The sequence below is a fragment of the Pipistrellus kuhlii genome, unplaced genomic scaffold (assembly GCF_014108245.1).
Source record: "Pipistrellus kuhlii isolate mPipKuh1 unplaced genomic scaffold, mPipKuh1.p scaffold_m20_p_25, whole genome shotgun sequence".
Lineage (NCBI taxonomy): Eukaryota > Metazoa > Chordata > Mammalia > Chiroptera > Vespertilionidae > Pipistrellus > Pipistrellus kuhlii.
This window is the reverse complement of record NW_023425524.1, coordinates 6,723,446-6,785,954: the sequence shown is the minus strand read 5'-3', so window position 1 is coordinate 6,785,954 and position 62,509 is coordinate 6,723,446. Positions and strand designations below refer to the sequence as shown.

The 62,509-nt window shown below is 43.7% G+C and overlaps 2 protein-coding genes across 9 annotated transcripts; one reads left to right on the top strand and one right to left on the bottom strand.

Moving 5' to 3' along the window:
- Positions 1-10,673: 10,673 nt before the first annotated feature.
- Positions 10,674-25,031, bottom strand: RO60 (Ro60, Y RNA binding protein). 3 transcript variants are annotated; one of them, XM_036453435.2, is made up of 9 exons: positions 24,852-25,031; positions 20,853-21,452; positions 18,488-18,708; positions 18,028-18,174; positions 17,633-17,770; positions 15,115-15,231; positions 14,035-14,148; positions 13,447-13,593; positions 10,674-11,983 (listed from the first exon to the last, which is right to left on the bottom strand). In XM_036453435.2, the coding sequence occupies exons 2-9, from the start codon at positions 21,430-21,432 to the stop codon at positions 11,831-11,833; spliced, it is 1,617 nt and encodes a 538-aa protein (XP_036309328.1). In that variant the 5' UTR covers positions 21,433-21,452; positions 24,852-25,031; the 3' UTR covers positions 10,674-11,830. The 3 variants fall into 3 exon arrangements, with proteins under 3 accessions (XP_036309328.1, XP_036309330.1, XP_036309329.1); XM_036453437.2 differs by lacking the exon at positions 20,853-21,452; XM_036453436.2 differs by lacking the exon at positions 20,853-21,452 and having other exon boundaries at positions 18,534-18,708; positions 24,852-24,978.
- A 130-nt stretch (positions 25,032-25,161) lies between these two features.
- Positions 25,162-39,486, top strand: UCHL5 (ubiquitin C-terminal hydrolase L5). 6 transcript variants are annotated; one of them, XM_036453439.2, is made up of 12 exons: positions 25,162-25,475; positions 27,507-27,735; positions 28,258-28,321; positions 29,889-29,994; positions 30,541-30,666; positions 30,749-30,810; positions 30,888-31,018; positions 31,724-31,787; positions 34,280-34,382; positions 35,422-35,529; positions 37,144-37,242; positions 38,806-39,486. In XM_036453439.2, the coding sequence occupies exons 1-12, from the start codon at positions 25,410-25,412 to the stop codon at positions 38,848-38,850; spliced, it is 1,203 nt and encodes a 400-aa protein (XP_036309332.1). In that variant the 5' UTR covers positions 25,162-25,409; the 3' UTR covers positions 38,851-39,486. The 6 variants fall into 6 exon arrangements, 4 of the variants coding, with proteins under 4 accessions (XP_036309332.1, XP_036309331.1, XP_036309334.1 ...); XM_036453438.2 differs by having other exon boundaries at positions 35,419-35,529; XM_036453441.2 differs by lacking the exon at positions 27,507-27,735.
- The last annotated feature ends 23,023 nt before the right edge of the window (positions 39,487-62,509 follow it).

Sequence of the window (62,509 nt, the reverse complement as noted above, 5' to 3'; positions counted from 1 at the left end):
AGCCAATCAATGATTCTCTTTCATCATTGATGTTTCTATCTCTCCTTCTCTCTGAAATCAATAAAAACATATTTAAAAAACAAAGAAATAAATTGCATAAGAAGACAAAAAAAAGTGGGGACAAACAGATTAAAAAAGAACTCCAAAGATGCACTAACCAATCATTGTGTGTAAATTTTATTTAGATCCTGACTCAACCAAACTGAAAAATGATTGCGACACGTATGAGACAATTGCAAACTGGAACACCAACTGAATGTTTGATGATATTGAGAAATTACTGCTTATTATTTTAGATGTATTACAATTTGTTACGTTGCTATTTATGTGATAGTCTATATTAGAGCTACATACTGCAATATTTACAGCTAAGCATTCAAATACCAAGGAGTGGTAAGCTGTGTGGAATAATGCTAATTAGGTACATAAAATGCGGACCGAAAGGCGTTGGTGGTATAGTGGTGAGCATAGCTGCCTTCCATAAAATGCGGACCGAAAGCACTGGGATGTGGATGATGTTGACCTTGAGAAAAGCTATCTGAGCGGTGCAATGGATTAAAGAGAGAGTGGGAGGAAGGGATATGAGAGGGTAGGCAAATATGGATTTTATAGCACTGGCTTTTGGGAACATCTTAAAAGTGCAAGTTGGCACAATTCACAGCTATTAGGCTATTTCCAGAGCAAAAGGATGTATTTGTACTATGTTCTCATTTGCAAAAAGGATATAACCACAGACTTACAGAACATTAAAAGTGATCACCAATATTTCTTTCTTTTTAAAAAAAATATATTTTATTGATATTTTACAGAGAGGAAGAAGGGAGGGAGAGAGAGAGCTAGAAACATCGATGAGAGAGAAACATCGACCAGCTGCCTCTTGCACACCCCCCACCAGGGATGTGCCCGCAACCAACGTACATGCCCTTGACCGGAATCAAACCCGGGACCTTTCAGTCCACAGACCGACATTCTACCACTGAGCCAAACCGATTTCGGCGTGATCACCAATATTTCTACCATTCTTCTAAAACTATTGATCTTTTGAATACCGCCTTCTAGGCCCAGGCCACATATTCTCATGATTGTACACAGTCTCAATAGAATTATGCACATTATGTAAATAATATTAATGTATTAGCTCATAAAGCTGTATTCATCATTCTAATATCCTTTACAAATATAATTTTTTCCTTTTCACTTTATGTGCCTTATTAGCACTATTTGGCACAGCTTTCCTCCTATTTCTTTCAATTAAATATTTTATAAATTACTTTTAAAATTATTATTTTAAAATAAATCTTTATTGTTCAGATTATTAATTACTTTTTACATATAAATGATTATGGAAGGTGACTGACATAAAAATTCCGAAGAAAACATACTTCTAGCTGTGTAAGGGGAGAAAGTAGTATCACCCCTACTACTACCGTTTCCCCGAAAATAAGACAGTGTCTTATATTAATTTTTTCTCCCAAAGTTGCGCTAGGTCTTATTTTCAGGGGATGTCTTATCTTTCTATGTGCTAGGTCTTATTTTCGGGGAAACACGGTAGGTGCAATGGTTTCCCTGAGCTACGAAGGCCTCAGCTTTGATGGGTCTTGAGAGAGCCATGTGAGCAAGTCTGTGGTTAGGTCTCAGCTGATCAGTGACACGGCCCAGGGACCGGCCACCTGGTAGAAATCCTCTTAGAATAGGTAACTCTGCATTTTCTGCTACTGAGTTCACCACGGCCAACTCCAGTTCTCGGGATGAAGAGGTCAAGGAAGACCTTCTCTGGGGTGAAGTGAGGATTCTTAGGTGACCTGTGTGACGGGGCACAGAGAGGAGGCAGGATTTTCCATGGGCAGGATGCTAACGGACCAGGTACTGGGAGGGATCTGGGCCATACTCACCCAGGCATGTTCAGGATAAGAACATGACACAAGAGCAGAAGGCATCTTTTTATTTTCTTAATGTTTTTATTGATTTTTTAGAGAGAGAGGAAAGGAGGGGGAAAGAGATAGGAACATCAGTTGGCTGCCTCCTGCACGCCCCCTGCCAGGAATCAAGCCCGCAACCTGGGTGTGTGCCCTGACTAGGATTTGAACCGGTGATCTCATAGCACTATTTGTTGAAAACATTGTCCTTTCCCCATTGAATGGTCTTGACATCCTATTGAAAACCAGCTGACCATATATGTGAAGGCTTCTATCTTTTGTTGGTGTTAATCCTCATTTGAGGATTTTTTTTTTTTCCTGTTGATTGTTTTTAGAAAGAGTGGAAGGGAGAGAGACATAGAGAGAGAAACATCAACGTGAGAGAGAGACATCGATAGGTTACCTCCCGAATGTGCCCTTTCTGGGCTGCAACCGAGGTACATGCCCTTGACCAGAATTGAACCCAGGACGCTTTGGTCCACTAAATGACATTCTATCCCCTGAGCCAAACTGGCTAGGTCTGAAGAATTTTATCGTTATTCTATTCCTTTGGTCTGTATGTCAGCACTTGCTTATTAGGTTATAATTTTGCCATCATCCTATCATTATGTAATTCTGACAAAACATACCATTATTGCAATAATATGTATATGAACACTAGAGGCCTGGTGTATGAAACTCGTGCACTCGGTGGGGGCGGGGCGAGGTCCGTCAGCCCGCCCTGCGTCCTCTTGCAGTCCAGTGGTTGGACATCCTTAGTGCTGTGACAGAGGCAGAAGTCCCCGTACCTCCCCCCCCCCCCCCCCCCCCCGCGTGGCCAGCTCAGGGCTTCTGGCTGAGCGGTGCCCCCCACTGCGTTGAGTGTCTGCCCCCTGGTGGTCAGTGCATGTCACAGCGATCAATGGTTCTGCCATTTAGTAGATTTACATATTAGCCTTTTATTTTTTAATTTTTTTAATTTTAATTTTTTTAAAAAAATATTTTATTGATTTGTACAGAGAGGAAGGGAGAGAGATAGAGAGTTAGAAACATCGATGAGAGAGAGTCATCGATCAGCTGCCTCTTGCACACCCCCTACTGGGGATATGCCCGCAACCAAGGCACATGCCCTTGACCGGAATCGAACCCGGGACCCTTCAGTCCCCAAGCCGACGCTCTATCCATTGAGCCAAACCGGTCTCGGCAGATTTACATATTAGCCTTTTATTATATGGGATTGCTTATTTCGGTCAAATATAATATATATCCTTAACAGTCTTGTGAAAATGATAATGTCAAATTCTTACACATTTGCCCAAAACATCTTATTCCTCTTTCCCTTCACTGCTACTATTACTCTTGCATGGTGGTCGCCCTGGTCTTGACTCTCATGGAATAAAAGCTAAATAAAGGCCTGACCTGGAACGGACCGTGACCTCCTGGTTCATAGGTCGATGCTCCACTACTGAGACCTGAGGGTGTCGCCCTCGCCCAAGCTGAGTGAGTGTGGAAGTGGGACAGGGCTTCAGGCGGGTGTCTGGCTAACAGGTCCCACTGTTTCTGGGTCGCACAGCTGGGACGTTCCCGCCACCTGTGTGCAGCTCTTTCTCAATCTTGGAAACCCCCCCCCCCCTCCCATCCTCACCTCTGAAATCTAAGGCCCAATCTTCTTTGTCCAAATGTCCCACATGCACAGCACACCGTGCCTGTGTGTGCGGGTTTTCATGCCTCCGTGAATTCCCCATGCGCAGGTATTAAACTTGGATGCTCCCCCTTGAGCACGCCTCTGTCCATGTTGCTGTGTGAAGGGGTGACTTTTGCAAAGCCAGGAAGGGCGAGGGCAGGTAGGCGGCCAGGGGAACCCGGCTTTGAGCCCCATCCCCAAACTTCAGGGAGGGGGTAAGGGCTGGAGGAGTGACTTCAGCGATGGCTTAATCATGCCTATGGGGTGAATCCCCTACGACACCCCAAAAGCACGGTGTGGCCGTAACCAGTTTGGCTCAGTGGATAGAGCATCGGCCTGCCGACTGAAAGGTCTTGGGTTCGATTCCGGTCAAGGGCATATATTGATACATTGGTTGCGGGCACATCCCCAGTAGGAGGTGTATAGGAGGCAGCTGATCAATGATTCTCTCTCATCGATGTTTCTAGCTCTCTATCCCTCTCTCTTCCTCTCTGTAAAAAAGTCAATAAAATATATTTAAAAAACAAAACAAACCTTTAACGTAAGTGTTAAAACATTTGATTACATATGTATATATAGCATATACAGAGGCGGCAAAAGTAGGCTTACGGTTGTTCATATGGAAAAATATAAAGAATATGCTATTCCCAATGTCACCCAATAAAATAAATAAATAGCCGAAACCGGTGTGGCTCAGTGGTAGAGCGTCGGTCTGCGGACTGAAAGGTCCCAGGTTCGATTCCGGTCAAGGGCATGTGCCTTGGTTGCGGGCACATCCCCGGTAGGGGGTGTGCAAGAGGCAGTTGGTTGATGTTTCTCTCTCATCGACGTTTCTAGTTCTCTATCCCTCTCTCCTCCTCTCTGTGAAAAATCAATAAAATATATTTAAAAAAATAAATAAAAATAAAAATAAAAATAAAAAACAAAAGCACGGTGGGGAGAGCTCCCGGCTGGTGACACCGGAAGGCACTAGGCTTTCCCTGCACATGCGCACCGTGCTCACGGCTTATGAATCGTGCTAGCTTATGCACTGAGGGATGAACAATAATGTTCAGATCAGCCAAAACCGGTTTTGCTCAATGGATAGAGCGTCGGCTTGGGGACTGAGAGGTCCCGGGTTCGATTCCGGTCAAGGGCATGTACCTTGGTTGCGGGCACATCCCCAGTAGGGGGTGTGCAAGAGGCAACTGGTCGATGACTCTCATCGACGAACTCTGTATCTCTCTCCCTTCCTCTCTGTACAAAAATCAATAAAACATATATTAAAAAAAATAATAATAATGTTCAGATCAATAGGACAAAGCCCCAGATAAACACGGGGCTGGGCCCGCTGTCGGCCTCGCAGTGTCTGTCCGCCCTCACTCACCTTGTCACACACCAGCGCCACTTCCGGGCTCCTCTCGGGCGCACCCCAATTTGCGGCATCCCTGCACCTGCCCGCGGGGCCTCCATGGCCTGGAACGAGGGGGACCCGCCGCAGCGCGGAGCCTCGGCCACAGTCCGCCTGCCCACAGCGCGGCCACGAGGCGATGGACCAGCAGGAGCGTGTGCAGGGGAGGACCTCTCGCGAGACTTCGCCACGCGAGACCTCCCACGCGAGATTTCGCCTCGCGAGACTTTATCACGGCCCGGCCCAGCGCGCAGTTTGCCGGGTGCATGGGTTCTTGCTGTGATTTTTCTATCGACTGTTTCCGGTTGCCCCGTGGCCGCAGGTGCATGGAGCTGCAGGTGCGGGTCGGATTGTGGACCCCACCTGGCCGGGGTTTCCCCAGGTCCCAGCTCCCATGGCAGGGGCGACCCCCATTTCTTCTCTCTTTCCACGCCTTTGCACGGCCGCCGTGGTAACTGCTAAATGGGATGGGGTGGTTATTTCCCGCTCTCCTGGAGACTGGGAAATCGGAGTTCAAGGTGCCCTGATTTTATTTTTATTTTTTAAGAGCACCATTTAAAAATAAGATATATTTCATTGATTTTTTTTACAGAGAGGAAGGGAGAGTTAGAAACATCGATGAGAGAGAAACATCCATCAGCCGCCTCCTGCACAATCTCCACTGGGGATGTGCCGGCAACCAAGGTACATGCCCTTGGCCAGAATCGAACCTGGGACTTCTCAGTTCACAGGCCTAGGCTCTATCCACTGAGCCAAACCGGTTCTGGCAACCACGAATATTTTAAATATTATAAATACTTATACACGTATGTATAAAGAGGCAGTGTTATCAAAACCTTATCTTCATCTTATTCAAATGTAACAAACAGATCACAGAAAGCCTTAGAATTTATAAGGCATACGATAATCTTAGAATTCTTACTTCTTTAAAGAAACAGAAAGACAATTATTTGAAGTGCAGAGACTTTATTTGGTACTTCTAGCAACATCTACACATGATACAACTGTTCAGCAACAGCTCGCACAGTGCCCACCTGCATCCGTGTCGAAGGTGATTTTTTTCAATACGCTATTTTGCAAGGATAGAAAGTCAAGATTTCACAGTACAGGTGAAATCTGTTTTACCATGAAATAAACTTAATTCATTAGTATTTCTTCCATTTGCTATCAGAAAACAGCACAATTACATTGTTAGGTATTTTATTTACACCGAAGACTTGGAAGACTCAACAAAGCATCAGGGAGTTTATCAACAGACCTAGGACCCACCCCTCCTCTCCTCCCTGCATCCCCACCTCCTTCAGGGTCCCTGTCCTTTAAAATGACACTTGTTATAAATCAAAGTTATATACTTTTAAGCACCAGCTTGACAATTTAATGTTTTCTCTCATCAGTTTCATAAAAGATTTCTGCTTTGAAAGGCAAAGTGAATGTAAAAACGTGTATGTCACCAAACAAATCACAACAATAATGTTTTTACAACTACATTCACTCTTTTGAATGAAATTTGCTTGCAGGCTCGAAACAAAATATTTTTCTTTTGTCTTGAAAATTTCCCTTAAAAAATTAACCATTTTTGGGGGGACTGTATAACTTTTTTCCCCAGTGTTTAAAATATGCAAATTGGTCATTGGAGATGTTTCATAAAGTCCAGCTTCTTGGATAATTTGTTATATAAAACAATAAAAAACCTCCAGCGACCACAAAAGAGTGCTGATGTTAACAGTCCCGTATGTAGTAACACCAGTGCCCCAGATTATTCTGTTCACGGGTGCTTCCACTACAAACGTACGGCCGTGTTTGAAAACTTGATGAATTCCCATTCATTCATTACGTAAGAGTGGAAGCTCTCCAAGACCCGTGAGTTCTGTATTTCAGAAACACCAACGCTGCTAAGGCACATACACTGAACAGACCCTTGAAAAGGAACCAGTACGCCTGCGTTGGAGAGCTAGTCAAGTCATGGAGTAAGGCAGTCAGAAGGATCGTGTTTTTCACTTTAAGGCTCTTGTACCTTAAATTTTATTCTGGGCAGGCATTAGTCTGTGTAATTTAAATATTCCTCAAGTGATCAATTGGGGAAATCAAAGCCTTTATATAAACCACATGCACATTTAGAAATAGGTAAAGCCTCTCCCCAGCCAATGAAAGAAAGCTCTTATATACATCTTATCCCTTTGGATGATTTCTTATCAGAAGCTGGCAATAAAAGGAACAGAAGTCAGATGCTCTATAAAAGTTATGTTGTCACACCATACCAAATAGTCCGTATTTAGAATAGTGCAATAAAGCCATTTTTTTCTTGGCTATTCACCAAATGTATATAATATTTACATTTTAGTTTGGCTGGTATGGGTTCTAAATGGTTTGTTTACATTGCAAATAAAGCCTAACAAGTAATTTAAACTGAAGTTCCCATGGGTGTTTATGTTGATACAATATCCATCACTTATGTGGTAATAGTATGTAAAATAGCAAGTCTTTAATCTCAGTCACTGTCCTTAGTAATCCAAGTGTTCATTAAGCAAAACCATCAGCAACATAGCTAACTTACTATTTCTTTTGAGCAAGCACTGATTCTAATAATTTCTAAAACCAAAATTTAAATATATTTTAAAATTAAATATCATATTTATACGATTAATATGACTCATGGTGGTGCTGAACAGAAGCAAAGAAAAACCCCTTTCGGTTCAGAAATAACTTTTGTGTATTTTCGTTGTATTTACAAAATTAATTCTCATTGAAAGTAATCAACTTAATTTCAGTAGTAGAATTTTGTAATAATATAACTCCTCTAGCTTATGCTTCTTTCTCCCAATTTCCAATATAATTTGGTATTTTCAGGGTTTATGGAAATGTGTCACTTATAATTTTATTCAGACATTATGCTTAACTATATTAGTTTTTTACATGAAAAACATTACCACAGGATTATTTTTAAAATTAACTTCGTTAAGTTTTAAAAAGTAAATAAAAAGCTCACCAATTTTAAAAAAGGGTTTAAGGTAAATACATGCTATTTAGAAAACCTTTTATGCTACAAGTTTAGTGAAGTATTGATACTTAGTAGACCAAAGATTTTGACAGCAGTCTCTATAATTACACAAATATGAAGTTGAAACATACTATTTTCTGAAAGAGTATTACTTATTTTTCAGAGTGCAAATATCTAACACAAAATGCATACAACATAACTTGATTTGTGGAGAATATATCACTATATTGTTCCAAGAGACCTGCCTATCATTAATTTGAAAAAAACACATGGCCTGAATGGTGTTGCTGAGGTTGGAGGCCAGGGTTTGATTCCTGGTCAGGGCACAAGTCTCGGTTTTGGGCTAGATCCCCAGTGGGGGGTGTGCAGGAGGCAGCCAATCAATGAATCTCTTTCATCATTGATGTTCCCCCCCCCCCCCCCCCCCCGCTCTCAAACTAATAAAAAGTTTTTTGTTTTTTTTAAATAACTTAAATCTATTTAAAACTCAAAGCATTCTGCAAAAGATTCATCTGAAATCTAAATGCGGGTGATTTTTCTACCATTCATTCTATTACCCTGATAGAAAAAGCAATGACAAAAATGTCAGTTTTGTAAGAAAAATGGAGGGATAACATGTAGTCTTCCAACAGAGATTAGTCAGTATCTGGGAAATAGTAAAGAAAACCCATACATTAAATGCAGCTAATAATTCATAGCTTATCTTTTTTCCCCTAATTTTTGTTCCTTCAACATTTTACATTGAGGCTATGAGACATTCTCTAGAGAGGATATGCCTTAAGTCAGTTCAAACCTGTGGTATACAAGATTTCTCAAGAAATTTGTACTTGTGATAGTTATCTTTAGATACAATACCTCAGTGGTTGATCCTAATTTCCTTTTATCATTTACTGTGTTTTGAATGATGCTTCTCACTTATCAGATCCTTAAATTTATTCAGGGGTTCTGCCTTACAATTTCCAAAATAATTTGTTTTTGCAAAATTTCAGAAAATGAGGGGGGAAAAGCCTCATAAAATGGTATATTATTTATAATGTTATTTTAAAAGGTATTTGTAGCATCTCATTTAGAGTTTTTCTAGGTCCATCTATGAGGGGGGTGGGTGGGAAAGAAGGGGTGTTGTTAGACTTGGAATATATATTCCTTCTTTCTCTTGATCAGAGAATTATGAAAATTTTTCTTCCATTTTCCCACTCAGGTTAAAAAAAAAAAAGAGAACCTATTAAGCTATCTCCCTACACCATTTTATTTTAAAATATATATCCTATAAAGTTCTAATTTGTACTGTAAGCCTTCACCCTAACTTAAACTTTTATATATTGATTTTCCTATGATCTAAGCATCAGATGTTACTCTGTAAAAATAGCAAAATTGAGTCACATACGTTAAATTGGGCTCTACAGTCACACAGTAAAAGCTGCCAGAGGGGTAACACTGAACCCCATTCCCTAGTCTCTTCCTCAACAATATACCTATAAAAGTTACTAGATAACGTACATCAATTAATGGAATTTCCAAGAAACATCAATAAGGAAGGGGGATAGGATTTTAACAATAGTTTTTGTTTTACTAAATGCAAACATATCCTGAAAATTTTATATATTTTCTAGGAAATAAAATTGATTAACTTTATTACTTGAATACATTTTAATCACAAGGTGAAGTTTTTTTTTTTTTCTATAGGAGTATATTATATAGCAACATAGGTTATTAAAACATTGTGCTTGAGGATTACTATGAACAGAAGTATATGTTCATAATTTTTCTATTCTATAGCAATTATGTATATACATTATTTCCTAAAAACTTAAAAGAGGAAAGTCTTGGATAATTAATTCTATTTTCACCCCTCCTCTTGTCAGTTTTCCTATTTTGTGGGTATGTGAATACTGAAATGGAGATTTCTAGATCTAGTGCTCCAAAGCCACCTTTTCTTGAAGCCCAGTTCCCTACCCTAAAAAAATAAAAAATAAAAATCTGTTTACATTTCTAAGGTTTGATCCAGCTCTAAAATTCCAGGATTTGAAAATAAACTTACTTTCTGTGGTGGCTCTGTTTTTTTTTTTTCTCCTTCTTCTTTCTTTTCCTTCTTTCTTAAATTGTTCCCTAATCCATTTAATTAAACTTACCTAAATACTTCCACCTCCAGCTGTTCACATCTAATCTTACTTCTCTGATGGATTTCATCAGCTCATGAATAGATCTGTCTAAAAACACTATAGGAATAGTATTTAACTGAAGGAAATACACTTTTATGCTACATTTCATTTCAATTAGGAATAATAAGTGGTATCGTTTTATGATTTTTAAATTCAGATCAGGTGTACTTAAAAATTACAGAACACAATTCTATTAGGTTCTTTAAACGTCAAATTCAACCTGAACATAAAAGCTAATATGTTAAATCCTACGTGTGACAGGATTAAGACAAAATGACATCAGAAGCAATGTGGTTTTTTGGTGTGAGGATGCTACTAGTTTTGCTGACTAAATGCTACAATGAACATTTACTAGTCTGTCTTACACATAGTGATAAGTTGTTTATGAAAATCCCCCACAAGTCCTCCATTACTATTTAAATTCATAAAAATTGAAGTTTTAGGGGGAAGTCTAGACAACCATGTAATTATAAGTTACTGGCGTTTAAATAAGTTAAACCTCCCCACAAAGAAGAGGTTTTTGCTCAAGAAAATAATGCACGTCAGCGTAATGAAAAGAAGTTTAATATACACAAATAAAATAGAAAAAAATACTTTCTTACAAACTGGTTAGTGGTAATATGCTACTCAAAAATTGCCTTTCAAACCTGAAAGACCTAGCTTGCTTTATTGTTTTATTTTTACTCTACCAAGAAAGAATGTCTTGTCACAATGAATAACAAACAATGAAATAGGCCATTGACATGCTAACAATTAGAACCCATGTACAATTGGCTAAAAAAGTTAAAAGGAATTAGAACAATATTGATTTTACAGTACGTAAAAAGGGAATCCAATTATAGTTGAGATTTGTCATTTTCAGATAATGAGTGGGGGAGTTAAATGCTTGGACCATTTTATGTTGCTTGCATTTAAAAAAGAAAGTACAACTGAGTGTGGCCATGTTGTTGTAACCTGGAGGAAACTGTCAAGTCACACCCTCAACTCGCAGCAATAAAACCAAACACTCCACAGACTTCCTCGGGGGACACAAACTTTAGTCCCCAGCCCAGGAGTGTCCTTTCTGTTGTGTTTCGGGTTAATGGAAATAATTCTGTAAGTGTAAGTAAAACATGAGACAAAATCTCTCTTTTTTTTTTTACCGAGTAAGAAAGCTATTAATGTGACCTTAGAAAACTCTTAAGAAGAATCTGCAAAACTCATTATTTAATGTCTTGGCTGCTGTTCTACAGATGAGCTTTATATGCCATCACAGTTAATGGTCCAGTGCATTTCAGAGTCGATGGACATTATCAAAGCTGTCCTTTCCCAATGAAAACGTGTAAGAAAACTTGAAGCACTTTCCAAACAAGTGACATGATGTGGAACTACTTACAAAATTGGCTCTTACTTCGTTTAAATACAAATGTGATTATTTACCGAAGCAAACCTGTGTGACTATGTTACAGGGCCCACCAGCGCTCTGTCAAAGGGAGCTACAGTGAATTCCGAAGCTACTTCCCAGGAGCTAGGCTGGTAGATGGGGCGAACTTTGGGCTTATCTTGTTTTTCCTTTTTTTGGGCAAGGTAAACTTGCCATTCATTATACACATACTGTGCCATCATCTTACTTTCATTGGATTCAGATTAGCTGGGAAGTAGCTGCGTATTTTTAGCGAGATCACCAATGGCAATGGGCCGATTGGACCACGCTGGTGCTTATGGCTAGATCACATCCAACGTGAAATTGCGAATTACATCCAGAGCTCCAGTGTCAAAGCCACACATATCCAACATGCCTCTGTCCTCTGGGTCTGCGATGGTGAAGCCATTTGACGTCATCCCACAAACAATCAACTTGGCTGGAATGTTCATTTTCTGAGGGTAAAGATCATAATACACATTTAAAAAAAATTGTATGAAAGCAAAGCAAATAACCTTCCAAATTAACACGTTAAATTCTAGCAGATTTCCATTACAAGTTCTTCCCCCCCATCCCCTACATACAATCTGTCAATCTTTCAAGGCTCAACTGTGATCTTCAGAAGACTAGACAATAAAGTTTTGTCAACAACCTGCCTGAAATCCCCGCTTCTGCTCTACGTTACTTGTTCTGCGGGCCACAAAACTCCTTCCTGAGCAACCTGGGACTCTACTTATCCAGCCTGTCAGGATATTCAGGGGCTGAGGCTATTTTTACCAACATAGTAAACACAGGGCAGTGTGCGTGAAGGTGGAGTTAATATAAGGAGATATTTCACCAGGATTATTAACTTTGCTAAGTATAACATTTGGCATGTAAGAATTTGTTCTCTGAAACTATGGCTTGTTAAAGTAGTTGTGTTTCTGAGATAAAACAACATCACTCAATCGGACACTAATGGGCTCTTTTAAGGAATTTCCCTAGTGTATTTATTGTGACAACCCTAACAGTGAGCATGTATCAGAGTTCAATAATATGCTCAGGTCCACAGTCAGGAATAGAAAGACCAGGACTCAGAACCCAGGCTATCCTGACCCCAAATTCTGTTCTGCTACTTGTTGGTCTCCAACTGCAGGGCTTGTAAAGCACAGCCCAACAGAGTTCCTAGATTTGCATTTGTAAGATGGTGTTAGGTAATGCTGGTAGTGAAACCACGCTTTGAGACCCACTGCTCTTCATAGAGTTTTATTTCTACTGCCAGTCACACTAACTTCACTTCCAGAGCTCAACAGCCACGGACTAGCAGTTACCATTTCACTCATTTCAGAATGCACAATTGGAGAGCATGGATTAGATCCCAGAAATATCCATATAACTTAAAGCACAGATTATAGCTTTAACTTTATGTAGTCCTTTAACAAAAATCACAAATGACACCTTAATATTTCAAGGAACACACTGAATCATTAAAAAAATGCCATTGATAAAGGATATTCTTAGTAATGTATAGAACTGGAACTGGTGAAATATATTATACTAGAGGCCAGACGCATGAAGATTCATGCAAGAATGGGCCTTTCTTCCCCTGGCTGCCTGCACCACCTTCACTCCAGCCGGAACTGCCTTTTTGCCTTCCCAGGCTGGTGTGTAAAGCCTCAGTATGCAAATTAACCCACCATCTTTATTGGGTTAATTTGCATATCTACTCCTGATTGGCTGATGGGCATCACAAAGGTACAACCAATTTGGATCTTACTCTTTTTTTTTTTAGTGTAGATAGGTGTAACCAATACTTTTCAAGTAATGCTGAGTCCATTACTGATGTGTATACATTCAAAACTTGTTTTTGGAAAAGGAGAATGAATGTTTCAGAACTGAGACTTTACGTGGTGAGAAAGAGTATCAGAATTTGTGTTACCTTCCGATACTGTCTCAGAGCAACAGCAGGGTGCACACTTCCAGCAAAGGTCTCATTATCCGTGAACACAATGAAGACATCAGCAGCTGTATTTGTCTTTTGTGCCCATATCATTGGAAGAGAGCAATCAGTTTCACCTGCTGGAATCTAACTCAGAACAAAAAACAATAAAAGACAGTTCCCATAATCTATATATATAAAAGACTAAGTTGACTTGCACATGCGCAACACATACAGTTTTTAACTGTCCTTGATGATGGTGAATTTGGTTGACACTTCTATTATAAGGAAGGGCAAGTCTGTATAATAAGAAATGTATTAAAACATTTCTTCTAATTAATTAATTACCTTACAATGTGCACAATGTGCAATGTGCACTGGGACACTATGAAATAATAAAATACTTAAGAATATTATTTTTTACATTATCATTATGTTTTGAGCCAATACACAGGCCTTCCGAAAGCCTATGTAGATATTTTATTTCACGCTCATGAAAAAGTTGAGATGAAACAATTTGTTCTCACTAACATCACGCATGACAGCAATAACAATGATGCAGTATAAACTAATAAAGTAGTTTTTTACCTGATCCATAGCCATTAAAACCTGTTGTAAACTCATGTCTGTAGTTACTGGGCATCGTACCATCTCATCTGAAAAAGCAACGATGTGAGAGTCTTTTTCTGTTCGCGAGACAACCTGAAAAACACAATGGTAGTAATTTTCAGATTTGGGAAAAGTAAACACATACTTGGAAGTTCATAAAATATCACCTTTAAAGGAAACACACTGTGATACCTATTTTATTTCTAAACTCACATTGGGGTTTGGATCTACGCAGTAACAGGACAGCTCTCTAAGTACTTCCACAAACTCTCACAAAGAAACTGCTTTTCACAACAACCCTCTAAAGCAGATATAATATATTCTTTTCATTTTATTAATAAGAATACATATTATTGGAAGGTAACACAATACAAGCACAGAGAAGTTAAGAAGCTCATCCATGATTTAATAGCTATCCCGTGACAGGCAGGGAGAAACCGAAGTCTCCTGACTACTGTTACTAGTTTCTGATCTTTGAACTTCCATATTTATTGTTTCCCTAAACATTGTCTACTTCCTTAAACATCTTTAGGTGTAAAATTAAAGTTTCTATTCTGATATATTTTTTCAACATACCTATAATATTGCCTTTACCTAAATATATACGTATATGTACTAGTAACTATATCAAGGTATATACACACAATATACATAAACTTAACTTATTTTTTTTTTTAATATATTTTATTGATTTTTTACAGAGAGAAAGAGAGTTAGAAACATCGATGAGAGAGCGTTATCGATCAGCTGCCTCTTGCACACACCCCACTGGGGATGTGCCCACAACCATGGTACATGCCCTTGCCCGGAATCGAACCTGGGACCTTTCAGTCTGCAGACCGACGCTCTATCCACTGAACCAAACCGGTCGCGGCAACTTCACTTATTTTTAATTACTTTCTGATATGGAATATTTATATGAAATAAAATGTTGTCAAATATGTCAAATTGACAAAAACAAGTGGAAACCTAATTCTTGGGCCTATTTAGGTCTATTCTGCCCCACAGCAAACAATTTCTTAGGGTGGCAGACACGGTAAACTGCCTCCGTGTTCTCACCATGCACATCGCAGCGGCAACGGTGCTGGCATTGAGGACACTACCCAAAACTCTCTGGCTCATAGAAGCACTGACGTCAACAGCCAGCAAGAAACGCTTTCCGGTTGGCTCAACTGTCTATAGAGAGAAAACAAATTAAGATAATCATTAAATTTAATCAAAGAAATTCTTTTAAGATTAAATTATAAACAAATCATTAAGTACATTCACATTTTATGTAACCAGCACTATTTCCAAAACTTTCATTATTTCAAACAAAATCTTTACCTACTAAATAACTCTCCATTCCTCCCTTCCTTTAGCCCCTGGCAACTTCTATTTTACTTTGTCTCTATGAATTTGCCTACTGACTACCTCATTTAAGGTAAATTATATAACATTTCACCTTTTGTGTCTGGCTTATTTCACTTAGCAACATGTTTTTAAGGTTCATCCATGTAACATGTTCCTATTTCCATTTCTTTGTAAAGCTGACTAGGACTACATTTTGTTTACCCATTCACCTGTTGATTAACACTTGGGCTGTTTTTACCTGAATAATGCGCCTATGAATACTCATGAACAAGTACCTGAATCTCTTTTCAATTCGATTGGGTATGTATATATGTAAAAGGTAGAATGGCTGGATGGTATGGCAATTCAGCATTTAACTTTTGGAGGAACCACCAAACTTTCCCACAGGGCTGTTCCAACAATACCCTTTTCAATTCTTGCTTGTTATTTCTGCCTTTTGATAAGAGCCATCCAACAAGTGTGAAGTGGTATCTCCTTGTGGTTTTAAGATGCATTCCCCTAATGACTCACGCTGACATCTTTTTATGTGCTATTGGCCATCTGTATATCTGGAGGAATGTCTATTCGATACTCTGACCATTTTTGAAACGGGTTCTTTGTATTTTTACTGTGGAGTTGTCTTTGATTTATTTATATATTCCGAACATCAAAAGAGTATTAGATATATGATCTGCAAATACTTTCTCCTATTCTGTAGGTTATCTTTTCACTCTCTTGGTAGTATCCTTTGATGCACAAAAGATTTATATTTTGATGGAAGGCAAATTTGCCTTTTTCTTTTGTTGCCCATGCTTTTGGTGTCATGTCTAAGAAACTATTATCAAGTCGAATATTTTGAAGCATTTACTCTTTTTAAAAGAAGTTTATATTTTATAGTTTTAGCACTTAAATATAGTTCTGATCCACTTTAATTTCTTTATATGGTATAAAGTAACAGTTCCACTTTATTATCTTGCATGTAGATATCCAGTTTCCCCAGCACCATTTATATATTATTCCTCATTGAACTATTTTGATACTATGTGAAAAATCAATGGACCATGTAAACTACACTATAAGGAATACAGTAACAATGTCATAATTATGTATGGTGTCTGAAGGATATTAGACTTAGGGTGAGCACCTTGTAAGGTATATTACATGTCTAATGTGTACTCCTCAAACTAATATAGTGTATGCAAACTGTTATTAAAAAATACATTTAATTAAAGAAAAAGAAAATATCAATTGGCCATGATGTGAGAGTTTATTACTTAGCTATTTTCTATTTTACTGGTCTTTATCACTGTCTTAATGTGTATTACTGTTGTGATTATTGCATCTTTGCAGTAAATTTCGAAACCTGTACTTTTCAAGTGTAAATCTTCAAACTGTGTTCTTCTTTTAGAAGATTGGTTGTGCTTTATGAAGATCCCCTTAAAGACCACAGACATTTTAGAACAGGTTTTTCTATTTTTGCAAAACATGCCATAAGGATTCCCTGGAATATGTAGATTGCTTTGAATAGTAATGTCATCTTACTAATATTAAGTCCTTCAAACTATAAACATGGAATGTCATACATTTATGCCTTCAGTTTCATTCAGTAATATTTTGTAATTTTCAGTGTATAAGACTTACAACTCCATAGTTAAATTTATGCCCACGTTTTTTATTCTTTTCAATGCTAATATAAATGGACATGTTTTCTTAGCCTTTGATACTACTGATTTTTGCCTTCAGGTTTTGTATCCTGCAACTTTGCTGAGTTTGTAAGCTCTAGTAGTTTCTTATGGAGTAAGTTTTTTTTTTTTTTACATTTAAGATCATGTCATCTGAGAACAGAGATAATTTTTGATTTCTAATTTGGATGTCTTTTGCTTTTTCTTGCCTAACTTTTAGAATTTTCAGTACTTTGTGGAACTGAAATGGAAAAGTGGGCATATCTTTAAAATGTGTTTTTGCACAGGATACCAAGTCCTACCTAACTGGGTCATTCATTTTATTTATTTATTTATTTTAAAAATATATTTTATTGATTTTTCACAGAGAGGAAGAAAGAGGTATAGAGAGTTATTAATAGAAACGTCGATGAGAGAGAATCATCGACCAGCTGCCTCTTGCACACCCCCTACTGGGGATGTGCCCGCAACCAAGGTCCATGCCCTTGACCAGACGCTCTATCCACTGAGCCAAACCTGTGTCGGCTGGGTCATTCATTTTAAAACAATAATCAAAACATCACCTTAAATGTTTTGTAAAAAGCGGCATCCAAAGCTTTTAAAATGTCTTCGTCGGGACGCCACTTTAGTTTTCCTCTGAGCCCATGCCCTGTTTTGTAAGTCTCCAACGCGACTAAAACATGAAATGGATGTACACGAGCCTAGAAACAAGATGAAGACAGAGTAAGTGAAACTGCAAATGAAAAGCAGTAGTTATGTGCCTAAGATATTTGTTATTGTAGCTAATGCATTTCATAAAGAAAAGAGGAAAACAAGGACATATTCATCTTAGCTTTCAGAGACAAAATGCAAGTTGGTATGATAAATCTCAACACCTAAGGCATATGCTGATGGCATTTCCAAAATTTAGAAGCAACTTTTTCAGTCAACAGCAGTAGCTAATAAAGGGAATGCTTACCTTTTTTAATAGTTTCTCATTACACAGTTTTTCACATACTAAAGATACTTCTGAATTTCCTGGTTCAAGCACTGAGTTAGCAGTCATCTTTCCTAGATTCCTTAGTAATGCAGTTAGAGGCATTTCTTGCAACAAAGCCTTCCATACCTATAGCAATAACAGGCAGAAATATAGAAAATTATGAATCAGTAGAACATACCTATATCATTAATAATATTAATATATTCTCTAAGACTTTCTTTGGGGGTTCAAATCAATTTCTAAGTAAAAATTTGTGCAAAATGGTCAAAGTCTTAGCAAATAAACTAACTCATTCTTGAACACTATTGAATGCAACTACATGTGGGCATTGTTAGGTGTTCTCCTGTAATGAACATATAGGCACCCACAGTTTATCTTCTTAATACATACCATAAGGCACTGTTTAACCACATGCTGTAACATATTACACTTTACTTACCTCTCTAGACTTTAAGTGATTTGTCAGAAGTTGTTCCCTAACCAACCTGTGCTCTTCTATCAGGTGAATGACTTCCAGCTCATCTTTTGTGCGCTTCACCTTCTCCACGGCCTCCAGATACTTTAATAACTTTTCAGTCTCCGCAGAAAGTGCTTTTTCTTTATACAACTCCTGGACCTCTTTCCAGCCCTTTGTAATGTATTTGGTCACAATAGCAAGTCCTTTAACAAAATAGAGAATTGAAAAGGCAGGTAGGATTAGCAGGTAAAAGACAGAACATGTTTATGTAAAGGCATCATATGAAAGGCATGAGTAGATACCCAGGATTGAACTTCTTTAATCTGTGATGTTTGTTATGCATTTAACAAAACATTTAATCAAACAGAGTTAACTAATGTTGCTTATTCCATCATTGCTTCAATAGGAAACTTTGAAGAAAAACTCCTAGTCTGGCTGGTGTTGCTCAGCGGTTGACTTATGAACCAGGAGGTAACGGTTTGATTCCTGGGCAGGGAACATGCCCGGGTTTTGGGCTCCATCCCCCGTCAGGGGTGTGCAGGAGGCAGCCAATCAATGATTCTCTTTCATCATTGTTATTTTTATCTCTTGCCCCCTCTCCCATCCTCTGTTTAAAAATATATATATATATTGTATATATATGTATATTATAAAAACTCCTATATTTTTCATTTCATTATAGAGCCTTATTTTTGGAGACATCAGCGTTAGAAACTTTGGTAGACAGGGCCAGACTTAGGTCCATAATCTCAGAACACCTCTGAAAAGTACTGATCTCAATTAATTTCATACACAATTGTCTCTTTTAGCTGATTATGCATGGATGAATAGTAGAGGTAAGTGGATGTGTCCAGGTAGGTAAACTTACAATGTTTTAATAGCTGAGAAAGTATTATAGGCCAAATATTAAATAAAGGAAAGTAATGTGTTTCCTATTACACTTCCTTTTAATAGTTGAAACGAGCTTTAGATTGGGGAGGAGGGAAGGTTCTGCTAATAAATGGTGTGATTATTCTAAGCCCTACATTACCGTTCTGCAAAGGTGGGGAAAGGAATGGAATTATCAAATTCAAAGGTCCATGGGGAAAAGGTGGATAAAATATATAAATGAAAAGGTGGATAAAATATATAAATGAATGTGGTGTAATAAAGTGTGGTCAGGACTGGGGTGAATTAAAGAGTATGCCCTGACAAATATTTTAGTTACGTATTTGCTTAATGCTGCCAAAAAAAAATGTATTTTTCAAAAGGAACAAGAATATAGACTTTTGTGTGATGTTTTCTGCTTTATATGATGCTGGTACCCATCAGGAACATCCATGATCACATTTAGTCACCAGAAGGGTCACTCCTCCTCTTCCCTTTTTAATAGACGAAGAAGCAGGAACTCAGAAAGGTTAAATTACTTGGCGCTAGAATACAAAACAATGGGCAGAACTGAAATCTGAACCCATATGAGTGGCTGTCTTTTCAATTTTCCCTTCAGGTGTAAAAAAAATAAAATTTTGGGCATGTTGATTTTTTTGGAAGTTCACACTTTATTCTTGACCAAAAGTTTTTATTTCCGCCGAAACTGGTTTGGCTCAGTGGTAGAGCGTTGGTCTGTGGATTGAAAGGTCCCAAGTTCTATTCCGGTCAAGGGTATGTACCTTGGTTACGGGCACATCCCCAGTAGGGGATGTGCAAGAGGCAGCTGGTCGATGATTCTCTCTCATCGATGTTTCAAACTCTCTATCCCTCTCTCTTCCTCTCTGTAAAAAGTAAATAAAATATATTAAAAAAAAAAGTTTTTATTTCCTTCAAAGAAAGACTAAAAAGTAATTAGATCCAACTAACTTCTCAAAAACCTCTTCCAACAGACAAGAGAAAAACTGGTCCACGCTACCATGTTCCCTGGTTGACTGCTTGGAGATAATTAACACCCCGAATTACTAAGTTCAGAGCACCATTTCGGGCAGCCTTGAGTTTCCATGGAAAATGTGTCCTAGGAAGGCAGGGATAGGGAAAAATGAGAAGGGGCTACAGAGCCCGGCTATCTGCCACCTACTGGCTAGGAGCTGTTTTGCTAACAACGTGAACACATCCAGGCTGCTTTCATAGTCCATCATCATTTGGATGAGTTTTTGTTAGCATGGTGCCCTGTCATTTGGTTCTTGATTACTAATGTCTGGATTGCCTGTGGTCGGTGTTTCCAGATTGGGTTTAAATATATTTAAATTAATTAGTATGTTCTGAGAATAAAAGGCTATTTCTAGAAATGACACAACTGTCATATCAAACAAATTTGTTATTTACTCAATATCTGCACCCCTCCACCCCCCACACACACTAAAGATGCTAAGCTTACCTTCACTGGAGGGTTTAAGATGTGACAATCTCAACAGATCTTTGTGAGACCAGCCGTTTCTCTGTTTGTATTTGGTCACCGCCAGAGCGAGGGCCATGCCGCCTTTGCCGTTGTACCAGTCTGCGATGGCCTTCCGGAGGGCGCGGCCCCACATGCCACACTTCATGCTTGCCCTCAGATCCTTCTTAAACTGGATGAACGTGAAGAGGTGTGTGGGAATGCGACAAACTTCGGCCACGGCTTTAAACGCCGCCTGCTTGGTGCTGATGTCGGAGCACTGGGAACAGATGGCCAGCGCAAAGAGCATGGGCTCCTGCTTGGCGGTTCTGCCTTCCTGACTGAACGACTTGATTTCCTGGATCACTTCACACCCTCTGCCATCTTCAATCAATCTAATCAAAGCTTCGGCATTTTCAAGGCCCAACTTCTGCTCTTTGATATAGTAAGTCCCACCTTCAGAACCGAAACATAAGAAGCGGTGGAGGCGATTCAAATCAGTGACTTGCCATACATATCCATCTTCAGAATTGGTTATCTGCTTCTCATTGAGGGGCTGCATCTGGTTCATCGAGTCCTCCATTTTTCTGACTTTTAGGAAACCTAACAAAAGGCAAAATGTTATTTGCTAGATTGAGACAGTAAAATTATAAAAAGGGAAACATTAATCTATGCTTATTGAAATCTGCCATAGAATCTTTTGATATAAAATTATTTTTAAATATATTTTTTACTGATTTCAGAGAGGAAGGGAGAGGGATAGAAACATCAATGATGAAACAGAATCATTTGATTTGCTGCCTCCTGCAACTCAGGTGTGTGCCTTTACTGAGAATTGAACCAAACTTCCTGATTTTGAAGGTCCACACTCCACCCCCGAGCCACACCAGCTGGGCATAAAAATACTTAAGCTCAGTAAGTGGTACTATGATAATCGGAAGTAACAACTAAGAAGTCACATTTCTGAGTTATAACTTGTTGCTTCAGAGATTCAGCAGACAGCTCAGCAGGGGGTCTGGAGTCCCATATAGATATAATCAAAGGGGTAGGGAGGGCAGTTACAGTCACTAACCCTAAGAAAGATCTTAGGATTTTTATTCCCTGAATAACTCAGCAGACATTGCTGGTTAAATAACCCATATCTGTTTCTCACCTATCCCAACCCCTGAATACTCAATTGTTGTAAATCCAGATTAATAATAATTAAAGAAGAGTTAGTTCTTCAGTGGGTTGGCCTGATTTATCCAGTGCTCTTAAAGCACACCACTTTGAAGGATTTATAAGCTAAAGGTGTATTAAACTTCTATAAGTTAAACTTCTTGGAAGAAATTAAGCAGATCGCCACGATATTAAAAGCATGGCCACAACTTGAAATTGGTTGTGGATATTTTATACACTGTCTACTTCTCTTTCTTAGTTGCTTAACTCTGAATGCAGTCAGTGAATGCTAGTAACACACAATACATAAAAACAGCACTTCTTTCCGATTTGTACTCATTAGAACAGCATAGCATCTTTTAACAGCACTAATAATATATTACTCCTACAGATTCCTACATAGTAAAGATTCACTTTTGAATTCTTTCTCAAGTCTCTTACTCATTTGTTATTTGAAAATGCTACCTTTCACTCCAGAGATCAAACAAGTTGTCAGCTCATTCTTTTTTAAGAGCTTACTTACACTTATGAAAGAAAGTGTGCAAGACGGCTCAAAAAAAAACACAAAAACAAAAACAAACAAACAAAAAACACCCCAAAACACCTAGTACTGCAAAAACTGGAGCCACACATTCAAAGGACTATCATTCAGACTGGGAATGGTGGGAATGGGCAAGAGTGGATCCAGTCAAGCATCCACCTGAAGGTGCCTACCCTCAGCCTGTGGTACAGACTTAGTATTGCCAGATCCTTTCATTTTCCTCAAAGACCCAGAAATTTGGAATTTTAAAATCAACTCTTAGGACATTTAACAATAAAACTAAAGAAATTCTAACCCCCGTTTCAGATTATTTGCAGGTTGTACCAAGAGCTAAATTTCCAGCCTGGTCTTTCTTCAAGAGACACCATGCTAATGAGGTTAGTTTTCAAATACCTGTCAGTTTTGACTTCATTTACTTAGAAAAGAAAGCACTTTTGTATTTTAAAAAAATATTTTATTGATTTTTTTTACAGAGAGGAAGAGACAGGGATAGAGTTAGAAACAGTGGGGATTGGTAAGGTATGTACACATATATGGTAATACCTTAATAAAAAAAAAAAAGAGAAAAAAAAAGTCTTAGAAACATCAACGAGAGAGAAACATCGATCAACTGCCTCTTGCTCACTCCCCACAACCAAGGTACATGCCCTTGACCGGAATCGAACCTGGGACCTTTCAGTCCACAGGCCAACGCTCTATCCACTGAGCTACACCGGTTTCGGCGAAAACACTTTCAAGTTCATGAAGTGTTACAGAATAAAAAAGACGACAGATGACCACCAACGCCTTTGGGTTCTGGGGACACTCCTAGGTGTGGTCTCTAAGGCTGTAAGGCCAGACCCTGTGCCCTACACTCTCTCCCATTTAACTACAAGGAACAGGGCAAAGCGAACTGAGGCCCCCAGCTTGAGGGCCACTCTCCCAGGGGCAAACCTCAAGAAAGTTCCAGTTTAAAAAAAATAAATTCAAACACTTGATACAAATGTTCCCTTCTATTCCCCATTATACCCATCTTATCTTAATATAAACGCCATTCTGTTGGTTTTTACTTTGTGGCTTCGCGTAGCACTAGTAACTCCTGCGTGCAGGTCACCTGTTTGATGAGCAAGGAATCAGAGCTTTATGCACTAAAACATTTTATTTTTTCCTCCTGGAAGCTAAAGGCCCTTCTTGGAACTCAAGAGGTTTAAGGAATGATGTACAAACATACTTTAAAAAATATGCTTAAAAAATGTCTCAACTTCATGACATTCAATATTGTGCACGTGCTGCACAGTGGTTAGACCGTCGAATACTTCACAAGGTGTTCCCCCGATATTTCTAAAGCCGCCTAAAATAAAACCACCCATAGCCATTGCAGTTTTACTGACTGTATTTATAAATAGAATAGAATAGACTCTTTAAGACTTTCAATCTGAAAACCAGTGTTCTTGCAAGAGCCTCAGGAAAGAAGGCTATATCTCGTGAAAATGGCCATTTGGGGTTTAACTCATCATCGAATCCTGGAAGCATCACAAGTGCTTTTATTCTTTTATTTTATTTTAATGAGCATTTGTGATATTTAAAAAAAAAATTTTTATTGATTTTTTTTACAGAGAGGAAGAGAGAGGGATAGAGTTAGAAACATGGATGAGAGAGAAACATGGATCAGCTGCCTCCTGCACCACCTCCTACTGGGGATGTGCCCGCAACCAGGGTACATGCCCTTGACCGGAATCGAACCCGGGACCTTTCAGAGTCCGCAGGCCGACGCTCTATCCACTGAGCCAAGCCGGTTTCGGCGCCACAAGTGCTTTTGGATGAACTCGGTCTCTGCAACCTCCCTTCCCTCGGAGGCGTCCCCTGGTCCAGTCCACCATCCCCGCCCCTCCCACCCCGACTGCACGGCTCCGCTTCCTCCCCACCACGGTCTGCCTTCCCGAACCCGGATCCCGGCAACGCCTCCCGGCTGAGAGCGGAGGGGAGCGGGAGGAGGGAGCGGGAGGAGGCGGAGGAGGAGGAGGAGGAAGGCGGGCCCCGTGGAGCCGGCCTGCGCGAGCACCCGGAGGGGCCGCCCGGGGGCGCCAGGCCCGCCCTCGGGGCGCCCAGGCCCGGCCGAGCCGGGACGTCCCCGCCGCGGTGCCGGGTCCGCTCGGTGGCCTGGGCGAGGCGGGGGGACTGGGACGGCGACGCGTCGGCTCGGACTCGGCCGCGGAGATGCGGGGTGAGGCACCCGGAGGTCCAGCCGGACGGAGCCCGCGCGCCCTCGGGGCCTCCCGGACCGCACAAAGGGGGCCCCCGCCGGCCTCCCGCCGCTTCCTCACCTGTGCTCAGTGGCCGGTCCTCCGCCCGCAGCGCCGCTGGGCGAACCCCGCGCAGCAACGGGAAAACCGAAAAGACGCGGCGGCCTGACGGGCGACGCCTGCTCGGACCGTCCACACGCCGCCGCCGCTGCCGCCGCCGCCGCCGGGCCTCAAAGTCCGGCTCCCGGGAGTGACCCCGCCCTCTCGCCTGCCCGCCCTCGCTCCGGATTGGCGCGAATCCCGGATGTGGCCTCCACAGGCCCCGCCTCTTCCGGTTCCGTTCCGGGTTCTGCGCGGCCCTGAGGATGGAAAGAGAGAGAGAGAGTCGCCGGCTCCCGGCTGGCTAGAGCGTCCGCGCGCGCGCGCTCTGACGCGCTCCCGGCAGGGCCGGCCGCGGAGGCTGTCGGGAAGTAGGCGGGGTGACGTGGGGCGGACGAGCTCTGCGGCGGGTTCGCAGGGCATCGGTGGCCGGCGGGGCAGCGGGTGCCGGCGGCGGCGGCGGCGGCGGCGGCAGCGGCCAGCGACCGAGGGCGGTGGAGCGGGGGCGGCGGCCTTGTGCGGCCGGGGCCATGACGAGCAATGCCGGGGAGTGGTGCCTCATGGAGAGCGACCCCGGCGTGTTCACCGAGCTCATTAAAGGATTCGGTGAGAGCCAGGGGCGCCGTCCTGGGCCGGGGCGCGGGGGTTGGGGGGTTGGCCATGGAGGAGGCCGAGCCGGGCACGGAGTGGGTTTCGCGTGGAGAAGCCGGCGACTCGGGGCACCTGGAGGGACTCGGGGAGGAGATAGGGGGACACTCAGAGCTCCGCCCCCTTCCCAGCCCCGGGCGGTCGCGTTTCCCGCAGAGATCCCGGGAGTCACCCCACGCGGGCGAGCAGGCAGGCACCCCGAGTTGTCCGCACGGCCGGCCCCCCATTATTTGTTTAATTGCAAAGAATACCCGCGATCCCCTCCGCGCCCTTGAGCACCAGCCTCTCCCCCTCGCCGCGCGCTCCGCGTCCCGGCAGGTGCGCCCAGGTGCGCGTCCCCGGCCGCCCGGCCCGCAGGGGAGAAGCTGGGGTGTGCCCGCCGCTGGAGGGCGGGGTGCCGAGGCCGCCGGAACCCCGCGCCCCGGAACCCCGGCTCCCCGTCCTGCCGATCGGGACTGACCTGGAGCGGGGGACCGCGTGGGGCCGGCGCTCCGCTCCCCGCGGCTCTCGCTTCCGGCGGAGCATTTGTTCCCGGAGCTCGTGCCCCGGCCCGGAGGCCTCACCACGCTTCTCCCTGGCCCGCTGCCTCGTCTGCCACCCGAATAGCCAGCAGCACGCTTGACCTTCTTGGTCTGCTTCCTGCCCATCTTGTTCCTAGTTTTTTTTTTTTTTTTTTTTTTTGGTGGGGCGCAGCAGTGCGTTTGTTATTTAATCTGTTACATTTCCGGGAGCGTTCTTTCATTCTAGCTGCGATGCTCAAACTTGTCCTCGTGGTGAAAATTTAACGCCGGCGCAGGCACTGCCCAGGGTGCATAAGCTGCATATTGGGGATACCCCTTGCTGCCAAGCGCATGTTGTTTGCCTACGGTGTGTCAGGTGCACTGGTAGGCTCTGGAGGATGATTTCCCTTTAAATATAGTATTTTGGTTAAGTTCATGCCGAAACCGGTTTGGTTCAGTGGATAGAGCGTCGGCCTGCAGACTGAAAGGTCCCAGGTTCGATTCCAGTCAAGGGCATGTATCTTGGTTGCGGGCACATCCTCAGTGGGGTGTGTGCCAGAGGCAGCTGATTGGTGTTTCTCTCTCATTGATGTTTCTAACGCTCCATCCCTCTCTCTTCCTCTCTGTAAAAAATCAATAAAATATATTTTAAAAAGTGAAAATAAAAAATAAATATATTTTGGTTAAGTTCAGAGAGGAAGGGAGAGACTGAAATGTCAAGGATGAGAGAATCGTGGATCGGCCGCCTCTTGCACGCCCCCTGCTGGGGGATGGAGCCTGCAACCCCGGGCATGTGCCCTGACCTAGGTTTCCATGACCTCCTGGTGCATAGGTGGACCCCTGAGCCACGCTGGGCGGGGGTAAGGATTTTTAATATGAATAAATTGTGCCCGCTGCTCTAAAGAAGTGGCGAACCGCAAAGCAGTATATTGATTGCTATCTTGAAGTGTGAAAGAATGTTACAGGAACGCAGGCGGAGGGGAAAAACCGTAAACAGCACTGATGTTAAAGCGTGTGGCTTATGGGAAGTGACTAACGCATCATCTAACGGGCTGGGAGGGGTATTGATTTGCGCCTGAAGCTGAAAAGATAAACTGAGGCCAGGTGGTAAGCTCTGTTGTGTGGTTTGTGTTGCTCTGTATTCGCTCCCGGCAGGACTTAACTGTCAAAGATACTTGAATGCTGAAATGACATTTGTCATAGCTGAGGAAGGTTTACCATGTGTAGTGTGCAGAGTAGATTGGAATGAAGTGAGAGAAGCTAGAAGTCTCTTAAAATGACCGGAGCCATTATTGGCGGGTTAGAGAGGAGGAGTTATAGCCATTCATTTTGGCCTTGGGTGGTGGGCGCACCATACAATATACAGATCTTAGAATGTAGAAACCCACACCTGAAACCTATATGATCATATTAACCAATATCCCAATAAATTAAAAAATAAAACAAAAATCAAGAAAAATCAATGAAACCAAAAGCCGGTTTCTCAAAGATCAATAAAATGGATAAACTTCTAACCAGACTGATCAAAAGAGGACAGGACACACAAATGACCAATGCCAGAAAGAAGAGAGATGATCTCACCATAGAATCTATGGACATTAAAAAGATAATAAGGGGATATTGGAAGCATCTTTATACCAGTAAATCTGACAACTTAAAACGAAATACGCAAATTCCCTTAAAGATACAAATTACCAAAGCTCAATCAAGAAAAATACGTGACCCTTTAACCGTTTATTTATTAAAGAAATTGAAATTGTAATTTAAAACATTTTCACAGAGACAACTCCAGTCAAAATTGTTCCACTGGCAAATTCCATCACATACCCTGAGGTAGTTGAAAATAGAATAGAATAAAACTTGAGGGAAAGTCGCTGTTGGAGCAGTTATGTATTAGCACTTAAAAATGTACAATAAGAAAAACAGAGGGCCATGGGAAAGAGCTGAGAGAGCTTAGCGGTTGAACAAAAAACGTGGATGAAGGATGTGCAGATGTGAATGGCGTGTTGGTGGGCACACTCTGGAAGCTTCTAAGTTATAAAGGCAAACACTGCCACTGCAGGTGATTAGAAAATCATGCAGGATGGACTAGGATTTGGCTGTGAACTTGGTCAGTTTTACCATTTTAATTTCTCATGTCTTACCACCCCAAACGTGTGCACACCTTGTAGTTCATATCTAATGGTGGACGAAAAATGAGTCCATGCTTTGTTTTCTAAAGAAACAATCTCTTATTTCAGGTTGCCGAGGAGCCCAAGTAGAAGAGATATGGAGTTTAGAACCTGAGAGTTTTGAAAAATTAAAGTGAGTATCATTTTAGCCGCGTTAAAAATTGTCTCCACGTAAGCAAACATTTGTCTATTTTTCTTGGACTACGCTAAGCTGAATACACGATCTCTTTCAAGTGTTTTCAGTCCTATGAGATTGAATTACTACTCTCCTTTTATAACCACGAACCGGATGGAGGCTTCTAGATAAGGAGCTTGCTACGGATTAGGAACTAAGTCCCTGCAATTCCATGCCAACAAAGTAATCGGTTGGTTTTTACAACATGCACATCTAGATCGTGGATTAGAACATGGAATCCATCTTTAGCATAAGAGACATGAATAAGAGGTCCATCTACAAAAGTGTATTTCATAATGCATATTCATAGCAATGCAAACTTGCGTATACACTATCGCATTGCTTCTAAAGGGCTGTGGTCCGGGTTCCTCTTCCCCCCACCCTGAGTATAACCACCCCGCTGAGCCTTTCCTCACCGCCCACCTCGCCACCTCCAAGCGCTGCCCCTGAATCACGGAGGAGGGCAGGGGACTTCTCACAGGTGGGCACGTTCGTGGCTGGAGGCAAGCTGGCTTCTAACGGGAACAGCGGGGACCACTGGGATCCGGCCTCTGCTCTCACAGTGAGAAGGGGATGGTTTGCTCCCCCCACCGCCCCCTTCCCCACAAAAAGCGTAGTCGCTGTAGGTGGAATGAGAGATGAGTTTCCACTGAGCTATCAGGGAAGGTTAATTAAAGATGGGGCTTGGAACTGGCTTCAAAGGATAGGAGAGATTTTCACTGCATGGAAGGCAGAGACTGGAGAGAGTCCCAGAGGATCCATTGGGTGTCTCCCGGGCAACAGCAGTTCCTCAGGAAAGCGGTGATCCCCTCCTGTACGGGATGACAGCTCCCGTTCGCACTGGCATGAGGATCGTTCGTGCATCTGAGAGTGACACAAAGTGACTCCCCGCGTTTCATAATGCATGTGCCATCGGCCACTTATCTGCAGACATCCGAGCTGCAGTCTGCTCGTGTATATTGGAATTCTGCCTAGGTTGGCAGCTTCTTCTAGTTTTGCTTTATTCTTATTTCCTTTAAGTTATGTGATATAAGGTAGAAATGAATAATCCGCAGATTTCAGAACAAGCCTTTCACTATGGCCATATATATATATATATATATATATATATATATATATATATATATATTATTGAGGAAGAGAGAGGGAGAGAGTTAGAAACATCAGTGAGAGAGAATCATCGACCAGCTGCCTCTTGCACACCCCCTACTGGGGATGTGCCCGCAACCAAGGCACATGCCCTTGACCAGAATCGAACCCGGGATCTTTTAGTCCGCAGGCGCTCTATTCACTGAGCCAAACCGGTTTCAACTATGGCTCTTTTTTAACCGTTGTAATTTTAAGTTTTATTAGCCTGTCTCAGGCAGTGTTCTAGCAACTGAAGAGCAATAGAAAACTTAAAAAAAATTTGAATTTACTTCATTTGTATTGTATTGGTTAAGTAGCTGAGTAAAATGTGATATACTGCCAGTGTGTTTAAGCAGCAGCAGGCTGTGGTGTCACTAACTTGCGTTTTGTTCTGTAGGCCGGTTCACGGGCTAATTTTTCTTTTCAAGTGGCAGCCAGGAGAGGAACCAGCAGGCTCTGTGGTTCAGGACTCCAGACTCGACACAATCTTTTTTGCCAAGCAGGTATGGTCCTTGGGTGCTCCGTGTCTTGTGAACAATCTTTCTTATAAGACAGGACTCTATTTCCCCATGTGCTCGGAATGGAGCAGTACTCAGCTTTCTGTCTTTGGACCCCCTTTACGTTCCGCAAAATGATTGAGCTCCCCACACAACTCATCCATTTAGAGAGGCAGTAACACTGGCTGGCTGAGGCTAACCATATGCTCTAGTTGGAGGTGTGTCTGGATCATTGATGAATAAAATGTTGAGGGAAGAAATTATTTAATAATCAGTGTGTGTGTGTGTATGTGTGTGTGTGTGAAGATCCTGGAAGGACAGTTTGGTAGTGTTTCCCTGTAAAACATTGTTGCCTAGCTACCATTTCACTGATGAGGAAGGTGAGGTCTTATCCCCTCCACACCCCCTGGGATTGGAACCTATAATCCCGGCATATGTCCTGACCAGGAATCAAGCCATGACCTCCTGGTTCATAGGTTGACGCTCAACCACTGAGCTGGCCAGGCTGCTCTTCGAACAAGTTGACGGTGTCTCCACTTTTCGGTCTCATAGGTCATTAACAATGCGTGTGCTACGCAAGCCATAGTAAGTGTGCTGCTGAACTGCACTCATCAAGACGTCCATCTAGGAGAGACGTTGTCCGAGTTCAAGGAATTCTCACAGAGCTTCGATGCAGCTGTGAGTACCACCTTCTTCTCCCCAAGGTGCCCTCTTGGTGTCTCTCTGATTTTAACCGGGCGGCTTTTACACATTCTTTCAGATGAAAGGTTTGGCGCTGAGCAACTCCGACGTGATCCGACAGGTGCACAACAGCTTCGCCAGGTGAGAGACTCGGCGCCGAGCCGACCCTGCGTCCTCCTCGCCCCGCTTGCCTCTCACTGCTTCCTTCCTCACTGCAGACAGCAGATGTTTGAGTTCGACGCGAAGCCCCCGACCAAAGAGGAGGATGCGTTCCACTTTGTCAGCTACGTCCCCGTGAACGGAAGACTCTACGAGCTGGACGGACTGCGGGAGGGACCGATCGACCTAGGTAACCGGTCCCTGACCCCGTCGTTTCCCTCCTGGCCGGGAGAAAACGGGACTGGCCTCTGTGCTAGCCTCCGTGCCGCAGAGATTGGAGGGGATGGCGACAGTGGCGGCCACGGAGGGCGCTATCGGGACACCCCTACGCTCTTCGGTCCTTCGTGGCGTCAGCAGATAGGAAGGGCATGCCGACCACTGCCGTTCAGTTGGGACCTTTTATTTTTTTCCTAAGAGAAAAACATGTTAACCCACAGATTGCATCATTTATTATTTATTAATTTTTTTCTTTTTTTAATTTTCATTTTTAAATATATTTTATTGGTTTTTTTCACAGAGAGGAAGAGAGAGGGATAGAGAGTTAGAAACATCGATGAGAGAGAAACATCAACCAGCTGCCTCCTGCACACCCACCACCAGGAATGTGCCCGCAACCAGGGTACATGCCCTTGACCGGAATCGTATCTGAGACCTTTCAGTCCGCAGACCAGTGCTCTTCTCCACTGAGCCAAACCAGTTTTGGCTATTCCTTATTTTTTTAGTTAACTTTCACAAAAGTGTATGGATTTCAATAAATAAGAATGGAAGCTGAACACAGCTATGCTAAAAGGATTTTGGCCAGCCTAAGTGTTTTATAAAAAGAGGTGCTTTGGAGCACGGGTAAGGAGTGGTGCTGAGGCTGACTCGCTGACGGAAATCTCCCCCCTCCCTCCAGGGGCCTGCAGCCAGGATGACTGGATCAGCGCCGTGAGGCCCGTCATCGAGAAGAGAATACAGAAGTAAATGCCCCGCTAAGCCCCTCGCATAACGTCCTGGTTTGGTTTTAAGAAAACTTTCATTTTTATGTTAGCAGTGCTCACTGTCTGCCTGCCTCTGATTCCTGGGTTCAGGGAATCTGTGTCGGAAAACCTCGAGGTCCTGCCCTGTTAGCGGAATTAAATGCAGATCTCCATCAAGTCAGATGTTTCATGCAGCTACTTTGCAGAGTTTTGTTTTGAGCGTATGTTTCTTAGTTAAATTAAACGTTTTGAGATAGTTATAAAAAGAATGCAGAGTGATCCTGTGTGCCCTTCACCCTGCAGTTGGTGACGCCTTGCAGAACTATGGCAGTGCCATGGCCAGGGTACTGACGTTGGCACCGTCAAGGTACCGAGAAATTCCCAGGAGTGCTCAGGTGCCCATGTAGAGCCTCAGCCACCTCCCTCCCCTGCCACCCCCCACATCACTTTTCATTTAAAAAAAATCTATATATATAAAAGCCCAGCGACCGGTGGCTATGACACGCATTGTGGTAGCCAACCAGCCTGATCCGAGCCCTGATAGGTTACCCCCTGGCCGGCCAGGCCCCCAATTGGCCTCCAACACCCTGATTGGGGGCCAGGCCAGCCAACTGCCCATGGCCCATCTCCCCCACTGGCCTGGCCCGATGAGCCCCCATCAGCGCGGGCCTGCTGGACCCCACGCGTGCACGAATTCGTGCACTGGGCCTCTAGTGCTAGATAAACGGAATCATGCAACGAGTCTCCTTTTTGGACTGGCTCCTTTCGGCACAATTCTCTAGACATTCCTGTAGGTTAAGTGTATCAATAGTTGATTCTTTTAGAACAGTAGTCTGTGGTATGGATATACCGCTTTTTGCCCACTCACCCCCTGAAGGATATCGGGATCGTCTCCAGTTTTTGGCTGTTATGGATAAAGCTATAACAGACGTGTAGACAGGTTGTGTGTGAACCTAAAGCTTTCATTGCCCTGGGGTCACTGCCCAACAGCACACTGCTGAGTTGTATGGTAAAGGCACGTTTCATTTTTTAAGAAACCACCAAACTCTTCGGTAGCGTGGCCGCACCATTTTACATTACCACTCTTCATGTACGAGGGATCCAGTTTCTCCACGGCCTCCGCTAGCATTTGTGTTTTTATTTCCGTTCTGATTGGTGGGCGATGATATTTCATCATGATTTGAATCTGCATTTCCCTAGTGACTAACGACGTGTGCCTTTTGCCTGTTCTGTATGTAATTAGATGGATTCTTTTTTGATGGTTGAGCCTTGAAGTTCTTTTCCTACTCTAGATACCTCTGGTCCTTAGGCACATTGCCTGCAAATACTCTGCCCCAGCCTGCAGCCCATCCCCCTTTTGATGCGTGGTCTGTCTTTCTTTTTTTAATATATATTTTATTGATTTTTTACAGAGAGGAAGGGAGAGGGATAGAGAGCTAGAAACATCAGTGAGAGAGAAATCAATCAGCTGCCTCCTGCACACCCCCTTTTGGGGTTGTGCCCACAACCAATATACATGCCCTTGACCAGGATCGAACCTGGGACCTTTCAGTCCTCAGACCAACGCTCTATCCACTGAGCCAAACTGGTTTCAGCCGAGCAAACGTTCTCAATCCCCTTGAATTGTCTTTCCCACTATGAATGGTATGTTAATGCCAAATCTAAGAATTCTTTCCTTAGCCCTAGATTCCAGAGATTTTGTTATTGTCTCTTATAGGCTTATTGTGGTTTAACAGTTTTCATTGAAGTCTGTGGTTTATTTGGAGTTAATTTTTTTTAAAATATATTTTATTGATTTTTTACAGACAGGAAGAGAGAGGGATAGAGAGTTAGAAACATCGATGCGAGAGAATCATCGATCACTTGCCTCTTGCACACCCCCTACTGGGGATGTGCCTGCAACCAAGGAATCGAACCCGGGACCTTTCAGTCTGCAGACCGACGCTCTATCCATTGAGCCAAACCGGTTTCGGCTGGAGTTAATTTTTATACACGGCCTGTGGCTGTTCACCTGCCAAGCACCCCTGGGTGAGCAAGCTGTCCTTCCTCCACGGAGCTGCCCCCACACCTGGCACAGAATTGTGGGCGTACGTGTGCGGCTGTTTCTGGGTCCACTTCCTGTCCCACTGATGTGTGTGTCTGTCAGCTCCACAGTCTTGGTTACTGTGGTTTAAGACTTGACCTCAGGGACAGTGACGCCTCCTGCTTTATTCCTTTGCTTGCGAATTGTTCTAGCCGTTATAGATCCTCCCCTTCCATGCAGATTCCAGTGCAAGCTTGTATCTACTAAAATTCTTGCTGGGGCTTGGATAGAAATTGTGTGAAACGTTTGTATCAATGTGAGGAGAAGTGGCATCTTTACTTTGTGGACTCTCTCAATGCATGAACCACCGACTGGTCTCCCAGAGGACCATGGGGCAATCACCGCGGATTATCTTAATTGTAATGGTGTTATGATTCTTTATGACATTATACACTTGACCTCTTTTTAGGTACAGCGAAGGTGAGATTCGATTTAACTTAATGGCCATCGTGTCTGACAGAAAAATGATATATGAACAGAAGATAGCAGAGTTGCAGAGACAACTTGCTGAGGTTTGTGGCCATGTTTTCTGATTTCTTTTATTTTCTCAGGGGAAGGATTTATGCCTTCCCTCCTTCCCCCTCCTCTTTCTTCCTCCTTTCGGTAAAAGTAGACTGAATCCAGTGTCCTGAGTGGTGGGAAGAGAACAACATCAGGAGTCAGGCTGCCTAGATTCAGCTCTGTGGTGGGTGCGTTAACTTGAGTGTATTTCTTTGTGTCTCAGTTTCTTACGTAAAATGAGGATAATAGTATTTTATTAGAAGATTGTTATGAGGATTAACTGAGATAATATATGTAAACCACTTTAAACAGTGACTGAGAAGTAGTGTGTGCTAAATGATAGAGTGTTAGCAATGATTTACTATTATTTAATTATGCAAGTTAGATCACATTTTTCACAGAATCAATTGGGTACATTTATTATTTTTTAAAATGTATTTTTATTGATTTTAGAGAGGGAGAGGGAGAGATAGAAACATCAGTGATGAGAATCATTGATCAGCTGCCTCATGCATGTCTCCTACTGGGGATTGAGCCCACAACCCAGGCATGTGCCCTTGGCTGGAATTGAACCCAGGACCCTTCATTATGCAAGCTGATGATGCTCTATCCATCGAGCCAAACCAGCTAAGGCTCAATTGGGTACATTTAGACTCACATATAATCTTTACTAGTCTTTATGATTATCTTTCTATAGTGAATAGGATTGGAGAGAATTACAATAGTAACAGACAAAAAGACCTTTTTACATTCTTTGACCACATTTTCTTAAGAGTATACTTAAGCAAATTTATAGCTGAATGAAAGGGTATAGATTTAAGTATATTACAGTATAGATTACTTTTAGGTAAATAGTATATATTGCAGAATATAGAAATATGAAGGTATTTAGGGCTTTTATCCTTGAATATTACATTTATTCGGCTGGAATTCTCTTACTGTATTAAGCGTAAAATTTTAAAGGAATTGTACTGTGTATGTCACTTGAAAATATTCTGCACTTAAGCCTCAGTTATTAGGGTGTGTTTTTCTTTCCTTTTCTCTAAGGAGGAACACATGGATACGGATCAGGGTAGTATGCTAAGTGCTATTCAGTCAGAACTCGCCAAAAATCAGATGCTCATTGAAGAAGAAATGCAGAAATTAAAAAGATATAAGGTATTTAAAAAGTTTTGTTCCTTTAATGTTTTAAAATGGGGTGGTTTATTTTGACATGAAGGTATGTATAATAGTGATCACTTTTCTCCCATTATTTATTAGTTTTCAGAATGAGTTGATTCCCTGGCATTCTACAAAAATAACTAGTGAACTGTTTTTTAAATTTTTTAAAAAGTATTATGAACAGATTTTTAACCTAAAGTTCACTGCAGATATTGCTGATGCTCAAATTATCCCCCCTTTGGCCAGTAGGGGTCACTGCAAACTGCCTCCTGTGTCCTTTGACATGACTGTTCATCCTTTGTAGCTTCTGTTCAAGTAACATGTGTGTCAGGCCCATCTTTTACATTTCCCGCCTCAGACCTGGAATCCACCATTTCTTCAAGAAGCTCTGGATCCTTTGGTGGAAGTGGTATTAGAAGCCATCTCTCTGGATTCTCAGTGATACTGATTGGCCTTTATTTCTAGACCCTTTCAGAGCTAAGAAACATATACATATATTTTTTTGTTTAATTTTTAAAGAGAAAACTATAATGAGAGTTCCTATTAATGTTCATATTTAGGATTAAAGAGTTTATACTTGAAGTTAAGCATTTGATCTTTTCTCTTAATCCGAAAATCTTGGTTCCTAACAACAGTAACACAATTACTTATTTGCTTTATGCTACAAATATATTGCATTTGTATGTAAAGAGATATTTACATGCTTTATGCTATACATACTAGAGCCTGGTGCACAAATGAATAAGGTCCCTTGGCCTGGCCTGCAGGATTGGGCTGAAACCGGCTCTCCAACATCCCCTGAGGGATCCCAAATTGAGAGAGGGCACGGGCCGAGGGACCCCACTGGTGCATGCACAATCAAGACCAGGGAGGGACGCAGGAGGTTGGCCAGCCGGGGAGGGACCGTGGGAGGGCTCCAGGGTCTGTCAGGCCATCTTCCTCAATCCCCATCTGCCAGACCCCAGCAGCAAGCTAACCTACTGGTTGGAGTCTCAGCCCCCTGGTGGTCAGTACATGTCAACAAGTGGTTGACTGTCTGCCCCCTGGTGGTCAGTGCATGTCATAGCAAGCAGTTTTAGCATATCATTAGCATATTATGCTAATTATATCATTACTTTGGTTGAACGGACAACCAGACACTTAGCATGTTAGGCTTTTGTTATATAGGAGATACACACACACACACACACACACACACACACACACACACATCTATATACATCTCAGAATAACAATACCAGGAATGTCATTTTTTTCCTTAGGGATATATCCTATCTTAAATGTATAATCAAAATACTATGTTTTGAAATTTACTTGAAAAATTTTCTCTTTGTGTGGTTCTATTACCAATTTGACACACAAGTGAGTTTATTTTTTAAAATTTTGCTTTTCAATCTTTTTAGGTTTTATAAAAAGATTAATTATGTCTGTAGTAGTAAGCCATGCTCAGAAAGTCTCCACATGTTTATTACATTAGTTTTATTCTCAGTGGGAACTGGATCTCATTATTTCTAATAGTTATTTCGATTTTGAGTTGTATGCAAAATCAGAATGTCAGAAGCTTAGTGGAAATGCAAAGCTAGTGTGGTTTGATACCTGTTTTATTTTCAGATTGAAAATATCAGAAGGAAACATAATTACCTGCCGTTCATTATGGAATTGTTAAAGACGTTAGCAGAACACCAGCAATTAATACCACTAGTAGAAAAGGTAAGGATTTTAATGCTGAACAAACTCATATCTTTTTTGTCCTTGTGGAATTTATTTTTTTATTACAGTTGGCATTCAATACTGTTTTGTATGTGTACAGCACAGCAGACAGACATTATATACATTACCTCTGACCATTTAGGGGCCGTCACCCTAGGTAGTTATTACAATATTGTTGACTATATTAAATTAGATTTAGATTCTCCAAAAACAAAATTTTGTCTTAGCTTAAGTAGAGGTAAATGTGTTGAAGCTTTTTGACTTTCATTTGTTTGACTTTCATTTGTTTTAGATTCTAGGTGAGCATTAGTTCAGCCAGCTATCTGTACACCAGAAACAAGGGCTGTCCCACTGCCTCACCTCTTAGAATCCACCATGTCACAGTTCAGGCTGTGCTATATTAGAATGACGTTTAAAACATTGCCTTTTCTTTAAGCTACTAACAAATCTTTTTTTTTTTAAAATATATTTTATTGATTTTTTTTTTTTACAGAGAGGAAGGAAGAGGGAGAGTTAGAAACATTGATGAGAGAGAAACATCAGTCAAAGAGAAGCATCCTCTACTGGGGGTGTGCCCGCAACCAAGGTACATACCCTTGACCGGAATTGAACCTGGGACCTTTCAGTCCACAGGCCGACGCTCTATCCACTGAGCCAAACCGGTTTCGGCTATCTCCCTCTCTTAAAGTCAATAAAAAACATTTTTAAAATTTCTTTCTGCCCTAAGCGGTTTGGCTCAGTGGATAGAGCATTGGCCTGTGGACAAAAGGTCCCAGGTTCGATTCCAGCCAAGGGCATGTACCTTGATTGCGGGCACATCCTCAGTGGGAGGTGTGCAGGAGGCAGATGTTTCTAACTCTAACCCTCTCCCTTCCTCTCTGTAAAAAATCAATAAAACATTGATTAAAAATATATTTTTTTTTTCTCTATCCACCGAGCCACACCAGTTTTGGCAGGAAAGGACAATTCTTGATTAGTTTTAATGACAGTATAATTCCAGATTTTTTTATTTTTAAAAAAGCATATTAGGATAACATAGCTTTTCAGCTTTTGCATTAGAACCGCCGTTCCCGTTGTGTTCACAGGGTGGCAGTGTGTGAATGTCTGGTGTTAATGGAACACAATCCAGTCTGTCCTTGCTGATGCATTTGTGTTATTGAAGAGGTTGTTACTGACCTCGGAGCTTTTGTCTGTTTCTCCAAACTGCTTTTTCACTATGCACACTGCATAGACAATATTGAAATATGTTTATTTCTTGTCTGTATGCAATGTTCTCTCCCTAGATTCTGAGGAGAACTCAGGTTGTTATTTAAAATGTTTGAAATGTTTTAATTACTCAGCATTTATCCAGCTGCAGCTGTAGATCGGGCACTCTGTTAAAGCCTGTGGCTGTACACAGGAATAAAACACCTCTTCTTTCTTAAGCAACTTATGGTAGAGCGGAGAAAAAAATAAGTACTGAATAGCAGTTTTTTGGTTTTTTTTTTGACAAGTGCCGAGTACAGTCAATATGCTCTAAAGCAGACCTTTGAGATTTTGTAAGATGCTACCTTTAATCTCTAGGCAAAAGAAAAACAGAATGCAAAGAAAGCACAGGAGACCAAATGAAGGGGATGCTGTGGCGTGTGCACACGTCTGCTTCTGCCTTTATTTCCATGGAAACCACTGAGCATGAGGAACGCGGAGCAGCACCCTGACTGGCTCAGTGCACACTGGGCAGGAGTCCAGTCCGTCTTGTCTTTACTGCATGGATTCATAAAAGCCCCCTACCTGCATTGTGTGCATGTAGTGCCTGTTAAAATAAAGGTGATGTCAAGAACACTTGCCCAAATCCCATTATTTGACACTGGATCTGAGAAATTCTGTGATTTCCCCACGTACGTACGTAGCTGCCGTAATGAATCTAGAAAACGCACAGATGATCTTCTCTACCTGTAACTGATATCATTAACCCTTTGATCTTTTAGCTCACTTAAAAGCTTGAAATTTACAAATGTCAGCTCTTGATTAAACTGGATCTCTTGTTCTCATCATTTAATGGAATAAAAGAAAAATCAGTATTTCTGTCTTTGATATCTAAGTATTTTAAGGATTTTTAAACTGAATTTTATCTTCTATATCAATTATTTGGAAAAGTATGATTTTAGTGCAGATTATTTGAAAGGACAAAAGTACAGTTTCTAGTGATTTTCATGCTGCCAGTAGAAAAAGTAATAAACATCCCAACTTTATTTTTACAAACTCTTTAATGTGTTATTTCTTTAATGGGTTATTTCTTTCTGTGTTATAAAGCTGTTTACTGAAGGAGTCCTACATCAAAGCAATATTTCAGGTTAAGAACAGAGTGTCAAGTCTTTAAGATTTCTGGTGGTACACTCAGCTGGGCAACATTTTTTCAAGCTGTTAAGATACATTTTTGTAAAATATTGGAGATTTGAAGATTAAGCATATGTCCCTTTAAAAAAAAAAAAAGGGTGATAGTGGTGGTGCAGGGTCCTTGTGTGACAATTTGAACAAAACTAGTCCAGCAGTTCCCAAGAGACATGTGCGGTTTGCCCCCAGGGGAGGTGTTTGTTTCCCATTGCTTTTGGAAGTTGCTTTCCTTCTTTTATAAAAATATTGCTATGTTCTTGTTCCTAATCTTCTTTTCCAAGTTAAACTCTAAAGGAGATTTTAAAAACTGTGATCTACTTTTCGGGGCACATTTTTGAAATTGATACATGACTTTTTAACATTTTATTATGGGAGAGAGTATCTTCCAGCCTCAGACACGTGACTTTTTTTAAACATGACTTTTTTAAGGATTGTTTTAAAGCTTACTTCGTTGTGGTATTATTAAATAATATGACAAAACCTGGTGGGAAATTGAGAAGAAAAGTTAATAGAATATCCTATATAATAAAGAAGTAATATGCAAATTGACCCTCATGCCCTCACAAAGATGGCTGCCTACGACCAGGCCAGCAGGGGGGTTAGTGAGGGACGACCAAATGACTATAAATAAGTAGGCTGCATTGGGCAACCAGGCTGGCAGGGGAGGGGCAGTTAGGGGTGACCAGGCCAGCATGGGGGGCAGTTAGGGGTGATCAGGCAGGCAGACAGGCAGGTGAGCAATTAGGAGCCAGTGGTCTAGGATTATGAGAGGGATGTCCAACTGCCCAAGGAGTCCCAGTATAGAGAAGGTGCAGGCTGGGCTGAGGGGACCCCTTCCCTCCCCACCCCCCCATGTACTAATTTCTTGCACCGGGCCTCTAGTTTTAATATAATTTCAGTTGGAGGTCATAAAGAATTTCTAGTTTTCTGCTTGCTTGTGAGTGAATATATTTTGCTCTGGATACAGTAATTATGGAGTGTTTTCAAAGCCATATATATATATATATTTTTTAAAATATATTTTATTGATTTTTTTATAGAGAGATAGAGAGCTAGAAATGTCAATGAGAGAGAAACATCAACCAAGGTACATGCCCTTGACCGGAATCGAACCCGGGACCTTTCAGTCCGAAGACCAACGCTCTACCACTGAGCCAAACCGGTTTTGGCCATAATATAATTTTTAAAAATGGTTCTGTAAGACTTATTGTAGGCTAATCTTGATCCCATTCATTTCAACTTAATGGATGTACGCTCTTCTATAGAGGCTTACATTGTTTTGAAATAAATATTTATTATCGGAAGTATTATACCTATTCCCTTCTTTCCCTCATTGACCTAAGCCTGCCCCTGACCCCTGGCCAAGGCTTATATATTTTTGAAAGCAACACAAGGAGTACCCAGTAATCAAGACAATGTGATACTGTCCCTGAGGCTCAGCAAGGAAGTCAGTGGGCTAGAAGAGAGAACCTAAAAACCAATTCATATTTGCATGGCCACCTGAATTTGGACAAAGGTCAGCAAAGGAGTCTAACAGAGCAGGAAAGTCTTAGACAAATGGCACCCAAACAGCTAAGCATCCCTGGTGGGTCATATGAACCATGACCCCCCTACCGCACAAAAATGAATTTAAGATGATGGACCATAGATCTGAATGCAAACAATCCTAAATCAGTGTTCATCAAAAACAATACTCTTGTCATTGAAAGATGCTTTTAACAAGAGATATTACATGACATTTAAAAAGCTACACTAATAAAAGAGTAAGATGCAAATTGACCATACTTTTGTGATGCCCACCAACCAATCAGGAGTGAGTATGCAAATTAACTGAGTCTACCCAGCCAGGACTCTCCGGGCATTTCAAATACGATATTTTCCTTTCTTCCTCCTACTTCTATTTTTATTTTTTAATCCTCATCCAAGGATATTTTTCTTTCTTTTTTGAAAAAAAAAATATTTATTGATTTTTTACAGAGAGGCATAGAGAGTTAGAAACATCCACGAGAGAGAAACATCAATCAGCTGCCTTCTGCACACCCCCACCGGGGATGTGCCCACAACCAAGATACATGCCTTTGACGCGAATCAAACCCGGGACCCTTCAGGGCCTGGCCCGGGAGGAGTCTGCAGCTGAGGTACATGTCCTTGGCCAGAATCGCAGGCTAATGCTCTACCCACTGAGCCAAACCCGCTAGGGTTGTTCCTCCTACTTCTTTTTTTTTTTTTTTTCCCCCTTTGACTCACACAATCCGTAGGCTGGTGACTCATCGTGTGGTCCACACACCAACACCGTGAGCATCACCGAGGAAGGTGCTAGAAATGCAGACTTTTCTGGGCCCCAGCCCCAGGGGCATCAAAATCTGCATTTAATGAGATGCCCAGTCGATGCCTACATTAACATTTAACAAGCACAACCTTGCTATTTTTACATCTGTGGGATACATGTTTCCATAACCAGTGGGCACTATGCTTGCTCATTTTCTGCACTTAAGAAATTGGTTCTGGGACTTTTACAGTTTTGAAGGCAAAATGCAGAAGTGCCATCTATTAGAAAATGTATCGGGAATGAAATGCAAAGCCATTCTCAGTGTGTCAGGTACCAGCCTCAGTAATTTTGCACATTAACTCAAATCCTCACAAGAGACGAAGTAGATCCTATGATCCCATTTAAAAAATATATATTTCATTGATTTTTTTTTTTTTTTTTTTTTTTTTTACAGAGAGGAAGGGAGAGGGACAGAGAGTCAGAAACATCAATGGGAGAGAAACATCGACCAGCTGCCTCCTGCACACCTCCTACTGGGGCTGTGCCTGCAACCAAGGTACATGCCCTTAACCGGAATCGAACCTGGGACCTTTCAGTTCTCAGGCTGACACTATCCACTGAACCAAACTGGTCAGGGCCCATGATCCCATTTTCCAGATGAGGACAGGAAAGCACTAAGATAGTAAGTAACTTGCTCAAGGTCACATAGCCACAAAGTGGTAGACCTGGGGATTCAGACCAAGCTAACTGACTCCTGAATTCATACATTCTTCCCTCTCTTCCCTTCTTTCTCTCTCTCTCCCTTCTCCCCCTCCCATTCTTAGAGGTGAAAGTTGCATCATGGGCAGAATCCGCCAATGGAGACAGTCACGTGAGAGCATGATTTGGGGATTTGTTAGTTTATGGGAGACAGTGGTGGCCTTGCCGAGCTATCAAAGAATGCATAGGCTGAGTGGTAACTATGAGCGCTGGGAGGCATTGGATCCCGTGGGCTGGTAATTATAATGTTCCTGATGAGAAACTAGCTCTGGGTTGGGCCTCCCCAGGCTGTGTCTCCTAATGAGGTTACCAAAGTCCAACATCTGACCTCCCAGCTTAGGACTGGAGGCATCGAGAGCGCACCCAATCGAGGCCATCAGAGCCCTGGATGGCGGAGAAAACGCAATAAAACTCGCCGGAGACTAACGTACGCCGGAGAGACAATTTATGAATTTACTTTGCAATTATGACTGCCAGGCAGACCAGACATTCCAATCTGCCTGTCAATACATTCTCTCCCTGGCAGATTAACTCATCGAGGAAAGCAAATGAAGTCCAGAAGGCTGGCTGGCCCTAGGGACTGGTCCAGAGGAAATTGTGTTTTAGAGACACTGGCTGTCAGAGCTTGGGGTGTGCTGTGCCATGTCGGCACTAACCACGTCTTTCTGGGCCGCTATATGCCTTGGTCACAGTGTTACCTGCCTCCTCCGACATACGGGTAGAGACACGATGACAACTTTAAATATATATATATATATATATATATATATACATATATATATATATATATATATATATATATTACTGATTTTTTACAGAGAGGAAGAGAGAGGGATAGAGAGTTAGAAACATCGATGAGAAAGAATCATCAATCAGCTGCCTCTTGCACACACCCCCCCCCCACTGGGGATGTGCCCGCAACCAAGATACATGCCCTTGACCGAAATTGAACCCGGGACCTTTCAGTCCTCAGGCCGATGCTCTATCCACTGAGCCAAACCGGTTTCGGTCGATGACAACCTTTTAAGCAACAAAATTGTCACTTTCCTGGTTGACATTTTCCTACTCCCTTTCTCATTTCAACAAAATGCTCTCAAATACACTGAAGTTTATACCTATCTGATTTCAATTTTATTCTGATCAGTCTTCTTTTTAAAAAATATTTTATTGATTTTTTACAGAGAGGAAGAGAGAGGGATAGAGAGTTAGAAACATCAATGATGAGAGACAATCATTGACTGGCTGCCTCCTGCATGCCCACACCGGGGATCCAGCCTGCAACCCGGGCATGTGTCCCAGGTGGGAATCAAACCGTGACCTCCTGGTTCATAGGTTAACCCTTAACCACTGAACTACACTGGCCGGGCCACAAATTTCGAATGCCGTATTTTACTATCAGTAAGTGTCAAGATAGAAGCCGTATTCTACATACCACATGATAGTATGAGAATGGTAGAGCCAAGGTTGAAGATATGCTTAGGCATCCCTTTATTCATTCTTCATTCATTCATTCATTCATTCACTCACTCATTCATCCACTCATTCATTCAAAAGGTATTTATGAAGCACCTCCTCTGAGTCAGGCTCAAAACCGAGTCTCCGGGATCCACAGAGGAAAAGACACACTCTTACTCCGTAGGCTTGCGCTGGATTTTAACCTTGTGGGAAGAGAGTGTTCCCTGGCCGTAACTTCCCCATGGAGCAGCGACGACAGGAGGGTAACTCTTACCGGCACATTAGACAAAACAGTCTAAAATGAGTCTCCTCTGCCCCTTAGACAGTACTAAGGTTTAGTATTTGGACCAAATGTTTACGAACTGACCTCCACTTGAGAGACCAACGGACTGTTTTTGAGGTCACGGTGTGTTCATTCCTGTCCACTTCTTTCTGCAAATTCAGTAACAGCTTTTGTGGGGGTGGGGGGGGGGTGGGGGAGTGGTGGAGGGTAGGAAATAAGGGGAGAGAAGAGAACAGGTGTTAGCCAACTTCTGGTTTAGATTCCAGATAGATAAGAAGTAGCAACAGCAACGTTTCAATTCTAGCAACTCTGGGAGCTGCGGGCTCCCCCAGGACCTGGGAATTAGGAAGTAAGATCGGTCCCTAAAGCGAAGTGGTAAAGTCAACACAGAACAGATAGGGTACAAAAGCAGGCAGTCCCTAGGATGAGGCCCTCCGTGCCCAGGCCACTTAGACGTGACAGCCCAATGCCTACAGAGCAGGTCGGTAATTAGCTGACCAGGTAGTAAGGTATTTACTAAGTTCACAGTGATATTATTCACGCCCACAAATACATGGGATTGTCTCCATTTTTCTTCTTTCTTTTGAAATTTTAATAGGTTTTTATTGATTTCAGAGAGAGGAAAGGAGACGGATAGAGAGATAGAAACATCGAGGAGAGAGAAACATCATCGATCGGCTGCCTCCTGCTCGACCCCCATTGGGGATCAAACCTGCAGCCTGGGCCTGTGTCCTGACTGGGAATCAAACAGGGACCTCATGGTTCATGGGTTGATGCCCAACCACTGAGCCACACCAGCTGGGCTTATTATGATGATGTTTTAATTGTTGTAAGTAAGAGATTTAGTGAACGACCAGGATAGCGTTACTAGATAATAGAGTTGCTTCTGTTCTTTTCTACATGTAAAAATTGTCAGGGTTTACTAGTAGTTCTTTTATTTTTATCTTTTAGGTTTCCTACTAGTAGTCCTTAATTAATTTTTTTTAAAAATCAATAGTAATTTCTTAAATTTTTTTTTATTGAACTCAGTGGGGTGACCTTGGCTAATAAATGATACAAGCTTCAAGGGTACCACTCTATAATACATCATCTGTTTATTATGTTGTGTGTTTACTATCCCAAGTCGATTGTAATTTCAATAAAAATGAATGTAGTTCTTATCTCTGCAGTGGAGGTATACCTTGTGTTTTAGTGCTCCTTGATTATAGTGGACTTAATCACTTGTGTATTTAATGGCCATTTGTATGTCTTGGCTAGTGAAGTACCTGTCATATGTTCAGCTCATTTTCCTTAAAAAAAAAAAAAAAAAAAAAAAAAAAAATATATATATATATATATATATATATATATATATATATATATATATTACTGATTTTTTTAGAGAGAAAGAGAGAGGGATAGAGAGTTAGAAACATCAATGAGAGAGAATCATCTATCAGCTGCCTCCTGCACACCCTCTACTGGCGATGTGCCCGCAACCAAAGTACATGCCCTTGACCGGAATCAATCCTGGGGCCCTTCAGTCAGCAGGCCGACGCTCTACCCACTGAGCCAAACCAGTTAGGGCCAGCTCATTTTCCTTTTGATGCGTTCATATTTTTGTTCTCCATTTGTAATAGCGTTTTAGAAATTAAGAAATGTTGCTTTGCAAGAGGAAGCTGAGGTATTATTTCTCATTCTCCTCCGCTATCAGGTTACACCATCAATCAGGAGGAGAAACGCTGATACACGTGGCTGGAGGCTGGTGAATCCGGAAGGACCATTCCCTGAACGTACACTGAGTGTCAGGCATGGGGGCCTCATTTCCATGGACCCGCCACTTGTCCACGGTTGCCAAACTGCAGCCTCTCCCCACCTCCTACCTCCCCTCCCTGCTCTTCCCAGCGGGAGATGACTCCATCATCCATCCTCTGTGTCTTCACCTGCATCTTCTCGGTGACTCCTGCCTCTCAGCGCTGAGTGATGACTTAGCTGTTTCTGAGTCATGGCTTCTGGTGTACCTGTTCTTCCCACGGTGTCTCTCTGATCGCCTCTCACATCTGCTCCCACACAGGGTGAGCCATCGCCGGACACAGGCCGCCCCATTTCCCATCCAGTCTGTGAGCGAACTTCCCAGTCGCAGGGGGATACCCGTCCCTGCACCCAGGAAGGACCCAGGTTCCCGCAGAAGCTGCTGGGAGGATGCACCCACCTTGGGGTGCTCTGTTCCACCTGCTCTGTGCCTCCCCCGCGCCTGTCACTCCTCCCCGATTACCATCTGCACTCGGCTCTCTCCCACGCTCCTAATAAGCAGGTAGCGAGGCTTTGATGCTGCTGGCAGGAGACGGGGGAGAGGAGATGCTGCGACTTTTAAGGAAGAAGGCATTGCTTCTCTTCTCACGACGCTGCCTTTTCTGGCTCAGACGCCTCCCTCCCCACAGGCTCCGCGCAGACCTCTGTGAATAAGACTCCCACGTCCGCTATCTCTCCCAGGTGCCCGTCCGATGGAGCTTCCCCATCTAAGTATTCCTCCAGGTCAGGCAGAATAGAGACAAGCATCGAATGATCCCACTTAACATGTGGTCCCTGAAACACAAGATCAAGGAACAAACAAAACGGACACAGACTTACAGACACACAAAACAGACTGATGGTAGCCGGAGTGGAGGAGGGTTGGGGTCCGGGGTGAAAGAGGTGCAGGAATTGAGAAGTTCGAATTGGGTCCGGCTGGCATGGCCCAAGGGGTTGAGCATCATCGACCTATGAACCAGGAGGTAAGGGTTTAATTCCCAACTGGGGCGTGTGCCCTGACTGGGAATCGAACTGTGACCTCCTAGTTCCGTGGCTCTTTGGCCCCTTGAGTATGGCTCTTCCACAAAAACACCAGGGCCCGGGCGAGTCTATGTTGAAGAAGTGGCATTGGAAGAAGTTTAAGTTTAAAAAAATGTGGCTCTCCAGAGAAATGTCCATCGTTGTCCTGTTGCTATTTGGCTCAGTGGACTCATGAGTTTGCCGACCACTGTCCTAGTTCGTAGGTCAACATCCAACCACTGAGCCACACCAGTCAGGCAAGACTTATCTTTAAAGTAGTAACTAGCACACACATAGACACACACACACACATACACACACACACATACACACACATACACACACACATACACACACACATACACACATACACACACATATACATACACACACATACATACACACACATACACACACATACATACACACACACACACACACACACACACACACACACCACACCACACCTCTGAAAATCAGCACTGCGGGTTTTGTGACAGTATTTCCCAGAGGAAGCTGGAGAAGGAGGTGTTGGTACCAGGTCTCGGCGGGAGGCATCCCTGTGGGCCGCATCCCCGGTGTTACCAGCAGAGGTTTGCAACCAGGACTTAAGTCGAGGTCCTCAAACCCTCGATCTGGCGCTTTTGCCAGCAAACCCCAGCTGGAGGGGGCAGCGAACCTAAGGATGACGGTGAAGGGACGTTGAGGAAAGAGCAGCAGGGCCAAAACCGGTGTGGCTCAGTGGATAGAACATCGGCCTGCGGACTGAAGGGCCCCGGGTTCGACTCTGGTCGAGGGCATGTACCTTGGTTGTGGGCACATCCCCAATGGGGGGTGTGCAGAAGGCAGCGGATCAATGTTTCTCTCTCATCCATGTTTCTAGCTTTCTATCCCTCTCTTCCTCTCTGTAAAAAAAAAAATTAATAAAATATATTTTAAAAAATTAAAAAAAAAATAAAGAAAGAGCAGCAGGGAGGTGGCCCCAGCCGGACTGCCGGGCGCAGGGACCTGCCCGAGGCTCAGGCACTAGCCGTGAGGTCCTGGGAGAACGCTCAGAACCTCAAGTTCAAGGACTTCCGAGGGGGGGTGTCTCTGGTAGGTGCTCCTGGTCCTAAGATCTCGGGTTCTGCAGCCGAGAGCCAACCAGGGTGCAGAACATGCCTTCCTCCCGAGCTGCCGAGCGTCCCCCGTGACCCCCAAGGTTCTCTCTCGGCCTCCACGTTCCCACCTCGTGGGCGCCGGCGAGATGTCAGCCCTGACAGACGGGCTGAGCATCGAGCGCACGCTGCCTTCCGAACCCGAGTCGTGGGCTCCTCATGTGCAGAGGTAATTTGTTCGTGAGCGAGTCCTGTCACCGCGATCCCTCGGATGCTTACTCATCAGGCGCCCGGGATGGCAGGTCTCAGCAGCTAATTGCCCTGGGAATGACTTCCCTTCGCGATTTTTAACGGGGCGGGTGGTGGCTGCAGCCTCGGCTGGCTTTGATTTGCCAACCTGGCACCCCGAGGCTGTTCTCTGCTCAGACACATGGCCAGGATGGGGGGTGGGGTTGGGGGGACTGCCATTGTGGACACCACGGGGCTCTCTCTGGCTTCAGTGTCACAGTCCAAAAGCTCATCTTCACGCACACAGACGGTGAAGGCAGAGGAAATGTAGCAACCCGGGACCGCCCGCTCTCAAGGAGGAGCTGTGGTGGGTCAGGAGGTGGGGGAATATTCCCTGCCAAATGGTAGTGTGACGCCGACCAAAATGGTCAGGAAAATAGCCGGAGGATGACGGAGAAAAGAGAGCATGCCTAGTTAAGTGTGCAACACACCTTTGTGTGTGTTTGTTTGAAAATTGATTTTTTACAGAGAGGAAGGGAGAGGGATAGAGAGTTGGAGACATAGATGAGAGAGAAACATCAACCAGCTGCCTCCTGCACACCCCCCACCGGGGATGTGCCCGAAACCAAGGTACATGCCCTTGACCGGAATCGAACCTGGGATCCTTCAGTCTGCAGGCCGACGCTGTATCCACTGAGCCAAACTGGTCAGGCTGCACACTTTTATTATTAGGGGGGAAAAAATGTTGGCAATAGAATTTTCAGAGGGATGATTGTGAGGCTAAAGATGCTGATAAAAAATTTTGTGTTAGGGATCTTTTCAAAAAAATTATTTTTTATTATTTTTTTTATTTCAGAAAGCGAGATGGAGAGAGATAGAAACATCAATGATGAGAGAGAATCATTGACTGGTTGCCTTCTGCATGCCCCTACTAGGGATCGCAACCTGGGCATGTGCCCTCACCGGGAATCAAACCGTGATCTCCTGGTTCATAGGTCGATGCTCAACCACTGAGCAACACCAGCCAGGGGTCTTATTTTAAGTGACAGAAACTCAACTCACATTAGACAAATGAAATAGGAGTTGTTGGTATAGAATTCAGAGTTTCCCAAAGTGTGGTACGGGTACCCCCAGGGGTACGGGAAGAGTTTGGTGGGGATATGCACTGCACCGTGCTTAGCTGCGCCTAATTCTACGTTCTCATGAGGACGAGGGGTACTCAGCGTTACAAAAATTATAGAAGGGGTACCCATATGTCAAAAGTTTGGGAAACACTGGAATAGATAACTGGAAAAATCCAAAAGGCAGGCTGGGCCCTCTGACTGTGACCAGGGCCTCGAAGGAGACTTCTGTCTCTGAAGCCGGCATCTATCGCTTCTCTTTGGATCCTGAGATAAAATAATCACCGAAGAATCAATTCCGCACCAAATTACAGGAGAGAACGAGGGAGGTGCCATAGGAAGGTGAGGGGGTTCAACAACATCCTACAAGATGGGGAGCGAGTGGAGTGTCCCCCGAGGTAGCAGGGGGGCGGAGGCCCAGGAAGTCTCGGGAGAGGAGGGGGTTGGGGGAACTCGGAACTGCCTGGCAGACCTGAGAGAGGGTGGGGCTCAGGGACATGCAGGGTCCAGCAGACAAGCATTCGCAAGGGATGAGAGTTGGTTCATGAGATAGTTGACTGCTACCGAAACCGGTGTGGCTCAGTGGATAGAGCGTCGGCCCGTGGACTGAAAGGTCCCAGGTTCGATTCCGGTCAAGGGCATGTACCTTGGTTGCGGGCACATCCCCAGTAGGGGGTGTGCAGGAGGCAGCTGATGGATGATTCTCTCTCATTGATGTTTCTAACTCTTTATCTATCTCCCTTCCTCTCTCTGTAAAAAATCAATAAAATATATTTAAAAAAAGAAAGAAAAAGAAATAGTCAACTGCTACCAACTGCTACCGTGGTGGCCCAGCTTCCTCTAAGCCTGAGAGAGAACAGCAGGAGTTTCTTCTCTAAATAAAAGCAGGCCGCATCCCCGCCAGCCCCACCAATGACCTCCTGACGTGTCATTTAGGGTCACCAGCCTCGTGGCTTGTTCACTCAATGATGACCTTAAAGCAAAGGGAGTCCGTTGGAAAAGCTTCATCCATGTGAATAAAGCCTCTGACTGGCCATCTGACCGGCTTATTCCAATGTGAACGGAGGATAAGAGGTCATGGAGGGAACACTCCGACACCAGTGGGGGGAAAATCACACAGACAGACAGAACATCACCAAGGAAATACAGAGCAAGGGACAGAAGAGGAAGAGAAATAAATCCTAATAAGTACCTCCCAGGAGGGATAAGGATGCCAGGAAGAAGGCAAGTCAGAGAATAAAAGAGAGCTCTCGGAAATTAAAAGTGTTTATGAATGAATTCTATTATTCTGCTCTGAGACATAAATAATTTCACAGAATATCAAACTCAGCCCAAGCAATGCGGCTCAGTGGTTGAGTGCTGACCTATGTACTACCCTGTTTCCCCAAAAATAAGACAGTGTCTTATATTAATTTTTGCTCCCAAAGATGTGCTAGGTCTTAATTTCAGGGGATGTCTTATTTTTCCATGAAGAAGAATATGGTACACATTTATTATTAAATGAAAATAAAGGAAATTTATTACCTGTATACGGTACAGTAGTTGTCAACACAAATCAGACAAACTGTGAATCCTACAGTGTCAAGAATTTACTCATTTAGTCAATGACAATCATGTCATCATCTTCTGGAACATCATCATAACAATTCAATTCCTGAATTTCCTGGTGAATTTCTTATGACTCTATTTCTTTCAGAATCAGTGGACCAAATTTTAGCCTGGGTGGGGGGAGGCTTTTTTTTGGGGGGATGCCTTACATTTCACTCAGAAGGAAACCTATAAGTAAGTCTTATTTTCGGAGGATGTCTTATTTTCAGGGAAACACGGTAGGAGGCCACAGTTCAATTCCCAATTCCCGGTCAGGGCACATGCCCGGGTTGCAGGCTCGATCCCCAGGAGGGGGTGTGCTGGAGGCAGCCAACCAATGATTCTCTCTCATAACATTGATGTTTTGATCTCTCCATCCCTCTCCCCTCCTCTCTGAAGACAAATAAGAAAAAAGAAAAAAAAAAAAGAATTCTATAAATGAATTAGGAGGTCAAATTGAGGAAAGTTCCTGCCTTACAATATCTCAAAGAATGAACAAAATTTCGCATTCCTGTACATACAGTTTTTAGCATAGTGCCTGCGACATAATAAGCATTCACTAAATGGCAGTTGTTAGTAACCCTAACTTAAGAAGTGGTGGTAGTGGTATTTTTTTTTTTACAGATAGGCCTCTCTGATTAATTTATGTATCTTTCTGATGCACACTCTGAGTTATTGAGCAATTAGCTTCGTTGTTAGCGGCTTAAAATATACCCCAAAGAGGAAGAATGCTCACGACACTCCTGGTAGCTATTTTTAGGTGGGGAAGTAGAAAAGGCAGCACAGAAACAAGGGGACATTTACATATTTTGCTAAAACTACGTATGGGCTTTGGAAAGCATGGATGGTGAGAATGGGTTATTTGCATGTTACAAATAATTATTGAGAAGCAAATAAAGTAGTGACATACACTCAAAAGATGAACATTGCTAAATCTTGCATGCACAGCTTTAAATGTTACCTTTCTCTCTTATTCTCTATGAAGAAATAAATAAGTTTCGTGGATTTTACCAGCACAGTTTGCTCTTTAAAAGGTGAAGTCTTGCCCATTATAACCGGTTTGGCTCAGTGGATAGAGCGTCAGCCTGCAGACTGAAAGGTCCCGGGTTCGATTCCAGTCAAGGGCATGCACCTTGGTTGCGGGCACATCCTCAGTGGGGGGTGTGCAGGAGGCAGCTGGTCAATGTTTCTCTCTCATCGATGATTCTGGCTCTCTATCCCTCTCTCTTCCTCTCTGTAAAAAATCAATAAAATATATTTAAAAAAAATAAAAGGTGAAATCTGAGTTGAGTACCTGTGCTTATTTCAAATGTGTCTTCCAATCTACCCTTCTAATTTCTCTTCTCCTTGTTTTTAACTAAACAGACCACACCTGTGCTGGAGGCAGATGGATTTTAATTTCTATTATGCGCTAGCATGAGTGGAAAGAGAACTATGAAAAGGATACGTCCCTTTTATATAGCTGTACGTTAACATGAAATTTACCTTTATGATGTTTAGCTTTGAGATATCCTGTCAAAACACAACTGACGGATAGGCTTGAAATGAAAACCATTCATGGGAGGCCTCAGTCTGTAAACCGGGGTGGGGGGGCGGGGGGAGGATTATGGGGCCAAGGTCATTTTCTTTGTGGCGCTGCATGGGAAGGAAACGTAGGTAAACACACTTCCAGGAGCCTGTGGGCCTGGGGGCCCTGCGAGAACACACCCAGAGGACCTCGAGGAGTGTGTAAGCCTGTGGCGGAGAGTCCCTGCCTTACACATACAACCACTCAAGAAACAAACTAGGGCCCTGGCCAGTGTGGCTCAGTGGTTAAGCAGCGTCCCATGCACCAGGAGGTTGCAGATTCCATTCTTGGTCAAGGACACACGCCTGGGTTGTGGGCTCCCTCCCCAGTAGGGGGTGTGCAGGAGGCAGCCAATTGGTGTTACATTCGCACATCAATTTCTATCTCTCTCCCTTCTTTCTCTCCCTCTCAATAAACTTTTTTTTTTTTTTTTTTTTTTTTTTTAAGAAACAAATTAGAGACAAATGTCTGCATGAGAAATGTAGGACTGATTGAGACACGACAATGCTGAGAAGGATCATGCAAAGGAACAGTGAATGATACGGGGAAATTCCCAGCAAGCATCCTGCCATTCCTCTGCATCCCAAAAGCCAGACACCACCATCCCAACTGCTTCCTTGCTGGAACTGTCAACGCACTCTCCTGAGGGTTTCCACCCTTTAAAACGGGGAGAGGAGGTTCACTCGGCACACTCTTTCCTACGGCCAGCGATTGCAGAAGCCATGCCTCATAGAAGGAAGTTATGCACATGCTTTATATCTCAGGCCCCTATGGATTCTTCACAAAACACAAACATGTAAACTAGATTATTTGGCATGACGATTTTAACAGAAGGATATATACTGTGTGTGTACCTCTCTCTCTCTCTCTTTTAATCCTCACCCAAGGATATTTTTTTCCATTGATTTTCAGAGGAGGTTGAAGGGAGGTGGGAGGGTGAAAGAGAGTGAGAGAGAGAGAGGTGAGAATGACGCATCCACTGGTTGCTTCCCACACAGGGATTGAACCTGAAACCCAGGCACATGCCCTTGACCGGGAATGGAACTAGCAATGTCCTGGTACATGGGATGATGCTCCACCAAGTGAGCCACACTGGCTGGGCTATACTCTTGTTTTTTTTTACATGAGTTAAATCTTTAAAAAATATAAATTTTTATTGATTTCATAGATGGAGAGGGAGAGAGAGATAGAAACATCAGTGATGATAATCATTGATGGGCTGCCTCCTGCACACTCCCTACTGGGGATGGAGCACACAACCCAGGCATATGCCCTGGACCAGAATCAAACCTGGGGCCTTTCAGTCTGCAGGCCAATGCTCTATCCAGCCAGGGCAACGTGAGTGAAATCTTAAGGACGACGGGTCTGCACTGCTTCGTGTAGGCAAAAAGGAAGTAGCAAAGAGATTACTCTCCCGCCGACATGAATTCTGCTGTGCTGATCACCATCAACACCAGCCCCTCCCACCCACACCACCCACACCGAAGACAGAATGACTGCCATCAGGTGTTTTTGTTTGTTTAAAAAGCACTCCGCACCCCCACAGGCACCTGCACATAATGCGTTGGACATATCTGCATAGATGTACACCCACACACCAATTTTCATTTGCTGGGAACATCTTCCCCTGCTCACAAATGGACTTCCGTTTTATCACTGCGACTAGTCAGGCCACACGGCCGAGTCTCGGTTAAATGTGTTTTTTTTTAAATATATTTTATTGATTTTTTACAGAGAGAAAGGGAGAGAGATAGAGAGCCAGAATCATGAGAGAGAAACACCGACCAGCTGCCTCTTGCACACCCCCCACCGGGGATGTGCCCGCAACCAACATACATGCCCCTGACCGGAATCGAACCCGGGACCCTTCAGCTCGCAGACCTGATGCTCTACCATTGAGCCAAACCGGTTTCGGCATCGGTTGGATGTTTTAATTCTCCGGCGCTGTGCCTGGACTATCTATTTGGTGAACCGAGGACAAGACATCTCCCTGGCACGTTTGCCTGAGCCTGGCTCCAGCCTCTCCCGAGTCCAGCCGTGACCTTGCAGGCAGCCTCCAGAGGGAAGAGCGGCAGGAAAACGAAAGGGAAGTGGTGGCTGCCCAGTGACTCAGGCTGTTTTGCTGTTTAATTTCCTCTTATCACAAAGCAGAAAACAGCGGCTGAGAGATGAAAGATGTGGTTTCGCAAAACATCATCATCATTTCCTAACTCCAAGGACAAGGTGGCAACCTGTGATTACGGAGGCTCATTTGGTGCCCAGATTGTAGGCCCTTGACGTAGGAGGCAACGGTGGCCTGCACTAAAACAGCACCTTGACCGAGGGATTAGGAATTCTGACATCATGTTGTGAAGGCAGGTGAGAAGGTGATAAATTGATTGGAGAATTTTTTAAAATATATTTTTTATTGGGTTCATAGAGGAATGGGGAGAAAGAGAAAAAGAGAGAGAGAGAGACATCAATGATGAGAGAGAAGCATTGATTGGCTGCCTCCTGCATGCCCCCTACTGGGGATTAAGCCTGCAACCTGGGCATGTGCCCTGACCGAGAATAAAACTATGGACCTCCTGGTTCATAGGTTGACGCTCAACCCCTGAGCCATGGGCGCTGGGCAAGTTGACTCATTTGTGAAGTTGACATTGTCTATTCGTAGTCAGAAGCATCATTTCTGCTAAACTCCCAACATCAGGAGGTCCTAACTCTGATTGAGGACCCAAGAAACTCAGTCATAAATCCACATTGGACGCACATACTTTTCCACAGATAATTTATCTTCTTTGCTTTCTCTTATCCAAATTTCCACTCAACACAGAATGCTGTAGAAAGTAGTGTAAACATAATTAGACTTCTCCACCTGGCCAGAGTCCATGTCTTTCCATCATCTGTTACTTCTTTCATCGCCTCTACCATTTCGGGCCTTAGAGCTCCTGGAACACACATATTCTCTACTATTTATGAGTCTTTACCAACACTACTCCTTCAATGAAAAATAACTTTTCAAAACATATACATTTTATTGATTTTTTTTTTTACAGAGAGAAAGGGAGAAGGATAGAGAGCCAGAAACATCGATGAGAGAGAAACATTGATCAGCTACCTCCTGTACACTCCCTACTGGGGATGTGTCCTAAACCAAGGTACATGCCCTTTACCAGAATTGAACCAGGGACCTTTCAGTCCGAAGGCCAACGCTCTATCCACTGAGACAAACTGGTTTCCTTGAAAATAACTTTTCAGTGCACTTTAGTGGAAATCCAACCATTCCTCACATCTATAGTCCAGATCTTATCACCTTCCAACATCCCACCAGTCAACCTGACTTTCGCCAGTCTGTGGGCTGCATTTGGTTCCCATCAGTCCTCTTGCAGTGGTATGTCTCTGCTTTATTCCATAGGTACAGGGGATCAGTTTCCTCAAATAAATAAATACAGTCTCTCTCCTACAGCCTGGTGCACTGCCTCTTGGGTAACAGGTGCTCCATACAGTTTGCAACATGGGTCATGTGTGAGATGAACGGGTTGGATGAAAACGATCCGTCAGACCTTTTCTGACTCAAAGAGGAAGGGCTGATGTCTAAAGTGAAGTGAAACCAGGGTTCTTGGGGAGACACAGAAGTTTTGAGCCTTGGAAAGAGAGGAACACAGTTACGTGTGGGTGGTGGCAGGATAAAATTAACGTCAACTTTTTTTTTTTTTTAGGTTGGTGTTTTTACTTTTCCTTTTGGAAATCTTGACTCACGATATTTTACTTTTTGGTGACTCTTTTGGTTCGCTCCTTGCAAGTGTAGAAGGCACCTCCTTTGAGAGGGATCTGCTAAAAATAGAATCTTGTAACATGTGGCTGATCATAAACCTTTGACAAGCCTGCCAGTATTTTGTGCGTTTTTTTTTTTTTATTTTTTTTATTTTTATTATATTTATTTATTTATTTATTTTTAATGTCGAGATATCCACCCTTGTTTCAGACGTCACACCCCAGACATGTTGGGTTTGGAGGGCGATTTATTTGCTTTGCTCGAGGGAAACACTGCAGTGGGCTATTTTTGAACTGGCTCTGACATTTTAGACATTTGGAAATCCCCTACTTCCAAGACACTCAGCCACGGCTGAGCTTGCAGTGCAGATGTAGAAGTGTGCAGAGTCAACATGTGACCAGCGCACTCACGTGATGGCTCATAGAGGATTTCCCTGACACGGATTTCTCTGTGTGTAGATGAAGCGAGAGATACCAACTGTATACAAGACGGGAAAAACAGATGCCGGGTTCAAGGACTCAAGCATATCTCCTAATTGTTTGCCTTGCATTCTCGTCCCTGAGGTTTATGCACGCGGGAAAGACACACATACACAACTCCCACGGGCTCTGTGTTTTGCTTGAGCTTAACGCTGGCCCTGATCTCTGCTTGGGTTTCTACCGCGACCTCAATTAGTCCCGTTGACTCACGTGAGCGATGGCAGAGAGGTGCACATTAGCTACTGGAAGGTTCCTTTGAAGGGGTGAGGCGGGCGTGGAGGAGGCCAGGGGAGGGGAGGAAGCCTCATCCACTCCCTAACCAGGCGTAGAGATTGGGGGCCACCCAGATGCAGAACCCCCGCCGTGGAAGCAGAGGTCCAGGCCATGGGCTTGTCTAGGTCCAGCCCCGGCCTGGGGGATGACCACGCCCTTCAGGGTCCCTGGCTTTCCACATCCTTCTCACACCCTGTGGAGGTGGGCGGGACCTGGGTGGACCTGGGAGAGACCACTATTACTTCTTGGCATCTTTTGAGGCAGCGAATCTGAGAAGGAAGATTTGATGTCCTGATTTCCCAAATGTACCAAGCGTGTCCTATATGCACGGTGCAGTGCTAAGGGCTGTACGGGGCCCAGAATTAAATTGAGTCCTATGCACCTCATGAATGGGAGCGCTATGTTATTATATGTCATACAGGCAGTGCATGTACGCTCACCATGTCCAGAGAGAAACATTGATTTCTTTGCGATGGACCTACTACACAGGGTATAAAACACAGAGAAGGCCACTACTCGGTCCTGCGCTCAGATGTTTTTCCCGTTACAAAGTACATCATGCCTATATCGACAGCGCCTCCTCTGCTGTGTCCCTGGACGTGATTACAGTGTTGCATCGGTTATAATTCCGATTTCTCCTCGCTCCCGGCCTTCTTCGCTCTTGCCCTTTTAAGGGCCTTCCCTGGCCAGTCCCAGCGCGTCTGGGCCCCGGCCCAGCACCTCCTGGATGGGTAAACAGAATATTCCCATATAAGAGGGATGAGACTGGGTCCCAGCAGCCGGCACTGCTGGAGGGACTATCTCTTTGGCCCTGCAGGCCATCTGCACTTCAGGAAAATGACAGGATTGTACTAAAGTAGAAAGTACATCCCTGCAGAGAGAGGAGCCTGGCCTGCTTAGATGTGGGAGGAGGAGGCCAATTCCACTTCATATGCCCATCAGGGACTCGATTCCAAGGGCCTTCCTCGGTAGCGGTGGCGCCCCTGGGCCCTGGGTGCCACCTTGGCTGACCTCTGGCTGGCAGTTTCGCCTGAAGCAGGTGGGGCCCGGTTAATCAGGAGCGGCCCGCTCTCTCCTCTGGATCTAACGCTGCAGCCCGAGGGTGCAGGCAGGGAGCACCTGGGGTGCCTCTAGGGGACACCTGGCCCCTCTGCCAGGTGAGCAGTCCCCCATGATGCCCCGCATGGGGCAGATCGCCCATTCTGGTGGCTTAGAGGACAACCAACTGGGAAACAAGGCGTCACTGTCACCATCTCTCAATTATGCCTGCACTTCAAAAGCAAGCCTCTTCTCTTGAATTGAGACACAGTTTTTTTTTTTAAATATATATATATACTTTGTTGATTTTTTACAGAGAGGAAGGGAGAGAGATAGAGAGCTAGAAACATCGATGAGAGAGAGACATCAATCAGCTGCCTCCTGCACAACCCCCACAGGGGATATGCACGCAACCAAGGCACATGCCCCCGACCGGAATCGAACCCGGGACCCTTCAGTCCGCAGGCTGACGCTCTATCCACTGAGCCAAACCGGTTTTGGCTGAGACACAGTTTTTATTTTATTTTTATTTTTTTAAATTAAATTATTATCTGTGTACATATTTTAACATTGCCCCTCCCCCCGCTTACCCTCCCTCTCCAGAGTTTTGTGTCCATTGGTTGTATCGATACTTATATGCATGCATACAAGTCCTTCCGTTGATCTCTTATCTCCCCCAGATCTCCCTCCCCTCCCCGCTGTAATTTGACAGTCTGCTTGTTGAGACACAGTTTTTGACACACAAATCATTGGAAAGGGCTGTGAAAAGCTTACACACACAGCATTCCTCCTCCCCTTCTTTCCTCCAAGGGCCCTTTGGGGGTGGGGTGGGCACAGAGTTCTCTCTTACATCTCTTGTGGGTGGAACCTGCCAAGCTGGATGGTTCTCTCTCACATGGGGGGTGGGGGGGGAGGGTCAGAGGGGGTCCGCTCTGTCTGAACCCAGCCCTCTTTGAACTCGGTGTCAACAAAACACCAACTCTTCTGTAATCCCCGCGATCATTTGGTAACCTCCCAGGGGCAGGGAAAGATCTTAATTATCAGACCTCACAAAATCCTGTTATTTACAGGAAGCCATCTCCTTCTGCAAGCTCAGCTGTGCACAAACCTGTCCACATCGCAGATAAATATTTACTCCGAGGCTGCAATGGGCATACTGCTCAGGGAGATCCTGCACCAAGCACAGACAGGCCTTATTCTCAAGGACTTTGCAAAGCATGAACATCGCACAGAACATGTGACAGCAGAGTGGGTGAGAGGAGACATTTCTGATGCGAGGGGCACGGTGGGGGTTGACTTGGAGCGTGGAGGGCATGCCCAGGAGGGCACTGAAGGTTGAGTAAGATTTCCAGAAGCTGGAAGAAGGAGGAAGTACTTTCCAGAGGGAGAGTGAATGAATTAAAAATGAAAAGCGTGGAGTTCAGAGGGAGGGTGGTATTGAGAACCATTCCAGGACACACAGCCTTTGTCCCCCGTTTCCTCGAAGAACGCCCAGCCCCTCCCCCAGGGGTGGCCTTGCTCTGGGAGCCATCTTTGCAGGTATTTGTGGGTATTGGGCAGGGGCACAGGGACAGGAGTCAGGCCTCGGACATGGCTACTGTGATGCGGGTCCTGCTGGGCCCTCCGGCCTGGCCTTGACTATTGCCCCTCCAGGCAGAAGGCTGATGTGTAGCCTCCAGCAGCAGTTAACGAGTGAGCCCCTCAGGGCCCTCCGCAGGCACAGGTGTGCCCGGGCACACAGGCCCACGGGCAGCAACCACCACTCAGACAGCGCCCTCCGAATACCTGTCTGGGAAATACAACCATTTCTCCACGTCAAATATCTGTCTTAGGCCTGGCCGGCGTGGCTTGGTGGGTGAGCAGCCACCTAGGAACCAGGAGGTCACAGGATGAGTCTCGGTCAAGGGCACATGCTCGGGTTGCGGGCTCCATCCCCAGAGTGGGGCGTGCAGGAGGCAGCCGATCCATGATTCCCTCTCATCATGGATGTTGCTCTCTCTCTCTCTCTCCCTTCCTCTCTGAAATAAAATGTTGAAATGCCTGTCTCAGGGTGGGCCTCCTGAGGCAAAGTGGGAGCCAGGGTTGGGGTTCCTGTGGTTTGCTGAGGGTCAGCTCTGCAGAAGAAACCTCTCAGAGATGGACGGAAGTGGGGGGAAGGAGGAGTGGACCCGGGCAGGAAGTGATCTAAGGTAAACTTGGGGCCTGGCTGCAGACAGGGGGTGCCGTGGGGTGATGGGGCCGGGCCCTGGAACATAAATCACATTGCTGAGGGGTCCTCTCTTGAGGTAAGGGGAATGGGGGTGCTATGTTTTTGCTTTTTTTGTTTTTTAATCTTCACCCAAGGAGTGAGGATCTTTTCCTCATTGCTTATTAGAGTGGAAAGGAGGAGGGAGGGGGAGAGAGAAGGAGACATCGATGTGAGACAGACACATTGACTGGTTGCCTCTTGTATGCAATCCAACAAGGGGTGGGGGATCAAACTTGCAACCCAAGTATGTGTCCTTGACCGGGAATCAAACCGGAGGCTCATTGGTGCACAGGCCAATGCTCTAACCACCAAGCCACAGTGGCCAGGGCCGGAGGCATTGTCTTTGTAGGCTGTGCCAGGCTGGGGCTGTGGGCTCTGTTGGGAGGCTAAGCTTCTTTGGCATGGCCCTCATCAGCAGAGCTCTGGAGAAGGAGGACTGGTGTGAGCTGCCAGCAGCCGACCCTCCTACCCTGTTTCCCTGAAAATAAGACAGTGTCTTCTATTAATTTTTGCTCCCAAAGATGCGCTAGGTCTTATTTTCAGGGGATGTCTTATTTTTCCATGAAGAAGAATATGGCACACATTTATTGTTAAATGAAAATAAAGGAAATGTATTACCTGTATACAGTACGGTAGTACAGTAGTTGTCAACACAAACCAAACTGTGAATCCTACAGTATCAAGAATTTACTCATTTATTCAATGACAATCATGTCATCCTCTTCTGGAATATCATCATAACAATCCAATTCCTGAATTTCCTGGTGAATTTCTTGTGACTCCATTTCTTTCAGAATCAGTGGACCAAATCTCTCATGTTTAGCCTGGGGGGGGGGCTTATTTTCGGGGGGAATGCCTTATATTTCACTCAGAAGGAAACCTGTAAGTAGGTCTTATTTTCGGAGGATGTCTTATTTTTGGGGAATCACGGTAGCAGCTGGCAAATGGGTAAGCCCGGTGCACAGTAGGTCTGGGCAGAGCCGGGCCAGTACCCCACAGCGTCTGCTATGACATCAGTAGGGGACTCAACACCATTTGTGAAGTTCAAGGTCGCTCTCCATCCGATCCCACTTCCCACCCGCCCCGAGAAGCCAGGAGCCATCACAAGCCTCGCAGCCGCACCAAGACGAAGCCAAAAGCTTTGACATTCATTTCTTTGCCACAGGCCGCAGCTCTCCCTGGCAGGGCAGGCCGTCCTGGCACGTCCTCTGCACACCAAGTAAGGCAGTTACTACGGTCCCTCCATGCAAACAGCCGCAGGGGGCAGGAGGTGGGTAGCGCCTGTGTAGGTTTCTCCTTTTCCGGTTCTGCTAGGAAGTCACACTGGCTTGGAAATTGCAGCAACTACAATGGATGGGCGGGTCCTTTTCTTTTTTTTAGGAAAACGATTCATATTGAATCACTCTGATAGTATCGGGACGGCACACGTCCTCAGTATTAGGTGGAAAAACAAACCGGGACACATCTTGTTTGAGGCTCCCAGGTGTTCTTACTGTCATTGTACGGTGAAGCTTTTCACCTGAAATGCAGAAGGAAATGAGATGGTCGTTTCGGATCTGCATGGGTTCGGAGGAGGACCCAGGAAACGGTGGTTTTTACGGAGGGGGTGGATGTGAGGTGGGGAGGCAGGACGGGAGGAATGAGTTTCTCCAGGAGAAAAAACAAACAGCAGTGTCACCTTCAAAAAAATTTCCCAGCAAGACACTTTGCTCCAACTCGACTCGAAATTTCTGATGTAATCCATTTTCAGGATTTTATATGCACAGTGTTCCCCAAAATGTATATACACACTTTGAATAATTATAAAGGCAGTGTTTATTAACATACAACTCACTTTCCGAATTAAGCTATCAGCTATTAAGGGATGTTTACATTTTTGGGGGACATCTATAGTTAGTAACCTGTTTATTTATTTATTTTTTAAAGTATGATTTTTTTTTTAAAAA

Coding starts and splice junctions, on each gene's coding strand:
- RO60 (XM_036453435.2), bottom strand. CDS start 21,432: ATGGAGGACTCGATGAACCAGATGCAGCCCCTCAATGAGAAGCAGATA. Junction 15,232..17,632: donor CTTTTTACAAAACATTTAAG/GTGATGTTTTGA, acceptor TTCTCTCTATAG/ACAGTTGAGCCAACCGGAAA. Junction 11,984..13,446: donor CTCTGAGACAGTATCGGAAG/GTAACACAAATT, acceptor CTTTACCCTCAG/AAAATGAACATTCCAGCCAA.
- UCHL5 (XM_036453438.2), top strand. CDS start 25,410: ATGCCGGGGAGTGGTGCCTCATGGAGAGCGACCCCGGCGTGTTCACCG. Junction 27,736..28,257: donor AGCTCAATCAAGAAAAATAC/GTGACCCTTTAA, acceptor CTCTTATTTCAG/GTTGCCGAGGAGCCCAAGTA. Junction 37,243..38,805: donor TAATACCACTAGTAGAAAAG/GTAAGGATTTTA, acceptor TTTAATCTCTAG/GCAAAAGAAAAACAGAATGC.